Source organism: Myodes glareolus, chromosome 8 (assembly GCF_982192425.1).
Source record: "Myodes glareolus chromosome 8, mMyoGla1.1, whole genome shotgun sequence".
Classification (NCBI taxonomy): Eukaryota; Metazoa; Chordata; class Mammalia; order Rodentia; family Cricetidae; genus Myodes; species Myodes glareolus.
The window spans coordinates 15011789-15074288 of NC_142033.1; the positions used below are offsets into that span (position 1 = coordinate 15011789).

Below are 62500 nucleotides of genomic sequence, written 5' to 3' on the forward strand. Positions count from 1 at the left end.
GCAAGAGTAGCCACTGCTTTTTTGAGCCATCTCTCCAGGCCCCTCAATGTTGGTTTCAAATGAGAGTAATGAAAATTCCTGTTGATCATTAAATATTTTTCCTCTTATTTTAGATGTATTTATTTTATACATATGAACATTTTCCCTGCAGAAATGTATATGTACCATATTCATGCCTGGTACCCAAGGAGGTCAGAATAGAGCAGCAAATCCCTGGAACTGGAGTTACACGTGGTTGGGAGTCATCATGAAGTTGTTTGGAACTGAACCTCTCTCTCCTCTGCAAGAGTAGCAAGTGCTTTCAGCTGTGGAGGCATCTCTCCAGCCCCCATTTCCGAGATACTGACCGAGGAATTATTGGTACTTGACAGCTGATGAAGAGTCAGTTTTCTTTAAGGAGGTAGTGCCTTATGAAGTTCACCATGCTCCAGTGGAAGGCCACACATGCAAAAATATATAAACAGCATAAGCTGGACTTGGTGGAGGGAGAGAGAGAGAGGGAGAAGGAGGGAGAGGGGGAGAGAGGGACAGGGAACGGGAGGAACAGGGAGGGGGAGTGGGTCTGGGAGGGGCAAATATGATCAAAACACATTGTAGAAAAGTCTCAAAAAATTAATTAAAATATTGCTTTAATCTTACAATTGAAGAATTGGAAGAAACTTAGCCAACCACCTGTTCATCCCATAAATATTAACTGGGCTGGTCCCTACGCTGTGTATGCCTTCCCTGATCTCAGTACTGGGGGTACAGCAATAAACAAACCCCAGAGTCTCCATGAATCTTCCAATCTATTGCAGATCCACATGCAACAAATGACGGAGTTAGTGACTGTCCGTGAGGCTGGTGGAGGCCCCAGAGACACAAAAGAGGAAGAAAGTGCTGGGATGGGGATATGGAAGACCACAGAAGGCCATGGAAGACCACGGAGGGCATCTCGAATGGGCTGTCATTGAGCAGAGATTTGAAATCTGGAGAACAAGACTTACTGGCTTCCATGAGAGGAACTAGCATGTGCAAAACACGTATGATCAATGCCTGAAAGGCTTTGTCCATTTGGTCCACTGTAGCAAGTTACCTCCAACTCAGAGACTTACACACAACATTCGTGTCTCGCAGTTTGAGAGGAGAGCATCAAATCAATGCACCAGCAGACCTGGAGTCCAGGGAGGGCCCTCCTCTTGATTTATAGGCAGCTGTCTTCCTGTATTCTCACACTAAAGCGGGCAGGGGGCCTGAGAAGAGGACAAATGGCAAAGGGATATGGCCTGGCCCTGTCACCACTGAGAGTGTGCTCTGTGTTTACTTCTGTCTCTGTCCTTGTGCTCAAGCAACAACTTTGCCGTAAAACATGGAAGGAGGCCACGAAGCAAAATGTTTACATACTAGAAAACCTCTATGGCTGAACCCAGCTAAAGCTAAGCGGGGTCCGGGATGGTTACACAATGGCAAAGACGGAGGAGATGATTCCCATGGGAAATTCCCATCCCAGAAAATGCCCTGCCTAAGGCCCCAGAATCAACAATTGTCAGAACAGAATCACGGCATTTTTACATAATTCACCCAGAAAGCACCGGTTCTGAAGGTCACTAGCTGCGCAAGCCTCGTTTGCTGGGCACTGTTTCACTGGCTGTGAAAACACCTCTGACAGGCGTGGGTTACTGTTGTCTTGGTTGCTTTGCAGAAACCTGAAGGCCACTTTTCCTTAAACACAGACTCTCTGGTGAAGCCATGGGTACCTCATAGACAGCTGCAAAAGCTTGGTATTTCTGTCACCTTTGCTGTCTTAACCCTCGTCCCGTTTTCAAATATTTCTCAAGACTACTGCATAGGCCTATCTGTTGCTAGAGCTGATGTGTTTCCTCTACCAGATTCTGTGGGGAGCAGAGGAAGCCCTAAGCGAATGCAGTCTTTCCTGACTGAATGTGTACAGCTGACATGAGTACAGCCTTGTCAAGGACCCCAGTTCCTCAGAGCCTTCACTCCTGATCTGAATGCAAATGTTGATAGCACATATAGAAAAAAATCCACCATCACTTTCTTTCACCCCACGCCCTAGATTTACGACCCCAAGACTGCCCTCCTACAGAGATAACTCCTGTTTCCTTTTCCTGCTGCATGCAACAGCACTGCCTCCCTATTCAACTGAGCTGGGCTGCTGCAGCTTCTCCATCAGAGAGCGCAGTCCACACAATCCCAGTTCTCCCTCGTATCTGTATGTCTTGTCTTCCTCTTCCTTCCCGGCCCCAGACAGGTCAGCCCTGGAGCAGCGCTGGACGCCATGCCATCTTTGTGTCTCCGGGGAGCTGGAGCACCCACAGTTCCTCAGACTCATGACAAGGCCTGGGACAGTCATTAAAAATGATAATTCTCTAGGTTGCAGAGATCATTCAGTGGTTAAGAGCACTTGCTCCTCTTTTAGGAGCTTGGTGTTCAATTCCCAGCACCCACATGTTGGCTCAAAAGCATCTGAACTCTAGTCTAAGGGATCTGAAACTGTCTTCTGGCCTCCATGGGCACCAAGCAGGCACATAGTACACAGACCAACATGCAGACAAAACACCAATACACATAAACAAATATGTGCAGCTTCATTTCTGAGCTAAATCACCAGCCACCAGGCTGCAAACATCAAGGTTATAATACTTGCACATGAAAGGAAAAGTCCTTTGAAACTGTGCCCAGGAACAATGGAAAGTTACCAAATTTTAGCAGCACCCCCCACACACATACACCCAGAGTCAATGAAGCCCTCCCTCTGCCAAGCCAGCAGTCATTTTAATCAGTGTCCACTTCCTTCTGCTCAAGGGCTGTTGTCCCGCTATGGTACTGAGCCTTCCTGCCTCGTTCACACTGTATGGCTTGCTGTCATTGCTGCTTCCATACCATGCTGGGAGAGCCTGCTGTCCGACATCAACATGGAAGAGATGAGGGAGGACGCTTTCTCCTTAGAGCACTAACCGCTTCGTAAGAGCTCTTCATCTAATTATCCTCAGGACTGTGTCAAGATGGGATTACAGATTTGTATTGATTTGGACTCTAAAAGAGTGGCAGGTGTCCTTGGGTGAAGCTGGTCTGGGGAAAGGCTTGGGTTAAACAGAATAATAACACCATGATTCTTGGGTTTTTTTTGTTTGTTTGTTTGTTTGTTTGGTTGGTTGGTTGGTTTTTCCGAGACAGAGATTCTCTATGTAGCTTTGGAGCCTGTCCTGGAACTAGCTCTTGTAGACCAGGCTGGCCTTGAACTCAGATCCACCTACCTCTGCCTCCCCAGTGCTAGGATTAAAGGCATGTGCCACCACCACCCAGCTAACACTGTGATTCTTATGTTAGTGTCAGACTAGTTCCACCCCACAGCTACTACCCCTACACACACACCCCGTGGCTAGAATTAATAGCCACCTGGATTAAGTCCCAGCTTCCTTGACATTGGTGAACTTGCACAATCACCCTCTTAGGCTGTTTCTCACCTTTTCAGAGAGATGCTCTGAGGATTGAAGGAATTCATTTAAGAGAAGTGCTTGAACAGTACGGGCACAGGGTGGATGATCATGTGTTTCTGTGTTAACACTGCCGTTATTTCATTCATTCATCCGGCTAGCGAACTTGGGTTCGCTGATGCACATTGTGGGGCCGTAGAAACATCTCGGTAAGTGCCAGCCCTGAATTTAAAACTCTAGCTTAGGGGCATCCACAGAAGCTCTAACAGCGGTTGAATTCTAAATACATACTAGTTGGCACTCTTCACCCAAGCCACAGTGAATTAAATCAACCAAAAGACAAACAAACATGGTGGTGCACGTCTTTAGTCCCCGTATTCGGGAAACAAAAGCAGGCAGTTCTGAGTTCAAAGCCAGCCTGGTATACAGAGCAAGTTCCAGGACAGCAAGGGCTACAGAGAAACCTGGTCTTGAAAAAACAGCAACAAAACAAACCGATTTAACCTCCACCCCTGCTCTTTTGTCATTCTCTAAAACAATGTTTTCCAGGCATATTCCTCATGGAATTTTCTTCTCACTTTAGTACAATGTACCTGGCTTTTTCTTTTAGGCCACCTACTAGCTCTCTGTTCATGATACAGAGACTTATTTGTCTGGAATGCTTGGCCTAACTTAGGCACATTTCTTGCTAGCTCTTTTAACTTAAATTAACTTGTTTCTCTTTTATTTATGCTTTGCTTTGGGCTTTTTACCTTTTTTTACTTTCTTGCTGACTGGCTGGCTGTTTGTTGCCTGGCTTCTGACCCTGGGTGTCGCCCTTGTTCTCTCTTCTCTTGTTCTTCTCCCCAGCCTAGAGTTCTCCTCTTAATTTACTCTCTGCCTGCCAGCCTCGCCTAGCCTTTCTCCTGCCCAGCTATTGGTCATTCAGCTCTTTATTAGACCAATCAGGTGCTTTAGGCAGTCAAGGTGAAACAAATTCAACACATCTTTACATAATTAAACACACGTTTTTACATTGTTAAATAAATACAGCATAAACAAATACAACACACCTTTACACAGTTAAATATTCCACAGTATAAACAAATGTAACACACCTTTACACAGTTAAAGTAATATTCTCCAGCATAAACAAATATAACACAACTTTACAGTTAAAGTAATATTCTATAGTATAAACAAATGTAACACACCTTTCCACAGTTAAAGTAATATTCCACAGTATAAACAAATGTAACACACCTTTACACAGTTAAAGTAATATTCTCCAGCATAAACAAATATAACACGTCTTTGCCCAGTTAAAATAATATTCCACAACAGTAAAGTCTAAAGATAGATTAATCCTCATTTCTTTTTCTTCTTTTTTTGGGACGGGTAGTTCAAGACAGGGTTTCTCTGTGTAAAAGTCCTGGCTGTCCTGGAACTTGCTCTGTAGACCAGGTTGGCCTCGAACTCACAGACATTTGCCTGCTTCCTGAGTGCTGGAATTAAAGGAGGGTGCCACCACACCTGACTTCAATCTCATTTCTAAAAAGTTTTGTTTGTTTTAATTCTGTTTATGCATTTGTGTGTGACTAAGCGCACTGTTAGTGCGGGAGCCTGCTGCAGTCTCGTCTTTCTCTGGAGTCGGAGTTATAGACGGTTGAGAACCTTCTGACTACGAGCTGCAGACAGAACCTGGGTCCTCTGTAACAATAGTATCGGATTGTAGTTGCCGAGTCATCTCTCTAGCCCCGATCCTATTTCGCAATACAGGGTCTCAGGCATCCCAGCATTCCCTCAAATTCCACATGTAGTTGAGGATGACCACGGAGTCTCAACCCTCCTGTCTCCACTTCATAAATGTGCGGATTGCAGGCATGAGCCAACACACCCAGTTGGGGAACAAACCTACAATCTCTTATAAGAGAGGCCACCTGAGCCAGTTCTCAAGTCCCTGTTTAATTTCTGTTGTTTTCCTAGAGACAGGGTAAGCCTCAGCCCAGGTTTACCCCCAAACACTTAATTCTCCTGCCTCAGTCTCCTGAGGAATTACAGCTGTGTGCCGCCATACTTGGGTACGTTATTAATTCTTGTTCATTTATGCCATCCTAAAAATGCTGAGAAAGGTGGGAGGAATGGGAGGAGTGAAAAAGCATGATCAAATATATTGTATAAAAATTATTTTCAATGAAAAAGAATGTTGAGATAATGAAACCTGCTCTTGCATATGAAAGAAAAACTCACAGTTATTTTTGTTTGTTTATTTTTTGTTTTTATTGGTTTTTCGAGACAGGGTTTCTCTGTGGCTTTGGCGCCTGTCCTGGAACTAGCTCTTGTAGACCAGGCAGGCCTCGAACTCACAGAGATACGCCTGCCTCTGCCTCTCGAGTGCTGGGATTAAAGACGTGCGCCACCACAGCCCTGTCTCAACCTTCAGATTGTGTCAAAAATATTTGACATTAGTAGTAGCGACAGCCCACGATAAGGGCCAACAGCGTACAGATCCCAACAAAGCATTGCAAGCAAGGCGGTAAGTTTGAGCCTCTGCGGCTCCCGTAGCTCGGTACGGCTTGCCCGATGTCCCACGTGCTACTTCCGGTTACACTGAGACACACGCGTCTAAGCTGCCGCGGGGACTCGGCAGTGACTGACGGAGGTCTGCTATTTCCATCAGCTGCTCGCCTGGGATCCCGTCTGCAGCCACCATGTCGGGCAGGAACAACAACAAGCTGCCCAGCAACCTGCCGCAGTTACAGAACCTGATCAAGCGGGACCCGCCGGCCTACATCGAGGAGGTGGGACGGGGACCCGGCTCCCTGGAGTCCTCCGGAGGCTTCAGGGGCCCTCGGGAGGAGAGACGGCGTGGGGAGGGAACGTTCCTGAGGACTCGTTTCCCACCGCTTGCTAACCTGCCGCCCTGCGGGCCTCACAGCCACTGAAACGCTCTTTAAGACCTGTTGCCTCCGGCTTTATGCCGCCGCCCCGCCGAGGGCCGAAGTGGCTGCGCCCCAGACACTCTTCATTAGTCCCTGAGATTTGATGAGTCGTGTTTAATTTAAAGGTGCTGTCCACAGGCGGCCGTTCCCGAGTGCCCCAGGTTCTGCCAGGAAGAACAGAGAGTTCTCAGATGCCTGGGCCGCCATCAGAACTTAGAAGGTGCAGTTAAGCCAGGGTTGAAACTCGGGAGGGAGCCAGCTAGAGTTGAGAAGATGCTTTGGGAAAAGATGAGGTCGGAATTGACATTAGGCCCACGCTGTGAGGGACTTAGCACTTCAAGTGTGTGAACTGAGAAGAGACGAAATGAAAGGGGTAACTTTGTGCTGTTAACCTGGTAAATGCTTCAGACACGCATTTGTCTCGGAAGCATTAAACCCTCATCTCAGCCGGCTGCCATTAAGTTCCTTCGACACTATGCTTTTGTTTTTGAGTAGATAACTCAGCTCTTGTTTTGGTGGTTCTTCTCCAAATTTATGTATCTTTCCCTGTGAATATTAATGCGAATGTTTTTGCCAGTACAGAGTGCTGAACAACAAAGTGGTCACAGGCACGGCTTTCCAATGTCGCTGTCCCGTCCTTCACAGCAGAATGAATTACGAGCCCCTGCAGCTCTTTTTTCCTTATTAATTTTGTGAGTTAGCTTGCAGAGTAGTGGGTTTCATTTCAACACTTTTATACATATGTGCAGTGTTTTGTTCTTATGTGTCCCCCTCCTGTGCTTCCCTTCCCAATCTTCCCTGCCCCCTTCTTACTGATCCCCTTCCTCTCCCCAAACAACCCTTGCTATTGTATTGATGTCAGATATATCTCAGTTCCCTGCTCCCCTTTAGGATCTCTTCCTTCTGGGGAGTTGACTCAGTGGTCAAGAGCACTAATGCTTTTCCAGAGGACCCAGGTTTGATGCCCAGCATCTACATGATGACGCATAACCATCTTTAACTCGTTTCAGGGGATCCTACATCCTCTTCTGGCCTCTGGACACTAGGCACATGTGTAGACATACATACATGTAGGCAAACACTCAATACACATAAGAAAAGAATCTCTTCCCATATTCCCTTTTCTGATGTGTCACAAATGTAAATTTAAATCTAAATTCTGCTTATGAGAGAATTATGGGCAATCTCTGAGTCTGGCTTATTAACATAATGATTTCCTCCCAATGTCATGGTTTCATTGTTGCTCCTGAGTGGGGGAAAAAAAATGTGTGTGTACCAAATTTTCATTACACATTCTTCTGTTGGTGAGCACCTAGGATAGTTCTGTTTCTTGGCTGTAGTAGGTAGTGCTCCAGTAAACACGAATGTGCAAGTTTATCTGTGGTATTTGATCAGATTCCTTTTGTTATATACTCAGGAGTGCTATAGCTAGGCAATACGGAAGTTCAGTTTTTAGTTTTTTTCCTTAGTAGCTCTATTTCCATAAATTCTGTGTGTGTATCACAATATACATACATGCATGTATATCATAACATATAAATATATACATTTCTGTTTTCTCACGTCCTTCCAGCCTTTGTCCATCTTTTTCCCCTGCTGATAGCCATTCTGACTGAGATGAGATAGTGTCTCAGATGATTTTAATTAATTTGCATTCTCCTGATGGCTAAGGATGTTGCATGCTTTTTCAGATAGCGATTGGCCATTTGCATTTCTTTTGAGCTTTGTCCAGTTTGTTAGTCTGTTTGATTGGAAGATTTGTTTTGGAGTTTAATTTATACGATTCTTTATATATTCTACCCAGCAGTCTCATGACTTGTTTCTGCTGTCTTGTAGGTTTTCTTCACTGGGCTGGTTTTCCCCTTTGCTGTACAGAACTTTTTTTTAATTGCACACACGCCCATTGGTCAATCCTTTGAACTCTTTCTTGTGCTGCTGGAGTTCTTTCCGAAGGCGAATGAGACCACCTATCTCACAGCTGACCCAAAGCTCTGGTTCTGTGTTTGACCAGTTGTGTACCCAAAGAAGGTTAAGTAACAGCCTTTGTATTTTAATATTCAAGAAATGAATATCCATTCGTTTGAATATGTATGCAGATCCACACACATACACACTTTACAGTTTAGTATGGCAATATATTTCTAGACACGGAGGATATGGGGACAAGTAAGACCTGATTGAGCCTGGTCTTTTTGGACTTCCATTCTAAGGAGGACAGTACATGTGTAAAGTGAGGGCTGGAGAAGGTGACCCTGGGTGAGAGCGTTAGAAGAGAAGGCTGCTGACTCGTGAGTGGGGAAGCCTTTTCTACAATGGTGGTGTGAGCTCGGCGGGTCAAAGCATTCTAGACAGGAGTAGGACTGGCAAGCTGTTGTGGAAAGAAATGAAGCAGGAACGCCTGTTATCCCTTAAGTGTAGTGTGGGGATGCAGGCAAGCCCTTTAGATGGTGGTCAGCCGTTTAGATTTGACTTTTGGTGTTTCTGGCAGCCACTGAGGATTTAAATCAACTGGGTACCAAGTATGTATTGTTCTTAAAGTTTTTCTGACAAGAAGGGGAAATGGAGTGGAAGCCAGAGTGTGGAGTGAGATCCAAAGTTTCTCATTACATGGTGGAAGGAATGGCATTCCGTGAACTGCGGCTAGGGCAGAGGTTGAGACGAGATTCAGAACTAAGTGGGCCAGTCAAGGATAAGAAAAGGAATCCATTTGGAAGGAGAATAGCACTCTAGAACTAGCATTAAGGAACAAAGAGGACACATACTCAGCCATGGTGCAAGAAAATGTCGCAGTGCTGGATGAAGGAGCCATCTGTGGTCACTGAGAGAATCAGAATGACTGGGCTACTATTTCAAAGCCCTGGTTGCCCTGGCTTCACCCTCAGAGTTCTGGGATACTGGTGTGGAGGTTAGGATGACAGGGACAAGAGATAGTGTGGAGCTTTGGGCATTGTGATGACACATTTGCATGAAGGACAGAATGGGGTTGGTCCTCCTCATGCCAGGACAGACACTAGTAAGTGGGCCCTGGTTGGAGCATTGATTGGGTTAGGAACGTGAAGAGTTTGGGGGTCAGTGGTGGTATGGGGTCAGGTGAGAGGTCACAGCTGAAGCATGGTGTTGGCCTTTTAACTCTTAGACGCTGAGAAACCGCGGGGACTAGGAAAGACTGATGACTAAGAAGTGCTCTCGTAGCCGGGCAGTGTGCAGACGCCTTTAAACCCAGCATTTGGGGGCAGAAACAGACAGATCTCTGAGTTCAAGGACAGCCAGGGCTATACAACACAGTGGAACCTTGACTCAAAGAAAAAGTTCTCTCTCTCTCTCTCTCTCTCTCTCTCTCTCTCTCTCTGTGTGTGTGTGTGTGTGTGTGTGTGTGTGTGTGTGTGTATGTTGTGTTTGAATGTAATTGGCCCCCATAATCTCACAGGGAGTGGCACTATTCGGAGATGTGGCTTTGTTGGAATGGGTATGGCCTTGTTAGAGGAAGTGTGTCACTGTGGAGGTGGGCTTTGAGTTTTCCTGTGCTCAGGATACTTGCCAGTGTCTCTGTCAACTTCTTGTTGCCTGCAAGATGGAGGACTCCTAGCTCCTCCAGCAGCACTGCTGCCTGCATGGCACCAGGCTCCCTGCCATGGTGATAAAGTACCGATCCTCAGAAACTGTCGCCACCTAGTTAAATGTTTTCTTCGTAAGAGTTGCTGTGGTCATGGTGTCTCTTCACAGCAGCAGAAACCATAACTAAGACAGTGTGTGAATGCGTGTGTGACTGTGGGAAGCTGGGGTGTAGCTCAGCAGTGGAGCACTTCTCTCTAGCACACTCGAGGGCCCTCAGTTCCATCCCCGGCACCACAGAAGCAGCAGCGTATGTGGACGACAATAACCATAGGGCGTGGACCTAAGGCTTGACTCCAGTTCCAGTTCCAGCCATAAACTGGCTTGTTTGTTGGGTCAGACGAGACCATGCATATCATGAGCCTGGCACAAACCAAGTGCTTAGTAAATGGAAGCTGTAGCTTTATTCTTGTTCCTTCTGTCTTTTACCCTTGGGTTTGTTTCGGGGATGGGGTCGGGTGGGCAGGGGTTGGCATATGCACACATATGCACTCGTATGGAGGCCATAGGAGGATGTTGGGTGCCCTAGATTCTCATTCTGCCCAGTGTCATCCTTTCCCTGGTTCTGGAGCTAAGCTAGTATTCAGTACGCCCCAGAGATCCTGCTGTCTCCATCCCTCACACGGGTGTTTGCGTGGGTGCTGATGTCCGGATTCAGGTCCTCGGACTTGCGCAGCCAGCATTCCTGACTAGTGAGCCTTTTCTCCTGTCCTGTCTTTAATGACAGTGGTGATTCTTCTCCTCCTTCCTCTCCCCTTCTTTTCTAGTTTAAAAACTCTGTTGAGTTTTTAACACAGTTAAAACTCTCAGCTGCATGTACTATGTGCTCTCATCCCTGATACCCTTGGAGCTTTGAAGAGGGACTGGAATTGTGATGGTTGTGAACCATTGTGTAGGTGCCAGGCAGTGAACCAGGCTTTCTGCAAAACAAGTGCTCTTAACCACTGAGCTCTCTTACGCTCTGTCTTTGGTTCTTAGCATCTCTGTCTGGAACTCCAGCATGAAGCTTTAGTGGTATTTAAGAGGGTGGCTGACTAGAAGACTTCATGTCCCTCAGGTGTCCTCCACACTTAGTGGCCTGGCATCTTCCTGCTGATCCAAGTGCTTTTCATGCACGGCTCATGTAATGTCAATGGCAGAGCAAGGCCAGAACCTGAGTTCCTGGCTCCTGTTCACACGACACCGCCCAAACCTCTGTTCTGAGAACGGGGCCTCACGTGAGTCAAGTGGTGCTAAAGCTTTCTCAGAACTCCTTTGGAAAGATGCAGAGAGGGAAAAGGGAATGTTTTAAGAACTAGGGTGTGACTCAGTAGAGGGTTTGCCTGCCGTGCATGAACCTAGGTTTTCATCCCAGGACCACAAAGAAGGATGTTCTTATATACCTAGGTCTTTTTCTCTGTACCACAGGCAAAGGTGTGTAACATGAGGGCCGGCTTGTTGGGGTTTCCGTCTGCCCGGTACCCCAACAGCCGGCAAATCCCAAAGAGAAAATCACACACAGGACTCCATAACATTATAAACTGATTGGCCCATTAGGTCAGGCTACTTATTAGTTCTTATAACTTATCTTAACCCATTATTCTGATCTATGTTAGCCACATGGGCTCAGTACCTTTCTCAGTGTGACAGCTTACATGTTGCCTCTTCGGTGGTCTGCACAGGAGTGGCTGAGAGAGAGCTTCTGTGTCCCAGAAAACTCCCAGTCTCTTTGCTCCACCCCTACTTCCTGTCTGGCTTTCCCGCCTATACTGCCTGCCTGGCCAATCAGTGTTTTATTAAAATATGATTGACAGAATACAGACAATTCTCCCACACCATTTCCCTCTTTTTTTTTTTAAACAAAAGAAAATACCCATAGTCCATTTGTTGGGAATGTGGGCGTAGTATTTCAGGCTACTTCCTGCTGGTTGGGGGCGCTGATGATCTTATGGGGACCTAAAGAAAATTTAGAGTTATAATCAAGTCCTGACTGGAGTATCCTGTGAGACCTGATCATCTCAGGCAGCGCCTTGAATCCGTTCTGTATGTAGAACTCAGACATCTGGGCCATCTGTTCCTACCAGAGATTGCTCAGGTGGTCTCCCTTGGCCAAAGATGAATTTTCTTAACTCTGAATAAATCCAGAGGCTCTCATTTTCTGTGGAAACACAAGCAAAATCTCTTCTCCAAAGTAACAAACCTTTTGACTTCAGTTTTGAAGCCAAGGTATTTTCAAAATACCTATCTTGGGTTAGTTCAGCAGCATTTATAAACAAAAGTCTTTTAGCAGCTGTTGCTCCTTCCTCAGCATTCAAACAATTCAAAGAGAGCATAATAGCATACAGTATCAAGATTCTCTATGTATTTTCCATCTTTATGTGGCTTTACTTTAACCTCTATTTCTTTTATTTTTACTTTTAACTTTTGGCTTTTTGAGACAGGTTCTCTGTATATATCTTTGTCCTGGATTAACACTGTAGACCAGGCTGTCCTTGAACTCAGAGATCTCACTGTCTCAGCCTCCCCAGTGCTGGGAATAAAGGTGTATGCTACCACACCTTGAACTCACAGAGATCTGTCTCTACCTCCCAGGCATTGGGATTAAAGGTGTGTGCTACCACACCTTGAAGTCACAGAGGTCAATCTCTACCTCTGTCCCTTGAAGTCACAGAGGTCAATATGCCTCTGCCTCCCCGGCATTGGGATTAAAGGTGTGTACCACCACACCCAACTACTCTCTCTTTTTTTTTTTACATTAAGAACTTTAACTTTTAGCCTGCATATATTTGTAACACACTATAAACCATTTAGAGGTTTTGTTCGTCTTTGAATCTCTCTTTACTGTATATCTCTCCTTTTTTCTGACCACATGAGCCTAAAACCCGTGGCTTTGACGGCTGGATCTAGGCCATTTCTTAGCTTTCCAGACTCATGGCTGAGGTACCAGCCAGAGCTGTGTTCACTGCCACAACTCTATGGCGTTTCAAGGTCCTTGATAGCAAGCAAGCTGTAGTATTCTACTCACAGACCACACTCAAGTGCTTCAGGCTGCCTGCCTGAAAGAGTCAGAGTCTGCCTTGGCAGGACAGCCCAGAAAGCCAGCATTTTAAAACAGCACAGCTTTCTTCCTGCTACGGCTGAAAACCAAAAAGCATGTGTTCAGCCCTTCACCAACAGCGTTTAAGTGTTTTGTGGCAGGACCTCTCAATGAACTGCAGGGTTTTGCAGCTAAAGCTGAGTCAGGAAGCCTCTCTTAGATGAGAGCATTTGCTTGCTACTAGCAAGCAGAGCAGACCTGAGAAATTGTTGCTACCAACAAAACATGCTTTAGTCTATTCTTTCCCAAGCTTTCTCAAACTTTCGGTGGATTCAGTTATCCACGTTTGGGCGCCATCTGTAACATGAGGGCTGGCTTGTTGGGGTTTCCGTCTGCCCGGTACCCCAACAGCCGGCAAATCCCAAAGAGAAAATCACACACAGGACTCCATAACATTATAAACTGATTGGCCCATTAGGTCAGGCTACTTATTAGTTCTTATAACTTATCTTAACCCATTATTCTGATCTATGTTAGCCACATGGGCTCAGTACCTTTCTCAGTGTGACAGCTTACATGTTGCCTCTTCGGTGGTCTGCACAGGAGTGGCTGAGAGAGAGCTTCTGTGTCCCAGAAAACTCCCAGTCTCTTTGCTCCACCCTTACTTCCTGTCTGGCTTTCCCGCCTATACTGCCTGCCTGGCCAATCAGTGTTTTATTAAAATATGATTGACAGAATACAGACAATTCTCCCACACCAAAGGTGCATGTATAAAAGAGTGTGACAAACTCCGTTCTCTTTTCCCCTACAGTTCCTCCAGCAGTACAATCACTATAAATCCAATATGGAGATTTTCAAGTTACAGCCAAATAAACCCAGCAAAGAACTGGCGGAGCTGGTGATGTTTATGGCACAGGTAAGATGGTGATTTCTCAGTGAGACAAGACAGTGAGGTGCAGACTACCACCATCCCACCCCATCCCATCCATGTTTTCCAGCCTCTGTATGGAAACTTAAATTTTTATAAAGCCTTCCCTTTTGTAGCTCTTCTTTACTTCCTAAGATATTTTAGAGAATTTTGATGAATTTTTAACACAGAACCAAACAGAACAAAAATTGATCAAAAAAAAATTTTAAATTCGTCATACAGGCAGGTTCTCAGTGTGCCCCATGCATTTTACCGAAACTACTGGAACAATGAAAGTAGTAGAAAAATTAGCATCCAGGGAAAGCTGACGATTGAGAGTCGTCTGCCTCTGGACCAGCCCTCCTTGAGCATCTAAATGTGCAGCTGAAGTTAGGGAGAAAGGCCGCACTGAGAAGAGCCCTGCTTTCTTACAGATTGCCCACTGCTACCCGGAGCATCTCAGTAACTTCCCACAGGAGCTGAAGGAGCTGCTCTCTTACAACCACACCGTCTTGGACCCGGATCTCCGCATGGTAGGAGAGTTCACAGGTCCCGTGCATGCGATGATGGTGAAGTGAGACACCTACAGCTAACGTCTCTGTGGTGCCTGGGGAGAGCAGGTGGGACGTGCATGCTGCGTTTTCTCATTTGATTAACTTTACCCTCAGCTTAGTGTGTTTTCTTTTCCTCCCCTAGACATTTTGCAAAGCGTTGATCTTGCTGAGAAATAAAAATCTCATCAATCCATCGAGTTTGCTAGAGCTCTTCTTCGAGCTTCTGCGCTGCCACGACAAGCTCCTGCGGAAGGTAGGGGGCGGGCTCTTCCCTCCGTTCCTCTCTTCCTGGGCGGATATAGCCGAGTTCAGAGTCGCGGAATTATTGACTTTGTTTGATAGGGTGATAGATACAGCTGGTCCTTCAGTAGGAGCAAACATCATACATGAAGTTTAGTATTGATAGCCAGCACTTGCTGAATGCTGCTCTGGGCTAGTTGTTAATCTCAGAGGCTTCAAGTATATGCTTGAATACAAAAACCTGAGCTAGAGATCTTCATTGCTAATGATTCACAGACAGACAGAGAGACAGGTTGAAGCACAGCAAGTGACTTGTCTCAGGTCAAACAGCTTTCACGTGTGTGGAATGGCTGCTTAAAAGAAATCCCACACTAGCTGAGGATTGAGAAATAGATGGTTATTTATTTAGGGGTAAACTCACAAATCAGAATTCTCTGCTTGAACAGAGAACAGAGATCGAATCCAGCACTCTGAAAGAGCAGACAGGGAAGAAGGGGCAGACGCAGGCTCTGCATCTACATCTATAGTATAAGAGGCCACGCCCCAGTAGGTGGGTAACCACAAGCTGGAAGACTTCCTACAGCACATGTGCAGGGCTAGACCTTGAACCCAAGCAGTTTGGTACAAAAACCTAGTCTCTTCGTGACCTTGTGCTGGGCATGAGGGCACACACACTAGCTGGAACCACCAACCCACACAATAAAAACTTTTTGTTGCAATAGCATTTTTCTATGTGTAACATGAGGGCTGACTTGCTTGTTGGGGTTTCTGTCCCGCCCCGTACCCCACAACCGGCAACTCCCAAGGAAAATCACACACAGGACTCCATAAGGTTATAAACTGATTGGCCCATTAGGTCAGGCTACTTATTAGCTCTTATAACTTATGTTACCCCATTATCCTTATCTACGTTAGCACATGGCTCAGTACCTTTTCCAGCGGGGCAGCTTACATCTTTCCTCTCTGTGGATGGAGCTTCCTGCTTTCCAGAATACTCCCAGTCTCTTTGCTCCACCTCCACTTCCTGTCTGGCTTTCCTGCCTATACTGCCTGCCTGGCCAATCAGCATTTTATTAAAATATGATTGACAGAATACAGACAATTCTCCCACACCATTTCCCTCTTTTTTTTTAAACAAAGGAAAATACCCATAGTCCATTTGTTGGGAATGTGGGCGTAGTATTTCAGGCTACTTCCTGCTGGTTGGGGGCGCTGATGATCTTATGGGGACCTAAAGAAAACTTAGAGTTATAATCAAGTCCTGATTGGAGTATCCTGTGAGTCTTGATCATCTCAGGCAGCAGTCTTGAATCCGTTCTGGATGTAGAACTCTGTCATCTGGGCCATCTGTTCCTATTGGAGATTTCTCAGGTGGTCTTCCTTTTTCGAACCTGATTTTTCTTAACTCAGAATGAATCCACAGCCTCTCATTTTCTGTGGAAACAAAAGCAAAATCTCTTCTCCAAAGTAACATACCTTTTGACTTCAATTTTGAAGCCAAGGTATTTTCAAAATACCTATCTTGGATTAATTCAGCAGCATTTATAAACAAAAATCTTTTAGCAACTGTTGCTCCTTCCTCAGCAATCAAACAATTCAAAGAGAGCATAATAGCATACAGTATCAAGATTCTCTGTATATTTTCCATCTTTATTTTAACCTCTATTTCTTTTATTTTTACTTTTACTTTTTGAGACAGGTTCTCTGTATATCTTTGTCCTGGAATAACTCTGTAGACCAGGCTGTCCTTGAACTCACAGAGATCCACTTGTCTCTGCCTCCCAAGTGCTGGGATTAAAGGTGTGTGCTACAACACCTTGAACTCACAGAGATCTGTCTGTCTCTGCCTCCCAGGCATTGGGTTTAAAGGTGTGTACTACCACACCTTGAAATCACAGAGGTCAATCTACCTATTGCTCCCAGGCATTGGGATTAAAGGTGTGTATCCCACACCCTACTTCTCTCTTTCTTTTTTATTTTTAATGGCTTTAACCTTTAGCCTGCATATATTTTTAACATACTGTAAACCAGTTAGAGGTTTTCTTCCTCTTTGAATCTCTCTTTACTGTATATCTCTTTTTCTGACTACATAAGCCTTTAATTTACTAAGCAATATGGAGAGCCGTGGCTTTGATGGCTAGATCCAGCCCATTCCTTAGCTTTCCAGCCTCATGGCTGAGATACCAGCCAGAGCTTCAGTTCACTGCCACAACTCTATGGCGTTTCAAGGTCCTTGCTAGCAAGCAAGCTGTAGTATTCTGCTCACAGACCACACTCAGTCAGACTGCCTGCCTAAAAGAGTCAGAGTTTGCCCTGGCAGGACAGCCCAGAAAGCCAGCATTTTAAAACTGCGCAGCTTTTTTCCTGCTATGGCTGAAAACTGAAAAGCATGCATTCAGCTTTTCATCAGCACAGTTTAAGTGTTTCGTGGCAGGACCTCTTAAAAGAGCTGCAAGGTTTTGCAGCTAAAGTTGAGTCAGGAAGCCTCTCTTAGATGAGAGTGCTTGCTTGCCTCTAGCAAGCAGAGCAGACCCAAGAAATTGCTGCCATCAAGAAAGCATGCTTTATTCTTTCCCAAGCTTTCTCAGGCATTCTGTGGATGCAGTTATCCATGTGGGTGCCCTATGTAACACGAGGGGCCGGCTTGTTTGTTGGGGTTTCTGTCCCGACTGGTACCCCACAGCTGGCAACTCCCAAGGAAAATCACACACAGGACTCCATAAGGTTATAAACTGATTGGCCCATTAGGTTAGGCTACTTATTAGCTCTTATAACTTATGTTACCCCATTTCTCTGCCTGTATATTTACTTAAGATAAGAGCTGAAGGCTTATAAAACAAATTTCAGAAAGAAAAACTCGTTTATATTCATTAAGTTAATCTCTCACACCAAATATTAAGAGACTACTTCTATTTGATTTGATCATTTGTAGTCGTGGTCTCCATGGGACCATGTTTTGGGTAGTGGTGATGTTTATAGTCACAGAACTATTGTGCATTCAGTCAGATGCTTGCTCCTTTTAACAAAGAGTTAGAGATTAGAGAGATGGCTCAGTTTAGCACTTGCTCTTCCAGAGGATCCAAGTTCAGTTCCAGCACCCATGTCAGGCAGTGAGAACCATCAGTAACTTCAGCTTCAGGGATCTGACACTTCTGGCCTCCGTGGCTCCTGCACTCATGTGCACATACCCACATGCAGGCACACATAACTATATATAGTTAAACATAATAAAATGCATCTTTTTATATTCAGCTATAGTTATAGTTAATGCATTTTTAAAAAAAGATTCCTTTTTCTTTGTGTTGGTGTTTTGCCTACTTGTGAATCTGTACTACATACATTCATTGCCCACAGAGTCCAGAGAGGGTGTCAGGTCTGCTAGAACTGGAGTTACAGACAGTTGTGAGCCACCATGTGTGTTCTGGGAACTGAACTTGTGTTCTCTGCAAAAGCACCCAGTGGTCTTAAGCACTGAGCCATCTCTCTGACCTTCTTTGCTTTTTGTTTCTGGGTTTCTGGCAGTGTTGGAGATTAGTCCAGAGCCTTGCAGTTGCTAGAAATACTCTTTGACTAAGCTGCATCCCAGCCCTTGAGTTTTTCATAGGGGTCTCACTGTGTAGTCTGACCTGACCTTGACCTTGTTGTAATCCAGACTGCCTTGAACATTCTTCCTACCTCTGTCTCAAGAGTGGTACAGGATCACATAGTTTTGCCTGTTTCTGGTGTTTTATTTAAGTAGAGTCATACGTTATGTTTTTGTGGCTGTCTTGTACTCAGCATGTTGTTTCAAGATTGAGTTGTAGCGTAGTATGGTTGTGTCTTTTTCGTTACTAAATATTCCATTGCATGGCCCTGCCACATGTTTACCCATTCATCATCCAGTGGATGTTTGGGTTGCTTCTCCTTTTTGCCTGTTGTAAACAAAGGATTATGACTTTTTATAACGTGTAGGGGATGGGTTTTCTTTTCTCCAGGGTAGACTTGTTCATTTGGTAATTCCACTCATATCCCCTGGAGGGCAGCTTTATCTTTAACTGTTACTTGTTTGTTGCTTCTCTCTTTTTTTTTTAAATAATTTATGTAACTTTATGTTATGTGCATTGGTAAAAGGTGTCAGATCTCCAGGAACTGGAGTTACAGACAGTTATGAGCTGCCTTGCCATGTAGGTGCTGGGATTTGAACCCGGGTTCTCTGGAAGATCAGCCAGTGCTCTTAAGTGCTGAGCCATCTCTCTAGCCCGAATGTTTGCTTCTTTTGGCTCTCTTCTGTTATAGAATGAAATAGGAAAAGCAAATTGTCCTGTGCATTGGTGCGTTTCTCCAAGATCAGAAATGCTCATCTGTTTCATGTGTGTGCTTTGTCTCCTCAGACTCTGTACACACATATCGTGACCGACATCAAGAACATAAACGCCAAACACAAGAACAATAAAGTGAATGTGGTAAGTGCCCTTCCTTATTGTGCTCGAAGCTTTGTGCCATCTGTGCATTGAGTCCTCATCCTCCTTGTTCCCCAGGTGCTGCAGAATTTCATGTACACCATGTTGAGAGACAGCAATGCGACTGCAGCCAAGATGTCGCTGGATGTCATGATCGAGCTGTACAGAAGGAACATCTGGTAACACACTGGAGTTTTGTCATGAGAAACAGACACACATTTGTTGTCTTTTGTTTGTTTTGGAGACAGGATTTCTCTGTATAAACTCTGGCTTATAATGGACAATAAAACTTATTGTCTAGACCCAGGCTGACCTTGAACTCAGAGATCTGCTAGCCTCTGCCTCCCAAGTGCTGGGATTAAAGGCGTGCTCCACCGCCCAGCTATATTTTCATTTGTATAATTACAGAGCTCATAGATAAGTGTGGCTTTTTGTCTTTGTTTTAATCTTACACTTTTTAATATACTCTGTTGTACATTGAAGTTGACATAAAATACAGAGGCAATCTGATATGGTTGGTCCGTTTGTCAGCTTGTTATTTGGGAAGAGGAGCCTCAGTTAAGATGCCTCCGTCAGATGGTCTGTAGGTACTTTATGGTGCATCCTTAATTAGTGATGGGTGTGAGGGGGCACAGCCCATGGTGGGCAGGTGGTCCTGAGTTATTTAAGAAAGCAGGTTGAGTAATATGAGGAAGAAAGCTGATAAGCAGCCCTATTGCTGTCTTCCTCAATTGCTCCTTACGTTATACCTTGAGACAAGGTTTCTCATTGGAACCTAGTTGACTCAGTAGAGCTAGTTCAGCTAATCTGAGCGAGCCGGCTTGCTGTGGGGATCCCGTGTCTGCCGGCAGACAGGCCACCATGCCCCCCTGACAGGAGTCCTGGGATCAGAACTCCGGTGTTCATACTCGCACGAACACTCTCTCTACCAGCCATTCCTCCAGCTCTGGGTTTGCTGAATTGTTTTCTCCTTCTGAGTTGTTGGCATTTTTGTTTTTTCTTTTTTTAACACTTATCCTGTGGCACCAAATATTCTTCACATTGATGGCTTCAAGCTTTGTGTCCCAAGACTGAGTTGGAATTGTGATGAAGTCATTTAGGGGTTTGTCACTTTAAGTCCTAGAATTGACCATCCTAAGGTCAGAAGTACTCACTGTTTTGTGCCGTTTTCTCTCCCAGGAATGATGCTAAGACTGTCAATGTTATCACAACTGCCTGTTTCTCCAAGGTCACCAAGGTGAGCTGTAGGGCTGTCTGTTGCTGAGGGTGAAGTGGAGCTGGGTGTGTCAGGAGGAGGTGGCTGCCATTTACTCCATCACGCTTTACAAATCCGAAGTTGTGGTTGACTCCTCTAAAGCGTGAGCCGGGAAAGTGGCTGTAAACAGAACCACCACCCAACTGAAGTGCATTATGTCCCCTGTGATAGCGGCGTTTCTTCTGTGGGCTCTGGCCCAGTTGAGAGAAACTCAGACAGCATGTGACTTGTCAGAAGGCTCCTTTCTGGGGATGCGGAGATTCTCTGCAGTCTACCTGAAGGGTGACTGTGTAGAGCCTGGCAGTCACTTCTGTTTGTTGATTTAAGTCCGTGTTTGTCAATGGACACAAGTGTCTAAAGACGTGATTTGATGCTGCAGGCGCAGCGCCAGTGCCTTAGCTACGCGTGTGCTGGGAGGCCCGCAGCCCTTCCGTTTGTCCAGGAGAGAGCTGACCTCTCCTTTCATGTGATATGTGCCTGATAGTTCTTTATCTAATAAGTGATTGGTTTGGGGGGTCCTGGGGGTGGAACCCAGGGATTGGGCTCACTCTCAAGCATGTGCGCTGCCCTTGAGCTGCATCCCTCGCCTCATCCTAGTGAAGGATGTTATTGTGCATCTGTGAGACAAGCGGCCCTCCCTCCCACCGTTTGAGGCTTTTTCTTCAGACACAGCAGTCTACGCATGTGGGGTGGAAGTGTAGGCAGAAGTCTGTTTGTTCTTGGCTGGGTACATTGACTTGTTTCTTGTTGGTCTTTAGATATTAGTTGCTGCTTTGACGTTCTTCCTTGGGAAAGATGAGGAAGAGAAACAGGACAGTGACTCAGAATCCGAGGTGGGTTGAATGCAGGGCCTTAGAGGTGTCCAGTTCCCCGTGTGTTGCTCCGCTGAGTTCAGTCTGTCAGACCTTTAGGTGCTGACTTTGCAGGAAGTGTCACGTCTGTCCTTTCAGAGTTCTGCCGTGCTGAGGCTTCAGTTCAAAACATTTGCTCCTTGTTCTCTTATTAGCAAGACTGACTAAGATGTGCCTCGGGTTCACTCGCCCTGGTCTGTGCTCTGAGCTGTTTCTACCTGTTTACATACAACCTTAGAGGAAGAGAAGATGCTGGCAGTTTGGGGTGGTCCCAACATCACAAACGTAGGAAAGAGGAGCATAATATTACAGTGTCTTTAAAATTGAAGAAGTGAAAAGATCTATTCTAAAATCACATACATGCGGGACTAGAGCGGTGCCCCAGTGGTGACAGACACTTCCTGCTCCTGTAGAGGACCAGAGCTAGGTTCCCAGCACCCATGTTGGACACCTACAGCTGTGTGTAACTCCAGCTCCAAGGGACTGAACATCCTCTTCTGTTCTCTGTAGGGATCTGCAGGGACAGGTTTATGCACACACACACAAATACAAATAAATAATTTTAGCATTGTGGTAACTAGACCAGGATCTCCTGGTAACACCTTACTATATTTCATTGTAAAAACTTTGAGATAATGTAGACAAGTAAGGGGTTTCTTGACTTTGGGTTATTTCCGTCATATTTCCTTCCTTCCAGGTAACTATTTTGTTTCCAGTGCATTTACGTTTGTACAGAAAGTCCTGTGTAAGCATTTAGAAGCTATGTGTCTTATGTACACACTACAGTGTGCTTTGTTCGCGTCAGTGTGCAGATACATTTTGTTTAGATCTGTGAATATTCCAGAATATGAATGTTATCATTCTTTAAGCATTCTTCTATTGATGAATACATTTCCAGTTTCCTACAAATAAAAGCAACATTGTATCTGTATATCATACTAAAATTAAGGATGCAAAAAATCATTGCTGTAGGGAAAATGTGTGGTCTGTTTTTGCACATGTGTGCTGATTTCCTGATTTTAAAAGGTTGTATTCATTAGTGGGTTTGTGAAAAAAGTCTAAGAACCAAAATTAGGGGCCAGAGAGGTGGCTCAGCTGATGCAAGCCCTAGTGGAGCAATTCCTTCGACCTGAGCTGAGTCTTAGAAGCCATGTTAAACAACCAGACTCCTGTAACTCCAGCTCCTGGCTCCTCAAGGCCTCTAGTCTACGTGGACACCTACACTCTCACGCACATGCTCACATACAGACACACACACATACACATAAATAAAAATTAAATCTTTAGAACAAAACGGAATGTAGTTAGTACGCTGCTCATGTACAGATTTTCCCTGTTCCCAGTTTCCCAGTGTAGTTTATTCTTTAGGATGAAGGACCCACGGCAAGAGACCTGCTGGTGCAGTATGCCACGGGGAAGAAGGGCTCCAAAAACAAGAAGAAGTTGGAAAAGGCAATGAAAGTGCTGAAGGTGAGGTCCGTGCCTGGAAGCTGCAGTCAGAATCCTCAGAGTGTGGAGTGTGCATGGGGTTTGCCTGCTAAGGTTTTGAGAGAGAGAAAGAGCATTAAAAACAAACAAACCTTAGAAATGGATGGTGAGTTGTAAGCACTAACATTTTAGATAAATAGGTTATGTTCAGCTCTGACAAAACTGTGGTTTGAATAAGTTTGATTAAGTTTACTCTAACTAGACATGGGTTCTTAGAAAAAGTTTGGTATTTGGTGATGGTTATTCCAAATAATGTTAGTTTATTCCTCATGGAGTCTGTGCATGTATGTGAGGGTATTGCAGTTTATTTGTGTGGGGGTTAGTATGTATGTGTTTGTACATGCATTCACGTTTGTACAGGTGCATGTGAACACGGTGCAGGTTGCCAAAGATGATGTTGGGTGTCGGTCAATCACTTCTGCACCTTACTCTGAGAAAACATCCCTTCTGAAACCTGGCTAGCCTGGCCGGTCAGTGAGGTCCTGGAATCCACATTCCCCTGCTGGACACATAGCACATAGTCAGTCTAGGACTGGCTAATGGCTTCAGCACACAGCCCAAGGACTGGCTAATTCATAACCAAGGGGTTTTGAATGGGTTTCTGTTCTCTTTCAGAAACAAAAGAAGAAGAAGAAACCAGAAGTGTTTAACTTTTCAGCTATTCATTTGATTCATGATCCCCAAGGTACCATAGTTACTACTTCTGAGTTCCTTGTTGGCCTTATCACTTCCTGTTAACTTACTACTCTTTAGACCAGTTTTTTTTTTAATTGAGTCACCTAGGAAACTGGGTAAAGTACAGATTCTGGTTCATTAGGGCGTGGGTATGGCTTTGGAGTCTGCACTTCCAAGAAAGTCCTAGTAGATTGGTTGCTGGTGGCCTGCAGACCACACTCTCAGAAGCAAACTGTATCCACTATAGAGCAGTGCACAGCATCTCGGGAATCTGTGTTTGGGAATATGTGTATGTACACATACACAAATATGCACAAAACAACAATTAATGGAAAAAGGCCGGGAAAGGTATGTGGGAGGGAAGGGGGAAATGAGATGATTATAACCTCAAAAGATAAAAGAAATTATTTTACATATATATCTTAGGAATCCAGGGCTCTGAAGAGTTGCCCTAGTGACTAAGAACACTGGCTGCTCTTGCAGAGGACCCAAGTTTGCTTTCTGGCACCCACATCAGGTGGCACACAATGCCAGCCTGGCTTTAAGGGATCCAACACCTTTTTCTGGCCTCTGTGAATGTGTGCACACATGTGCATATACATGCATATACATAAATAAAAATAAGTAACTAGTCTGTAACAAGTGTTAAAAATCACCTTGAGTGTTGGCACAGCACTCAGGAGGCAAAGGAAGACAGATCCCTGAGTTCTGCGGGCCAGCCCGCTCTACACAGTGAGTTCCAGGGCAGCTAAGGGTATGTAGTGGGACCCTGTCTAAAAAAAAAAAAAAAAAAAAAAAAAAAAAAAACTTAGGGTTTTTTAAGATGAATTTGGGGTACCGTATTTGATCTTCTCACTGATGTAACTCCTCATGCCATGCCATTTCCCTGTGCCTGTTAAATGCTGTCTGCAGCCATGAACCCACAGTTCTGATTCTTTCCTTCCAGACTTTGCGGAAAAGCTTCTGAAGCAGCTAGAGAGCTGTAAGGAGAGGTTTGAAGTGAAGATGATGCTCATGAACCTCATCTCCAGATTGGTGGGAATTCACGAGGTGCGAACTGTGCTGCTTCTCTGGGGATGTTAGCTGAATGGGCTTAGTAAAGGAAAGCAGTTACGTAGAACGATGTTTCAGTTTTAATCAAGCCTTCTGCACAGTTAGATCGGCAGGGAATCCAGCCTTCCTGTCTAAAGCAGCTGCTCTTATTTAGCACTCTTTCCTCTCCAGCGTGTGTGGGTGCTAACCTATGCACATTCGGTTCACATGGAGCCATCACGTGCTCGCTCTTGTTACTTTCACGTGTGTGTTCCTGAGCCCGGATAAACTGCATATTTCTGTTGATTCTTGCTGCTTTTCAGTGTGCCTAACCCTTCCTGATATTAACTTCCAGGTGCTCTGGTAGGGGTTGTACAGTTGCAAAGCTGGGATCCCTGGGTATTTTTTGGTATTGAGTTAGTTTGCAAGAGCTCCTTGGTGATGTTTGTGTGGTGTGCGTGTGAATACTTCCAGAGTAGCTACCTTTAAAAAGGTTACCAAAATTTTAGATCACAAAGAAGTGACCCTTGAAATTGTTCTCTTAACTGCTTTTTTTTTTCTCTTATGTGTATGGGGGTTTCACCTGCATATATTTTTGTGTAATACATATGTTCAGTGCCCATGGAAACCAGAAGAGAGCATTGGATCCTCTGGGACGGGAGTTTCAGATGGTTGTGCGTCACCATGTGGGTGCTGGGAGCGTGTGCTCTTCCGGAAGAGCAACCAGTGCTCTTAACACTTGAGCCATCTCTCCAGCCCAGTTTTCTGACATGGATGTCATGGCTCGTTCTGTTCTGAGATTGTTCAGCATGTTGGTTTCCTTGATCACAGATACAGAGCTCAGAGTTCTTCCTCCAGTGTGGTTGGACGAGAGTAGAGTCGGACTGTCAGTTCGTGGCAGTGACAGCACTAGGGCCGCTCAGTTTTACCCTGCTGTCCCCAGGGACTTCAGGGCCTGTGCTGGTCCTGGTCTGGCTCCCCTTCTGTGAACACCAAGACAGAGCTTAGCAGCCAGGCCAGGGTCAAAACTAGAAGAGGGCTGGGTTTGTTAGCCTTTCCCCACTTTTTCTGCGCTTTCTCTCTCACGTGGTAAGATAGCAGGATAGTGCTGGGGAGAAAATTCTTTCCCTGGGTTACTGCAGCACATTGAATTCGCCTGTGGTAGGATTGCTTACTGAGGACTAAACTGAGTCAAAGTGATTCCCAGTGCATTTATCTTGGTGGTGAAATGTCATGCTTAAGTTTCATAGATATTAAAGCCAGTCCATTCTTCTCTCCACAGCTTTTCCTCTTCAACTTCTACCCTTTTGTGCAAAGATTTCTGCAGCCCCACCAGAGAGGTAACCTGTCTGTGTGTCTGATCCTCGGCTGTGACCTAAGAAGTGGCTAGTCTGTTCTAGCGTTGTTAAGGACAGTTAACGTTATGTGTTTTATATAGAGAAGGGAAAAATGGAAGGCTGAGGTCGAAAGATCAGGACTTCAGGTCATCCCTAACCACACACACATACACTCCTATTTTTAAAAAATGATAAAGATAAATTCTTGATTGCAAGTCTTTTTGTAATATAAATTCTGTCAAAAATTCTAGTTTGGGGGCTGGAGAGGCGACACCTAAGTTAGAGAAGTATACTACTCTTGCAGAGGACCTGTGTCTACTTCCCCACCCACATGGTGGCTCATAGCCATCCGTAACTACAGTGGGAGATCTTCTGCCCCCTCCACATGGTGGCTAACAACCGTCCTTAACTACAGTAGGAGATCTTCTGCCCCCTCCACATGGTGGCTCACAGCTGTCCGTAACTACAGTGGGAGATCTTCTGCCCCCTCCACAGGCACCACACATGCATGTGTAGACAAAGCATCCATACACATAAAAAATAAATTGTAAAAAAAAAAAAATGTACCTAGTTTTCCCCATTGACTGTAGTGTTGTGGTAACGGGCCTTTGTTTCTGGTCTCCATGGCCCTGTGTGCCTTCTCAGTTAGCAATGACACAGAAGCAGGGAAAGATGGTTGCTTGTTTTGCCCAAACAGGAAGAAAGTGGACATTTGAACATCTGACATTTGAACATCTGACTGTGTTAAGTGCTTTCTGTAATCACTCAATGAAATTGAGAAGTGGCCTCTTTAAAGTTCAGAAAGTGACCACGGTCATTCAAATGAGTGACAAGTCAGCTTTGCCTCTTTCCCAAAGGCCTCCTTTGGTTTTTGTTTTGTTTTGTTTTGTTTTGTTTTAAGCGGGGTCTCTAGCCCAGGCTGGAACATCAGAGGGCCTCTTGTAGGCTACACTTAGAGGCATGAGCCACGCGCCTGGTCCAAAGGCCTGTTCTTTCCATACACTGTGCAGCCTCTTGGAAGAGAGTGTGTTCACATATGTACGTTTGTGTCTGTCCAATGGATGTTTGGTGACTTATTTGGTTAGTTTACTGCCTGAGACCGGATTTGGTGACTAGCCCTGGCTGGCCCCAGTCGCAGGGTCCTGCTGTCTCTGCTGCCACTCCTAAGTGTTAGGACTGTAGGTGTGAGCTGCCACACACAGCCCGCACAGAGCCCAGGAGCAGTGCGTCTGTTAGACACTAAGGTCATGGTGACCGAAAGGCAGAGTCCTTGACAGCACGGTGTATAATATCCAGGTCAAGGGTTTGGAAGAGAAAAGTAGAGTAAGGGCAATGGTGGATATGGGGGCGGATGCTCTGTTAGCCTGTGCGACCACGGAGGGTGGAACAAAGGACCTGAAGGCTGAAAGGTGAGCCCAGCACATAGGTAGGGGTTGGTCTTCACGTGAAGTAAGTTAAGTGATGGCCATGTGATAACTGAGTTGGCTTGCCATGTTGCTGTAGTCCTTGGAGGCGGAAGATAATGTGTGTGCTTTCTTGTCTCTTGTGCTTTCAGAAGTCACGAAGATCCTTCTGTTTGCTGCACAAGCCTCTCATCACCTGGTGCCACCAGAGGTGAGAACTCGCCACAACCTCCAGAATGGAGCGCGCACACACACACACACACACACGGATCCAGTGTAGTGCTGCCACCCAGGTCCAAAGTGTGCAATGCTGCTGCTGGGCATATTAGGGTTTCTTCCCAGAGTTGCTGTCTCTCCTATCCCGTTTCCATGAACAGAGGAGACCTGACTCCTAAGGAGATGTAATAGAAGTTAGCTATACAGTTCATAGAAGGGGAACAAGCTGAGGATTCTGGCTTTAATAACCAAATTATATGTCTAGGAAGGTCCAAGAGTATTTATAACTTCATAGTGAGTATTGTTTAAGCTGATAATTCTTTGATCAACATTGAATTATCCTGTGTCAAAGCAAAGTTTTGTTTTGATATTGTCATTTTAAAAAACAATATAATGGAATATGTGCAGTAAGAAAGCAAAAGCTGGGCACCAGCACTCAGGAGGCAGAGGCAGGCGGATCCCTGAGTTGGAGGCCAGCCTGGTCTACAGAGCTAGTTCCAGGACAGCCAGGACTGTTGCATAGAGAAACCCTGTCTCTGGGAAACAAACAAAGCAGAAGCAGCGAGGGGAGATGGCTCAGTGGTGAGAGCACTCGCTGTCCTTCAGCGACCCAAGCCAGAGCTCACAGCCCGCCTGTCACGACCTCCAGCTGCTCTGGTGCCCCCTCCTGGCCTCCGCGGCCACCAGTACACATGGTGTACACATAACTAAAAACAGATTCTTTAAAAGGGAGGCAGAAGCCTGACTGTTTGGGAGAAGGGAAGAAGCAGAGGTGGGGACGCACTTCAGTGTGTAACAGTGCCCACGCCCGCAGTGAACATGTTACTTTGTGTGCCAACCTAAAACATGAATGTTTAAAATAAGGGGGGGGGACTATGTTATGAGCCAGTCATAAGGCTCAGTGGGTAAAAGTACTTACCACAAAACCATGACAACATGCGTTCAATGCCTGAGCTTACTTAAAACTAGATGGAGTTGTGGGCATCTGTATTCCTGTATTCCTGGCACTCCTGCCGAGGGCTGGCTGTAGAAGCAGGAGAATCTCTGCAAAGAGTAAAGGCCGGCTGGCCTGGAGTGTTGGGGTCGGTAGAGAGACCTGTTTCAGCGAGGGATAAGATGAGAATTGGCTCCTGCAAGTTCTCCTTTGACCTCCACACACATGCCCTGGTGTGTACACCCACACACTAAAGTATCAGAATTTTACAAAAGGAAACAAGGACATTGTGTCCAACGCTGGTAACTTCACCTGGCCTGAAGTATAACCCGGAGTACTGAGTCCCTCACTTGCCTGGGTTTGGTTCTCGGCTCCCATCCTGGAGCTGGAAGGCTGCTTTTGCACTGATGACTGCTTTGCTCCAGAAGCAAGGGCCTCTCACGTGACTCACCTCTTTTGTTTCCAACTCAGATCATTCAATCGCTGCTCATGACGGTGGCCAACAATTTTGTTACTGACAAGAACTCTGGGGAAGTCATGACTGTAGGGTACGTAGAGCATGCATGGGACTGTGGGTGTGTTTAATAGACCAACATGGGCAGTTAGAGCTGTAGCTTCGGCCTCTGGGAGAGCAGTCTTCTCAGGAGGCTTTGTGTTTTCATTTTATTGGTCAGAATTCTAAGGAGAGACTCAGATAAAAAATACTTGTCCTTGTGATCAGCATGTGATGGTTTTCAGGCTACTGTTGTGTCAAGGACTGTTTATGGACCTAATGCTCCTTTTTCTCCTCCCATGAAGTTCCCTTACACTGGGACAAGTGATTGTTAGTGAGTCACTCTGAAGAAAGGCTAGAGAAGTTCTGTAGCCCTCTGGGTGACTCAAAGGGCTATGTGTGACACACTAAGCAGTTACTTTGTATCTCCCTTGCAAACTGATGCTGGGATAGCAGCCCTAAAGACCTTTAACCCTTCCGAACTGACTTCCTGCCCTCTTTTTAGAGTGGGTGAGCAAACGCTGCCTTGTTGTTGTGCCCAACACTGGTCCTTGTTACACTGCAGAGCCAGTGTGACTGGGGAATATCAGCCTGGACGGCCGTTCACATTCTTTCTTGGCCACGCTATAGGTTTAGGGTCCCAAGCCTGCGAAGTCCAACCTGTGTTCCTTTTGGTTTTTGAACATAAAATTATTCTTTTATTTTAAATTTACTTTTCCTTTTCCAGAATCAATGCTATAAAGGAAATAACAGCTCGATGTCCTTTGGCCATGACTGAAGACCTCCTCCAGGACCTGGCTCAGTACAAGACTCACAAAGATAAGAGTGAGTTGCCTGTCGTTCTCTGTAGGCCAGCGGCACAGTCGTCTCGCCTTTACCTCTCAGTGGTCTTTGCTTCGACATTTCTAATCAAAGGTGGTGTTTTACAGACGTAATGATGTCTGCCAGAACTTTGATTCATCTCTTCCGGACACTGAACCCTCAGATGCTGCAGAAGAAGTTCCGGGTAGGTGAACCAAACTTTAGGGTGGTCTAAAGATTGTGGTCAGACATGAGGGCAGTGCCTGCTGGTCACATGATAGATGAGCGATGCTTCCATGGGGAGTGTGCGTGATGCGTGTGTTCTGTTCTTCAAGCTTAGGGTGCCATTGATTGAATTCCTTGGTCCTCAACCCTTGTGGCCAACACGCACTCTGTGATGAGGCTGGGTCTTAACGGCGTGCCGGCTTTTGTACTTGACAGTGTTGACGCTGTCGGCAGTGCCCGTCAGCAGCTGATGCACAGCCCAGCCAGGTACCGCCTCTTGGCAGAAAGGGAAGCTTTGGAACACGAAGAGGTGGCATTGCTGAAACTTAAAGCCAGAGCAGTTATTCTGTACAAAAGCCAAAGACAGTGAGAAGTGACCTGCGTTCTGCTGGGGTTTACGCTGTTGGCCTGACGTGTAAGCAGGTTCCTCTCACCCTAGAGGGCCTTTCATTATGAATGTTCCTTTGAATCTAAGCATCTTACTTTTAAATAATTTTCTCTTGTAGGGTAAACCTACTGAAGCCTCCATTGAAGCAAGAATACAAGAATATGGAGAGTTAGATGCTAAAGATTACATTCCCGGAGCAGAGGTTCTAGAGATTGAGAAAGAAGAGGATACAGAAAATGATGAAGGTTCATTTCCCTTGCCTTGCCTTGCCTTGCCTTTTGCTGGGAATTGAACCCAGGTTTTCACTTATGCCACAGAAGATCTGGTCCCCTGAAGCTACCTGGCAAGATCAGGGTGCTTATCAGTGGTTGTGTAAATGCCGGACCAAAGAGCTATGATACTCTTGTATCCTGGCAGCCTCTCTAATGAGGTGTCTTCAGGTTCTTTCATATCCGGAAGGCTTTTCTGTACTCCAAGTCACTGGAGTTGTTTCTCCTACGTCTTGAGTACATTGGGTGAGTTAGTCACATACATGCTTCAGGCTCCAGGTAAATGTCTAGGCACAGTTCTGAAGGACAGCAAGGGGTGCTGGCGGGCTCTCCATGAGTCAGTGCAGGCTGTGTTTTCTGGCACGTGACTTAACTGTGAGTCTGTCCCTCTGTCTGTTCCTCTTTGAGCTGTAAGAATTAGATAAGTCACTGTTAGGTTTTGGCTGTTAATAGATACTTGGTCAGTGCTGGGTCCCGACTCCTTAAATTAACTAAGTCGATGTGACAGTGATGTCTCCCAGTTGCTGGTCAGTGGAGTAGCTGAGGTTCATTTCCTTGCTTTTCAACGTTGCTAATTTAGCGCGCCTTGCTGTGACTGCTCGACCTGAAGAGGTAGCTGTGTCAATGAGTTCTCTTTCACACAGATGGATGGGAGAGCGCCAGCCTCAGCGGGGAGGAGGAGGATGGTGAGTGGGTTGACGTGCACCACTCTTCCGATGAAGAGCAGCAAGAAATTGTAAGTCCACGTGACCTCTCTAGGGTGTCACTCTGCCAAGATGCCGTGTTTGCTGAGCCATGTTAAAATTTAAATCTGAAGCTGGTAGCCATTTTTCCTTTTGGTTGTATGCTTTTCCAGGCCAAGAAGCTGGACAGCATGCCCATGGAGGAGCGGAAAGCCAAAGCTGCAGCCATCAGCACAAGTCGGGTTTTAACGCAGGATGACTTCCAGAAAATCCGCATGGCTCAGATGAAGAAAGAAATGGACGCTGCCCCCGGGAAAGCCCAGAAAAGGAAGTACATAGAGATTGACAGCGATGAGGAGTCCAGGTGAAAGTGGCCCACACCCAGACCTGCAGTGCCTGGCAGTGGAAGAAAGCGTCAGGGGGAGAGCTCACCATCATTTTGTGTGTGTGTGTTTTGTTTTTTTTTTTATCCTCACCACAGGGGTGAATTGCTGTCTCTTCGGGACATTGAACGCCTTCATAAAAAGCCCAAGTCTGACAAGGAGACAAGACTAGCAACTGCGATGGTGAGTGGGGGCGTATCTTCCCCACTGTAAACAGAAGGTGGATGCCCGCCCTCCCTCCCTCTCTCCCTCCCTCTCTCCCTCCCTTTAAAGGTATAATTAACACATAACAGTTGAATTAGGTGGTTTTTTGTTTTGTTTTAAGGCAGGCAGGATCTTACATAACCCACACCCCAGGCTGACCTTTGGATTTCTGACCCTCCCACCTCTACTCCCCAGGTGGTTTACAGGCCTGTGCCTTGCTTGGTTTATGCAGCTCTGGGGAAAGGACCTGAGCCTGTGCCTGCTAAGCAAGCATTCTGCCAACAGAGTCGCCCTAATTAGAGGAGAGCTTTTTTCGTTTTGTTTTTTGGTGTACTTTTTGTCGTTTTGAGACAGGGTCTCTCTATGTAGCTGTCCTGGAACTCTCCATATAGACCAGGCTGGTGTTGAACTCAGGTCAGCCCTCTTGTGCTGGGATTAAACATGTCCCCTCCACACCTGACTGTGAGATGAGTTTTGACAGCTATATTTAACCCTGTGACTACCACCCAAAACAAGATGTAGAGGACAGAAATTCAGTCTTGCATGCTCATGGATCAGAATGCTTAGCACATTTACTAAAGCAATAGAGAAATGTCACAGTCAGAGTCGGCCTGTGGCTCGTGCTGTTGGCTCATGTTGGTACAGTGACCACGTGTCTGCTGCTTTCTGTGCCTCGGCAGTAGCTCCTCCTCACTCTTGCATTCTGTGCATGGAGACCCACATGGGCAGTTAGAGCCATGTGCTTTCTCCCCACTTTTCCACACACCAACCTCTTCCCCTTTCCCACCTACCCACCCCAGCTCGGCCTCTGGGATTAGACGGAGTCAGGACGTTTCCTTTCACTGAGCTCAAGCCTTGTCTCTGGATCGTGTCCTAGGGAGCAAGAGCTGCTCTTTGTCTCTGTCTTGTCCTTGGCATCAAACAGAGGATTAGATAACGCCTGAAGTGTGTTGTTCTTGAAGAAATACTGAACACTAATCTCTTTGTACTAACAGGCAGGAAGGACAGATCGAAAGGAATTTGTGAGGAAAAAAACCAAAATAAATCCATTTTCCAGTTCCACAAATAAAGAGAAGAAAAAACAGAAGAACTTTATGATGATGCGATACAGCCAGAATGTCCGGTCAAAGACCAAGCGCTCCTTCCGGGAGAAGCAGGTGGGTTCCACGTGGGCCTGAGTCCAGCAACATAGACAGCTATGTTTTACAAGAGGGCTGCCTCTGAGGACCACATGCCAAGTGTGCTTGGGGAGGCTGGGAGCAGTCAGGGTGGGATTGATAGGGGTCGCCATGTGACCTGTGGGTGACCCTGGATCATCGTCTCTGAAGTGAAAGAATCAAGCTTGGTCCCCTCTGAGGTCCATTCCCATGCCCTGTAAAGCAGATTGATTGATCAGGAAGCACTGCTTGGGTGTGGACTAGCTCAGGAAGGCAGTGCTCAGCACACTCAGCACACAGTTGTGGTGAGTTATGATGTCTGTGTTCTGTCTCAGAGAGCATCGTGCTTATAGCCTCTGGGATTTCTGTCCACTGTAGCTTAGCTGGTTTGCTGCCCATTTTGTTTTAAGACAGGGTCTTACTGTGTGCTTTACAGTGCCTTGATCTCTGCCAGACTGGCTTTCCTCTGATATTCCCTCGCTCCAGCCATCTAAGTGCCGCTTCATGATTGCAGGCGTGTGCTACCGTGCACAGCCCAGCCATGCTGCCCGGGTGGCCTGCTTAGCTCAGTGATGCTCTGTAGGAACAGATTGACACGGTGTGTTTTCCTCTGAAGCGGCTGTAGAGGATCAGCACCAGGCTACACAGTGTTAGCCATCTTTCCTGGTAGCTAGCCACTGACAACCTGCCAAGGCCGGGGGTAGTGGCCAGCCCTCTAGACAGCTCCACTTAAACTCTACTTTTATTCTTTTACTTATAATCTGTACTTACCACGTGAAGGTAATAAAGCAATAACATTTCTAAATAAAGGCTCTAGATTTTGCCACAGGGTTGAATTGACTTAAGTTCTGTCTTGAGAGCCTTCCTAAACATGTAGGGTTGAGGAAATTAATTTTAATGGTATGCCTTGTTTTGCCTAAAACATCGAAGTAATTCTAACACCTAATCAATATAGAAGTTATTGAGATATTTTATATTTGTGTTAACTAATTAAAATCCAGGGTCCTGTTTGAACAAGGAACTTTGTTCTAATTGTTTCTATTGCCGCAGTTTGCCTGTGACTCATGTTAAATGCTCAGTAGCCTAAGTCCCTGAAGCTCTGGGGACCCAGCACCCTCTGAGAAAGAGCAGCTTGCTTCACCCTGTTGGCATTTCACTGTGCTGAACAGGACCTAGAAGACTTGCTGTTGAGCCAAGAGAAGGGACTGCAGACAGGCCCGGAATGTCTGCGGGGAAGGGGCTGAGCTGTGCAAATAGCTGTGCTGACCGAAATGGCCAGCATGTGCTGGGACAGTGCTTGGCCTGCAGCTTAGCCACTCAGGACCTCCGAGTGACATGTGAGCGGCTGCTGTGAGTGAAGTGCAAATCCAGCCAGCCAGACACTGGAGAGTGCCAGACACTCCCTCAGCCAGCCAGCTAACAACTCCACCTGCCTGCAGGGAGATGTCAAATCCAGAGCTGTAGAACGTGTAGCTGTAGAGCTGGGCAACTGCTAACCTAGAATGAGCTTAGTACTTTTGAGACAGGGTTTCAGATGAGTATGAGCCCAGACTGGCCTTAAATTTCATCTTTCTGACTCAGCCTGCCAGGTGCTAGAGGCGTGAGTCACGATGCCTGGCTTCCAAACACGTCTGCTAAACACAGCACAACAAGTTAACACACACCTTAGTGAAGTGTAAAGGCCGGGATTAGTGGTGGGAATTAATGGAGGTCTGTGCCTTGGCCTTGCTTGCCGTTACTACTTAAAACTTGGACTTGTTGTTAATAGCCGTTCGTATTCTGGTTATCTGGGGAGGGTTAAGAATCAAGAGGGGACATCTGTACCTCCAAGTGCCAAGCAGAACAGAGAAACGCCACATGCCATCCCTGAAGTCAGGTGATGCTGTTTCTGTAGGAAACGTAAGGTCCCTCCAGACGTTGGTTTTGGTCTTAAACTGGATCTTGATGATTGTCACAGGAGCCCCATTTCTGCGGCTAGAAGACAGTCACATGCGGCTAGAATGCACACATGGCTGCTTTCACTTCACCTGATATGTTTCTGACAGAAAGTGATTAAGGAAGTGAAAGACTGAGAGCCTGGGTTGTAAAATCTTTTAAAAGCTTGGATTAGCTAGGAAGAGTTTTGACCCTTGCTAATGTCTTCAAGTCTTTGCCATTGAAAATAAGGTACAGTGGTACTGATGGTAAGATTGTGTTTCTGGCTGGCAGTGATCACCTTTCTCCACGGAGCCATCTGGTGAAATACTTCACTCTGTGACATTTTTAGGATGGCTATTGACCTAGTGTCTGGTAACTATGACCTAGTTGGTGTAGCAAGTGTTACTGTTACGTTGTCTTCCTCTTCTCTTGCAGCTAGCACTACGAGATGCACTTTTGAAAAAGAGGAAAAGAATGAAGTAACATAGCAGCAAGTTACCGTTTCCTGCCAGCGCTAAGTGTGTATCGACATGCCGAAAATTAGTAAACATTTGCTTACATTAAAAGGTCAAGAGACACTATATTTTGGAAACCACAGTAGCATTTGTAGAAATTTGGTATTTTTAATTTGGAGGTGGGGCTGGTGGGACTGTGAATGTAAATAGTAGCGGTGTTAAGATCTCCTTTCTAACTCAGAGCAATAGCAAGTGCCTACTAATTGCTGCATGCACAGCTGAGTGAGCGGAGCCCCACTGAGGGCAGGTGTGTATGCCGTGTTTATAGTGAGCTTGTAAGTAGTTCCTTGTGGCTGTTGGTCCAGATTCCTGGAGTCGCTGGGCTCCTGGACTAACTGCAGGATGGGAGTCATACATGCTCTTCAAACAGGACAGTGTTACAAGAGTAAGAGGTTCTTACTTGTAAATAGGCTTGCCTGCTGAACAGGCTCCTGCTGTACAGACTGTGTTTTCTTCTCTCCTTTCAATGTTAAGAGTTGGCTAAGACCCCATTTTTAAAATTGCCTTAAGTTTAAATAGTGATTTTGAAATACCTAGCAGGGTACGGAGGCGCACACCCATAATCCCAACGTTCAGGAAGCTAAGGCAGGAGGCTCATGGGTTTAGAACCAGCTTGGAACATACTGAGTTAGTTCAAGGGCAGCCTGGGCTCATAGTGAAACCCCAGCCAAAAACACAGACCTTTGAGCTTTCCGTTTGTGCGGCCTCTCCTCTGCCTCTTCTCTGCCGTCGGTTGCTGGGTTTGGCTGTCTGTGCAGCCTGCTCTCTGCTCTCTGCTGTTGGTTGCTGCTGGGTTTGTTTTTGTTTTGCTCTACTGGGGATCAACCCCAGGTCCTGGTGTTTGCCACTAAGTGGATTCTCTGCCTCTGAGAATTCCAGCCCCAAGTGCCTGCTCTTCACTGGTTTGATCAGTTCCCTTCATTCTCAACTCAGCCCATTGTTTACCTTGTTCTCAACCAAAGCTACACGTTTTTAGTGTCAGATAGGTGTGTACAGTGGACAGTCACGCTTGAGTTCCGTGTGGGACAGAGTCTGCATGCAGGCTGCTGGATTTAGAAATAGTCTGGTGCCTTTTGCTTCAGCCATTTTAGGACATCCTCTAATGAAAAATGTCTATGCTTGGATTGGAGGAAGGGCAGTTCTCCGCCCCTCGGGATTGGCTTTCCCTTTTCCATTTCATTGTTCTGTTCAGTTGCTGAGCTTAACTTTGGTTTTATTTTCTGCTGTCACTTTTCCCCCATGGTAGCCTGGGTCCCTGGTAGGGGATTGCCCAGCCTCACCCCTGCACAGCTGCGGAGGAAGTGTCTGTCAGACCTGAAATCGGCTGCAAGAGTCCAGCTGCAGCTCTGCTCTGTGGCCTCTCAACTCCTCCTGCCCCACCTCCCAGCTACTCACTACCATGTCCACTTTCTGGGCTACTAGGGGTTATACTCAGGCCTTGGCATTTTAAATCCAGAACACCAGCTCATTACCTCCATGGCGTTAGCAGACGTCACTGGTAAAGACAGAGTCTCGGCTCTTCTGCTGCATCTCTGTGCTAGTTGGGTGTCTTCTGTAGTGTGGAGAAACAGGGACAGCGCATGCTCGAGCCTGATTAACCCTGCCTGCCAAGGCTCTCTGGAAATGTCACACTGCCTACCTCTCTTTTAGTAAATTGTGTTTTGGTGGTTCCCCCCCTTCCTTCTTTTTTCTTATAATAGTTAAGTTGCTGTGTTTATTTTAACCGTCATGTCCAGAGTCTAGGCAGCTAGTTTAAAATACATGTTGACTGTCCACTGTGTACAAAGCACTATTAGGTGGGTATGGCTGCACATACCGCATTTATGTCCATGAAGACAGAGCCGTGCTTCGTCAAAATCCAGTCACTTCGCAGTAGGCACACACTGAGCCTTTACACTGCACCATAATCCTTGTGCCCGATGCCCACGGTGGGCAGGACAGCACTGTAGAAAACTTGTTCTTGAGTTCTGTGCTTAAGTTGTAATGGTCTTGGTATGATTTTTAAAGGTTATAGTTAATACAAGTTTTGTTTTTATTTATATTCTAATTCATTGAAAATTTGTAATGTATATAGAGTATTACATTGAAATTCTATTTTAACTAAAACATTTGTTTTGAGTGTTCTGTCTGTTTAATCCATTTTAAGTAACATTTTTAAACTGTATATAGACAATGGTGCTCTCCCAAATAGCATCCTCTCATCAATCCCTTCCCTGGTTTTGGAGTGTGTTTTCTGAGATTTCAGGAAGTTTAACCAGACATGGTGACATAACCTACAGTCCCAGTAGTTGGGAGAATGATGAAGGGTAGGGAGTTGCTGTGAGTTTGAGCCCAGTCTGAACTACATAGCAAAATAACAAAACCCTGTCTCGGGGAAGGGGACACAAAACGGAGGAGAATAGAGAGATCTGGACTACAGGAAGGAAGTTGGCAGCCCCTGAAACGCTAGGTCGGGTCCCGGCTCTGAGGCCCCTTTCCTGGTGGTTTTCACCTCTGTTTAAAGGTGCAGAGGGAGCAGAGACCACCGCTGCTTCTGCTGCAGTTAAGTCGCGTGCACATAGAGCTCTGTGTGTTATTTTCTCTGTCAGATTCTGCTTGTTTGTTTTATTAGGTTAAGGTTAAAGTATGAAAAGTATTTGCTGTATAATCTGGTATACATGTGGGAGATTGTAAAAAAACGTGCAGAATATGTGCCAAATCTTTGGCGGGGGGGTTGGAATCATGTGTAAGATGTGTTTTTTACTTTCTGAGTCTTGCACGGTGTATGTTTTTACTTATGTCATTGTGTAAGAAACAAAGAGAGACATGGGGAATAAAGGTACATGGAGAATCATTCTTGTGAAATTTCTCTGTAATTAGAAGGAGGCTGCCCCCTCCAGGGGGGTGCTGGGATCAAACGAAGAACCTCATGCGTGTGGAACAAGTGATCTCCCCCTGAGCTACACTTCAGGCCTGGATGTGCACCTTAAAATCCAAGGACAGTGTGATTTAAAAGCGTCCAGAGGTGTTTGTCTCCCCTTCCTCATTCTCACCCTGGCTTCCTGGGGTCTAGAAACATCCTCTAGGATCATCACCATCTCAGTTCTGCCAGCAATACACAGTGTTGTCAAAGGTGCCATTTGCTAGGGCTGGAGATGTGGCTCAGTGGTTTACCATTAGCAGGGACTGGAGGGGTGGATCAGTGGTTTACCATTAGCAGGGACTGGAGGGGTGGCTCAGTGGTTTACCATTAGCAGGGACTGGAGGGGTGGCTCAGTGGTTTACCATTAGCAGAGACTGGAGACGTGGCTCAGTGGTTTACCATTAGCAGGGACTGGAGGGGTGGCTCAGTGGTTTACCATTAGCAGGGACTGGAGACGTGGCTCAATGGTTTACCATTATTAGCATGGGCTGCAGACGTGGCTCGGTGGTTTAGAGCACTGGCTGTTTTTGCAGATAACCTGTGTTTGACTCCCAGCACCCACATGGTGGCTTATGATTGTCTGTAACTCCAGGGGATCCAATGCCCTACAGAAGGGCACCAGGCACGTGCGTGGTATGCACACATACATACAGACAAAACATCCATACATGGAAGAAAAAAAATAGTGTTTTTTAAAGTACCATTAACATGGTTCTTATGGGGAAAAATGACTTACAGTTTGCACAGGTCTAAAACATCATAGGTTTTAGCTCAAACCCACTTTGAGATTTCTTTCTTTCTTTTCTTTTTTCTGAGACAGGGTTTCTCTGTAGCTTTGGAGCCTATCCTAGAACTAGCTCTTGTATCCCAGGCTGGTATCAAACTCACAGAGATCCACCTGCCTCTGCCTCCCAAGTGCTGCGATTAAAGGTGTGCACCACTACCCCCCAGCTGAGATTTTCGTCCAAGAAAATGATCAGAATATGGCAAGAGCCACAGATTTTTTCTTTGAACTCTTATGAAAACATGCACTGTGGTCATTTCGCTGAAGGCAATGTAACATTAAATGGCAAGAATAATACAGCATCTCTAGAATGCAGGCAATATGCAGTATAGTTAGGAGGAATAGTGATTACTTCCTCCTTGCTCTTATCAAACATCCAGCCAGAGGTGACTTGGGAAGGATTTATTTAGATTCCCAGTTTGAAGGACAACTTTGAGAAGGGAGATGAGAGGGGAGAGGCGTGGCAGTAGGCGGCTCCCTGGTGCTAGTGTGTGGCCCAGACGTCTCATTCCAGAAGGCAGCAGACAAACAAGACTGAAGCCTCCATGCATATCAGCTCTCGTCCTCCGGACGCCCCTTGGCCCCTAAAGGTTCTCAGCTCCACAACCGCCGCTGCAGGCTGGTGAGTCTGTGAAGAGCATTTCACGCCCACGCCGTTGCAGTTAGACCATAAAGCAACAGTTGCTCCTGGACCTTATTTGAAGCTAAGGTACAAGCTGGATGTGTACCCAGCTGTCATCCTAGTAGTCATGAATTTAAAGGCTAGCCTAAGCTACACAGACCTTTTCAGAAAACATACACAGGAGGTATACACAGTGGTAATGTGAAAAAAAGTTAAGCTGGCTTTTTTTGTTGTTGGTTTTGTTTTTTTTGGGTTTGTTTTTTTTTTAAGTATTTAGTTTTTCAAGACAGGGTTTCTTGGTGTAGCCTTGCCTGCCCTGGAACTTACTTTGTAGATCAGGCTAAACTCATGAGCCTCCTGCCTGGGCTTCCCAAATGTTAGGCCACCACTTGCCTGAGGTTAAGCTGTTTTTAAAGCAGCATATGAGATATCTAAAGTGATATTAAGGCTTTTTTATATTAACATCTGAAATTGGAATGTGTTTAAGTTCTTGCATCCTTGTGACAGTCTTAGCATATTGTCCTTGTTTGTACATCCAGACTTGGTCTCGGATCTCCAGCTATCGCCTTTAAGACCACACAGGCACCAGCATCCAGCCTTGGGGAATGGGGCTTAGTAGCTAGTCAGAAAATACAGAAAAAAATAATAAAAGGTAAGTTATATTAAGCTTTTGTCATGACAGAGGAAAGCCCAGGTGCCAGGGGGCGGGTGTGTGGTGTGTAGCATATACAGACCTCTGCTTTCAATTCCCATACTACATACGGCCAGGCATGACTGTGCACGCTGTAATCCCAGCACCTCACAGCAACCCTGGGAGTTGCCCAGGACACACAAGACCCAACCTCAAAGTGCTACAGTACTAAGGACACTTAAGCTTGGTGTTCCGAACCGCATCTCAGTGTTCTCCTCGGCGGGAAACATACAACAGCTTAAAGCCTGCATCTTAGTGAATGAACTCTTAGGTGCTGTAGGTTGCAGGACACAGGGGTCCACGCTCGGCCACTTGCAGTCCCAGTGATGGAAGACGGGGGCTCTGGGCATACTGCTGCAAATCCAAAGCCTGCTTGGTCTGCGGAGCAAGTTCCAGATAGCACAGCTCTGTCCCCAAAGCAGAATCACCAGGGTTCTGTGTAAGTGTACACTAATGCACACCCACAGTCGTTGAGAAGGCCTCTCACTGGAGCTGGAGCTCACAGGCTGGCTAGGCTGACCGTCTGTCCCTCACCTGCCACTGCAGCTCCGGGAGTACAGGAGTACAGGCATGAGCCGCCATGTGTGGGGGAGGGGGACTGCTGGAGATTTAAACTCAGTTTCTCATCCTTAAACAGCACACACTTTACCTGCTGAGCCAGCCTATCCCCAGGGCTCTTAATGGCATGGGGCAGTGTGGAGGGGAGAACACTGGCATCTGCATCAAGTCATGGCAGTTTGAAAACATTAACCCCAAGTGCAAAGAAGCCTTAGTAATATCTTAATTTCAGGTTTTGTTTTTTTTGTTTGTTTGTTTGTTTGTTTAACATACAAGAGTAGAGACACTTTTTTTCCCTTAATGGTACAAAGACTTAAGAGAGTTCTTTGAATGCAAACAGAGTCCTCATTAAAAAAAAAAAAAAAAAAAGGATGTCACACTTTAAATGACAGTTCTCCCTTGAGGCACATACAGTAATGGTATTTAAAATAAAATAACCACATGAAAATGGCTGCTGACCATGAGTGAGAAGAATATGTCTGACGGCTTCTCTGTCTTGAGCATCCTGATGATTTATATGTCAAGCATTTATCCAAAGCATCCTTGGCGAAACCAGGAACACCTCTAGTTTCATCTCAGCAAGAGGCTGCTGGGGCGGACTTTCTGTTCCTAAGTCAGCATCAGACGGGGCCTTAAAAGGAAATTGGGCCAAGGAGTAAAGCCATAGTGTGAAAAGGGAACCCACTGCCCTTCTGGGAAAGGTTGCAAAAGCCGGAGGTAAAGGAATCGCCTGGGAAGTAGGTTAGGAGAGGGTACTCCTCACAACTTCCTATGTCAAGGCCTCATAAACCTTTCTCTTTTTAAAAGATAGAAACATTCTATAACTGTGACTTTAAATGTAGAGCATGATGAAACATTTACCAACTCAGTATATTGTTTTAAAGAATGAAAGCGTGGGAGACTGGCGTGGTACACATCTGTAATCCCAGCACACAGGGGACTCAGGCGGGAGGAGCAGCCTGGGGCTAGCCTGGGCTATGGACTACGTACTGAGTGTGTGTCTTAAAGGGAAGAAATTAACTATAAGGAAAAGAGCATTAGAGTGAAATGAAGTTCTCACCATGACTCCTCCCTTAAGAGAGCTGCTAATCTCGGGGCTGATGCCTGCCATTCCTGTAGCGTGTGTCCAGAGGCCAACATCCAGTGTCTTCCTCTTCCCGCATCTTCTGAGATGGAGCTGCTCTCTCTGAATGTGAAGTTCACAAATTTGGATGAACTGGAAGTGTGGTTCAGTTTAGTTCCCTCTCAGCAAGAAGTAATTGGGGCAGACAGGCCTGGGACCCTTTGGTCTCTGCCTCCCCGGCACCGGGATCACAGGCCTGACTTTTTACACAGACACCAGGATCCAAGCCCTGGTCGTCATGCTTGGATACCAAGTGTTTTTCCAACTGGATCATCTTCCCCGGACCCAGCATTAGAGTCTTCGTAAACACATCTTTCATTTTGTTAAATGTTGCATTCTTTATTCAACTGTTCACAATTCATTATTTTCCTGCCAAAAAGCGGTTAGATATTTCTGTTTAGAGCCTTTTGGGCATCCCTGTAAGCACTACAGCCATCAGAGAAACAACCATAGAAAAGCGGTCTGTGTGAGGCAAGAAGAGTCCGGCTCAGCAGCCGGTACCTGCTTTGAGCTTCTGGAGTCTGGCACGGGGCAGCTTTTCCTTTAGGCATTCAAGTGCAGTACAGTTTGGGGGAAGAGTTTGCTGGTGGCAGTTATCTCAGCCCCGTGTGCGCAGTGAAGCTTCAGGCACCTTGAGGGCCTAGGGAAGGGGCAGGTGTCGTCTTGGTCATACTGATCTTGTAGAGGTCACCAAGCTACAAAGCGCATGTGACATCTCCCTTAAGCATGGGTTCTGTTGACTGAAAAACAAAGCTAAAAATAAAGGCCTAGGGAGGGAGAGTCTGGAGTAAACATAGTACTTTAGGGATTCAGATGTGGCACTACAAATAGCAAAGGTCACCACCAGGCTATTAACTGCATACACTTCCAGACTTCTGGGTGAACATGGTATACATCCCTTCTGTTGAGGACAAGCTTGTATGCTTCACATCCCTGGTTTCCCTGGGGTTCATCTGTGAGCGAAAAGACCTCATGGCCTCTGCAGAACCATGAGTAATAATTTTTGAATGTTTGAATGTTCTTAGAACTTTTTTTTTAAAAAAAAAGATTTATTTATTAATTATGTATACAGCATCTGCCTGCATGTATCCCTGCAGACATCGTTGTGGGTCCCTGAGCCTGGCAGCTTCCCTCCAGAAACTAGATTCCAGATGCTTGTCAGATCTGAGTTGGGCTTTATCTAACACAGAAAAACCATGACTTCTGTGTGACGCTGAGGAATGACTTCTGATGCTTGCTGTTATGCTATACGTGGGGCATTTGCTTCGGAACAATGAAACAGGACCTAGAGAGACCAAAGGACTTCAGCTTAGTGGCATACAGGCCGTAAACGTAGACAAATAGAGGTAGTGATGGATCCTCCTGGAGGACAGGGTAAGAAAGGATGGCAGTGGTGGCCGAGAAATGGCTTAGAAGTTACTGGGTTTAATTCCCAGTACCCACATGACAGCTCACAACTCTCTACAACTTCAGTTCCAAGGGAACCCTAACCCTAACCCTAACCCTTCTGGCCTTCTTAGACACTAGGCACATGTGAGGTGCACAGAAATACATGCAAGTAAAACACACATGTACATAAAATAATAAAAATAAAGACCATATTTTTTAATGATAAAGGGATGGGAACACCTGAACAAAATAAACTAAGTTTCTCGTGCACGTTTGACTATTTGATTATAGGCAACTCTGCTATATAATAAGAATGTTCTGGTCTTACCAAGATGACTTTACAAATTCAGTCTCCCGGATATTGGGAACACATTATAGGAGTTGAGAGAGCTTCAGGTTGGAGGCTTGCTAAGGTAGGCAGGCTTTGGCTTCAAACACCCTGACAGAGCAAAGCAGAGGCTCCTCAAACTGTGGCCCCGGGCAGGTGACTTCCCTCCAGGCTCCACCATTAGTAAAATGCGAGTTAATAGTTGTCATTTGACTTGTGTTGATAAATGGGAGTCAGCAAAAATAATAACACACAAATGGTTAAATTTGTAGCTTTTTGAGAGTTTTGCATAGACGGTCAGCCCTTCAGAATTTTAAAATGAGCAACTGTAGAGTAAGGAGATAGCGACGCCTTTTTAGCACAGTAGGGTTGTAACTCCCGGGACCAGCACAGCTCACACTCTTGGCCCACAGAAGTGGGCTGCGCCCTCAAGCTGTGAGTGAGATGCAGGTTTGATCCCACTGGGGCAGGAGGCCGGTGTCACTGCTTGGGTTCCTGGCGGCGGGTGGAGCGACCTAGGGCAGGCCCCGCCTTCAGTGCTAGCACCGCCCCGATGCCTCCCACTTCACTTCCCGGACCGAGTAAAGACTCCCTGGTGGGGTGCTGGCCTCAGGAGCCCGAGTCATGGGGACCCGAGCCACCGGGGCTGCAGTCTATGGGGCACACCTGGCGCTGGCTCTGCTATTGCTGCCGGGGCCCTGGCTGTCGGCTGGCGTCCCCGGAGCTCCGCCACTCTTCAACGTCAGTCTGGACGCGGCGCCAGAGCGGCGCTGGCTGCCGATGCTGCAGCACTACGACCCGGACTTCGTGCGCGCCGCGGTGGCGGAGGTCATCGGGTGAGCGCCACCTTTCAGCCGGACTCTGTTCCTCCTTCCCCTCGGTGCTACATCGCCGTCCTCCCTCCGTTGCACCGTGCAGCGCCCAGAGGGTGGCTGACACTGCGAGGCCGGTTAGGCTGTCAAGTTCGGTGTCCCCAGTGGCGCGCCCGCCTTCCAGACGTTTTCCGGGTTAGGGCGACGCACAAGGTATCAGTCACCCAGCCGGCTAAGCTGCGGAGTACGGCATGCAGCCCACGAGCCTCTCCATCCCTGATTAGCCTGTCCACCCTTCCTCTCCGTAGTGCCTGGCCCAGGAGATGGAAGCGAACTCTCTACCATTGGGTGTTTTCTCAGCCCTTATAATTTTCATTTTGGAAGTCTTGCTGGGAGTTTGGTCTATGGACAACACAAATTGGACTTGGTGGGTTTTTTTTTGGGGGGGGGGCGTAAGGGCTTGGTGGTTTTTTTTTGGGGGGGGGGCTTAAGGGCAGGAGAATGAACCCGGGAGGAGTGGGAAGCAGGTGTGATCGGGATGCGTTGTATGAAATTCCCAAATAATTATTAAAAATATTATGTTGAGAGAACAAAATTAAACCTTGCAGTAGCATAAACTGGCGTTACTTGTAATCCCTCTGCTTCTGCCTCCTGAGTAGCTGGGATTTTGGCCCTGCGCTCACGCTCATGTTTGTTCCCTCTGGTTCGGACTCTGGTTTGGAGCAGCAGCAGCAGCCGCAGCGCGCAGTGTTTCAGTTCTGGGAAAATCTGGACTCTAGCATTCCTGTCTCCTAGTCCACGCGCACTTGCACCCTCTGTGCTTTGACCAGAAGAAACGAGCTTCGTGCTTTGTCGTTTCTAGCGACAGGGTTCCCCAGTGGGTACTCGAGATGATTGGAGAAGTGGTGTCGAAGGTGGAGAGCTTCCTGCCCCAGCCCTTCACTGACGAGATCCGCGGCATGTGCAACTTCCTCAACCTCAGCCTGGCCGAGGGCATCTTGGTCAACCTGGCCTATGAGGCCTCCGCGTAAGTGCCCCCATGCTAGGGTGGATTAAAGTCAATCAATTGTCACCGGTCGGGGACGGTCACCCACGATGAGTGGGAGGAGGTGTGTTTGCTGTGAGGTGAAACAAGACAGTCCCTGCAGTTTGGAAACCACCTTAGGTCTCAGAGTCCCTGGGGAAATCTGAGCAGCACGCTCCTGGAAGATGGACTTCCCAGAGGAAGCAGCTGCTCTACCCAAAACTTATTTTTATCTTGTCATCAGTCTAGGGGGCACCCCGCTGCCCAAACTGCTCAAGGGCTGGGGCTGTGACTGTGGATAGGAGTGCCAGCAGCGGCTGGAGTAGACCTGAATTCAGACCCCTGGCAGGGTGTGTCCGTCTATGCCTGAAACCCAGTCTTCCGGGTGGGGAAAAAGGGGAGGATCATGGGAACTTGCTGCTTCAAGTTCAATGGGAGAACCTGTCTGAAAAGTAAAGTAGAGGATTCGGTGTGAGCACCTGAGTGCGATCCCTGAGACGTGGTAGAAGGAGAGAACTGGCCCCTGTCCCCTGGCGACAGAAGCACACCGTGGTGCCTGTACTCTCCCTGCTCCTACACAGATAAAAATAAGATGAAATCAGTAGAGGAAGACCCCTGGTATGCCGCACTTATATTTCCCACCCTGCGTGGACATCCTGTTAGGTGCTTATAGCTTGGGGCTGCCTTAAGATGAAGGAGGCGCAGCCAGGCACTCGGGAGACAGAGGCAGGAAGATGTCTGAGTTCATGAACGGTCTGGTTTACAGAGCTAGTTTGAGGACAGCCAGGGACACACAGAAAAAAACCCGTTTCTCTAAAAAATAAATAAGTAAAATAAGATTTAAAAAAAATAAGATGAGGGGCTGGAGAGATGGCTCAGTGGTTAAGAGTACTGACTGCTCTTCCAGAGGACCCGGGTTCAGTTCCCAGCACCCACATGGCAGCTCACAACTGTCTGAAGATCAAGTTGCAGGGGGTCTGACACCTTCACACCAATGCACATAAAATCAAGTTAAATAAACCATAAAAAATATTTTAAAAAAATAAGATGAGTGAAGGGAAGTTCGTGGAGTAACTATTCTACAGCAATTTTCCAACCTCAGAAGAGCAGGGTCCCTCAGCGTTCTATCTGCCTGCCTTTCCAGGAGACTTCTGTGGACTCCAGCCTGCTAAACTCAAGTGCCTTTCAAAGCAAACTAAGTTAATATTGCCCTGTATCTCAAATTAAGACGTTTATTAAATTGCCTAACTTTCTTTGTAAGTCCCCCTCTGGTTGAGATAGGAAGTGTGCTGCTGTGCCTTCTGAAGGCTGGCTATGTGAGAACAGTAGCTATGCTAAGTATAGCTACTGAATCTTCATGGCCTCAGGCTGCCCTAGGAGCACAGCCCTGGGGGGGCGGTGGCATTTTCTGGTTTGTGATGTGGAAACCAAGCCTCAGAGGGACCACTTGCCGGCTCTCTGGTGGCTGGTGAGTCCCAAGGCAACCCAGAATACCTCTCCTGAAGCAGAGGTGTGTCCTTGTCCCCTGTGCTTCTTCAGAAGGGGTCACATTGGAAAGACTTGCACACCAGGAATGGTGGTGTGTACACCTTTAATCCTGGCATTTGGAATGCAGGGGCAGGAGGATCTCTGTGAATTTGAGGCCAGTCTGGTCTAGACTGCTGAGTTCCAGGACATACCCAAAAAAGATTTGGCAGTCACCTTGCCGCCATTTAGAAAACACCAATTTTGAGAACACCTCTGCAACTTTAAGCACTCACCATGTTACCTGGGTACTCGACTTTCTGTGGCCCTTTGGGCTCAAGATCAGAGACCTTAGGGGTCAAAACTTCACTAATCTTTTTTCTTTAAATAAACCAAGCAGTGAGATAACACTTGTTTTCTCCTAATTATAAAAGTGACATTGAACCATTACAAAAAGTAAGTAGTGCCAAAAAGTTTATTTAAAAGATTTTTTTAAACCCACTCATCTATTTGTTTGTTTGTTTTGTGACAGGGTTGCCCTGTCTCACCTGGGACTGCCTATGTACAACAGGCTGGCCTCAAACTCACAGAGACTTACCTACTTCAACTTCCCAAGTTTCAGGGTTAAAGACTTCTGTCACTATGCCCTCCCTGGAGTTCCTGTAATTTAGTTAGTGTGTGTGTGTGTGTGTGTGTGTGTGTGTGTGTGTGTGTGTGTGTGTGTGTTTGCTCTGACAATGCATAGTATGAAGAAGGCAGCTTGGGCTAGCTTTGAATACCTTGTTAATAGGTAACGTACCAACAAGCGGAACTCAGAGGCTTAGCTGTTCCTTGCATACACACAGGACGTAGGGGAACATGAAACTCAGACCTGGTACATCTGTAGCAGCATCTTGTGGGCCCACAGCAGGGTCTAGATGCGTTGTGTCCAGTTGTATTTTCCAGCTGGAATTGTATTCCATATTCTTGCACAAGAACATATTATAGCGTTTGTATCAACAGTAAGGAAGAAAACCTGATGCTTTGGGGGATTCGTTTTAAAAACAGAACTCTCGTTTCCTGTTCCTGTTGCCTTCATTCGTGTTGGAATTTTCTCTTTGCTCAGATTCTGCACCAGTATTGTGGCCCAAGACTCCCAAGGCCACATTTATCATGGCCGAAATCTGGACTACACTTTTGGAAATGCCTTGAGAAAGTTGACGGCGGATGTGCAGTTCCTAAAGAACGGGCAGGTACAGCCATGCACACAGCATGCAGAGATCAGGGGCAGGTATAACCATGCACATAAGATGCAGAGATGGAGACAGGTACAGCCATGCACACAACATGCAGAGATCAGGAGTAGATACAACCATGAACACAAGATGCAGAGATCCGGGGCGGGTACAGTCACGCGCACAAGATGCAGAGATCCGGGGCGGGTACAGTCATGCTCACAAGATGCAGAGATCCAGGGCGGGTACAGTCATGCGCACAAGATGCAGAGGACAGCAGAGTTTCTGATCCAGGATAGGAGCCATTTGCAGGGCCCTTCTCCCTGTAAGAGCCAGACACCAGGATGGGGGCGTTGGCTCAGTGGATCACGAGGAGCAGGGTCTGGATCCTCAAGGCCATGCAAAGCTGAGCTCAGTAGCAGGAGTCTGTTATTCCCAGTGCTCAGCTGGCCTGGCATAGGCTGTGGTGAGCAAGAGACTTTCCTTCAGGGAAGGTGGAAGGCAAGGATTGACACCCAAAATTGAAGTTCTCTTCTGACCTCCATACATGGACCATGGCACATGCAAACCCCCCACCCCATTAAAAATAATCCCAAACCATCAACTTCCTGGGAAAAACAAAACCAGGAGAGATTTATAACCATTGTGGCCAATGAAGAAGGGTCAGTTGTTGGGGGTGGTAGGAATGGGCTTAAAGAGGTCGATTTTCTTTAGGCACATTTTTAGGGGGTACCATAGATATGGCTGCAATGAAATACATGACCAAAAAGAAAGTTGGGGAGGAAAGAGTTTATTTAGCTCACACTTCTACATTGCTGTTCATCACCCCAAAAGAGGTCAATGTTTTAGTAGTTGTCTGACTCCTGCAGATTGACGCCATGGTGGGGCTGTAAGTCCTCTGCCACCAGTCACTCTGTCCAAGTATCAGCAAGGTCCTTGGACAGAACCACAGGCACCACCTTTACCAAGCATTCTCTAAAATGCAATTTGGAGAGCAGGGTGTGGTGGTGCACGCCTTTAATTCCAGCACTTGGGAGGCAGAGGCAATGGATCTCTGAGTTCAAGGCCAGTCTGATCTTCAGAGCAAGTTCCAGGATAGCCAGGGCTGCACAGAGAAACCCTGTCTCTAAAAACAAAACAAAACAAAAAAGCAGTGTGGACGCTGGAGAGATGGCTCAGCAGTTAACAGCACTGGCTGCTCTTCCAAAGGTCCTGAGTTCAATTCCCAACAACCACATGGTGGCTCACAACCATCTGTAATGAGATCTGGTGCCCTCTTCTGGCCTGCAGGTGTACATGCAAGGTGTGGTTCTAGTTAGAAGCTAGGGAAAGGAAGGTCGCATCCCACCCCCATCCATTTCACTAGCTGTCCATGGACCCCTCTCCCAACAAGGTAAAGAGCACCTGTTCCAGAATGCTGTTTCAGAGTTTCATTCTGTTACATTGAAATCTCTAAGGTAAAAAAAACTAGGAAGCTGGGTATGGTGGCATACACTTTTAATCCCAGAACTCAGGAGGCAGAGGCAAGTAGATCTCTGTGAGTCTGAGGCCAGCCTGGTCTACACAGCAAGTTCCAGGCCAGCCAGGACTACACAGTGAGACACTCTCTCAACAAACACAGACAAAAGTGCAGGAAAGTGTAGGGGAATTAAGTGATTTCGGCTTGCTTTCTGCTGGGCGGTAAACGATGCTCTGTTTTCTTGATTTCAGGTCGTGTTCACGGGGACTACTTTTGTTGGCTATGTAGGATTGTGGACAGGCCAACGTCCACACAAGTTTACAGTGTCTGGTGATGAGCGAGGTGATTAAAACAAACTCAGGAGCATTTTAAAGCAAACCCTTGTTGAGGCCTTCTATCTGCTTCCTTCACTCTCAACCGACAGAATATGTGGAGGGAGACTTCCAGAACCAAGGACTTCTTCCTGTGAGATGCCCAGGTGACCTCAGGCGATGCTGGGACTACAGGAAGGTGCAGAGCAGTGGGGGCGTAGGTTGTTCCTAGGGTCGCGGGCCAGGGAAGGCCTGACCCATGTGATCCCAGTCTGGGTCTGCAGAGGCAAGGGGAAGACCATTTCTGTGGTCTGACGGCAACAGCAAAGATGGTGGGTATCGCAGAAATGAACAGTTGGGGTAGATACGGTAATAGGTGCCGCTATTGGTGTAGTCCAGAAATGGCATAGAGCCTGTGTAGTCACAGCAGTGGGTAAGGACATTGGAGATGCAGAAGAAACTGTGGCCATGTGCAGGGCCATGAGGAGGGGCTAGGTTTGAAGTAGAATAAATGTCATAGGAGAGTTTCAGACCAAAGAGCGAACAGGCTCTCTCTCTCTCTCTCTCTCTTTCTCTCTCTCTCTCTCTCTTTCATGCACATTTGAAACAGTAGGATCTTTTGTGTAAGTCTCCTGAAGGCTGGGCCTGCAGAAGCACCACAATCCTAGCTGTGATTTATGCTTTGACCTTTTTTGGCTGCTCAGTAGAGATTGAACCGTGTTGGGTTAAGATAGAGTCAGAGGAACACTAAGGGGCTATTGAATTCATCCATGACCCTGTCCACAGGCAACCTCTGGGCTCTTGGATTTAACATGCATGCGCTCAAACATTTTCTCAGCAACACAGGCAGGGCTGACCCTCCGTGAGGCAGGGCTGGAAACTGAGGAAATGAAATGGTAGTTAGGGGGAGGAAGAGGCGCTTCTCAGACTGATCTCCTGGGACCCGTTTGCTGACAGCTCCATTTCATTGCCCAAACCTCATGGGGACATTGTTTGGTTCCATAATATGTGGGAAACCCAGGGAGAGGCGACCTCTTGCCTCTGTCCCCCAGGGGCTCGAAGCTAAGGAAGAAGAGAGAATTCACATGACATTCCTCATCTGATGGAACCTGAATGGCATCATGCTGTTACTGCTTCGTTTGGATTGGTTTATTCATGTGTGTGTGGGGGGGTTGTTTTTTGTTTTGTTCTTCTTTTTTATTGATATTTATTGAGCTCTATATTTTTCTTTGCTCCTCTCCCTGCCCCTCTTCTCCCCACTTCAACCTTCCCCAAGGTCCTCATGCTCCCAATTTACTCAGGAGATCTTCTCTTTTTCTACTTTCTACTTCCCATGTAGATGAGATCTATGTAAGTCTCTCCTAGTGTTGTTTTGTTTTTCAAGACAGGGTTATCCTGTTAAGGTCAGGCTTCATGTGAAGTTCTGGAACTCACTCTGTAGACCAGGCTGGCCTCGAACTCAGAGATCTACCTGCCTTTGCCTCCCGAGTGCTGGGATTAAAGGCGTGCCCTGCCACCACCTGGCATGACAGTGTTAACTGGTTTTGTGTGTGTGTATGATGTCTACAAATGTCTACAATGTATATATTTATTTAACAGGCTTTGATTCCATCTTATGAATTAAGAGATTTGTTAAACTGATTATTGGAATGTCAGCAATTTAAAATAACCGAGTTGGTCTGTAACATACAAAACTTGATGAAATGCTGTCATATTTAAACTTATTAAAGATACTTCAGAAAGACAAAGTTTGCCACATCCTTCCTAAAATTTGTTGAGCAGATTCCCTTGAAAGGAACAGAATTTAATTTTGCCTGAGATAATTATTGGTAGAATGAGTTTATCTAACATAATCACTACTGAATCCGGTACAAAAGATTCTGTTTTCAAAACCTGAGGGAAGCTGGGCATGGTGGCACACACCTGTATCCCAACGCTCTGGAGGCTGAGGCAGAGGAGTAGCACATTGGAAGTCTGCCTTGGGCTGCATAGAAAGCTCCTCCCTCAAAATGTAAAAAAATAAATAAATAAAAGAGGAAAAAGGAAAAAGAGAGATCAGTGAAGATCTGCATGTTTTTGTTAATTACTGCATGTGTATGCACACGCACTTGGTATAGATGTTCTGTGACTGGCTGACTCTCAGGCTCAGGGCCAGTGAGATGACTCAGCAGGGAAGGGCACCTGCTGTCAAGGCCTAGGATCTGAGTTTGATTCCCCAGGGCCCACATAGTGGAAGGAAAGAACTGGCTCCTGCAGCTGCCCTGTGACTCTCATACGTGCTGCGGCGCACACACCTAAAGACACCATCAGAATAAAAATGGAAATAAACATAATAAAGAACTTTTTAAATTAAAAGGCTTTTTTTGTTGTTGTTGTTTAATGTGAATGGTGTTCGGACCCTGTGCTGATTGACGCTTCTCTACACCTGCAGATAAAGGCTGGTGGTGGGAGAATGTGATCGCCGCCATTTCTCTGGGACACTCTCCGATCAGCTGGCTCATCCGCAAAGTGAGTACTGATGTTGTATCCACCCCTCCTCCCCCAGGCTCGTCTAAGCAGAGGAACCATGTTGCAGGGCTCTGTGTCCTTTAACAAGATGGATGTTCTTCCCCAAGAAGAACAAGCTATGTAGACATTAACAATAAGGCTGGGTACTGACTAACGGTGACATGGGCAGATCTTAATCAGTAATGTGCTATTGTAATAGAGACAAGAACAGGGGTGAACTGAGCTCAGCTCTGGTTTGTATGGGGTCCTGGATGCTTTAAAGGAAGAATAGGAGGATAAGGAATGGGGTGAATGGGGACTTAGAAGGGTCAGAGAGGACACACATGAAATAAATGTAAAAAAAAAAACTATAAAAATATCTCACTTTTCCAACAATACAAACAAGACCTTGTCGGGGCCTTAAGGCTAATGTGCAATGCGATAGAACCTTTGGGGACACCAACTTTTGAATTGTCCTTTCAATGGCCCCTTTCCTATCCCTATACTTCTATGTGCCGTAGTGGGTTGGTAGCTGTGAAATGTCTTTCTCTCAGAAAGGGACAAGAGCGATTGTGAGGGTGGCGGGGATGGGGAGATCCCTAGGGCAGGGTGTTCTCGGCAGCTGAGCTTAGCAAAGCAGCACAGATGGAAGCAGGGAGCCGGACAGTGATCTCTTCGCTGTGCGTGCCTCAGACCTCAGCCTACTCCACAGACTTGGGCTGGCTCCTCGTCCTGATGCCGCACGCCTTCTCTCTAAACCAAGCCTTTGACCTGAAACTCAGCCCCACACCCACTCCACACCCTGTAGCCACCCTCACAGTGTGAGTCCTGTTCATCCCTTGGTACCTGACTCTTGTGCCCTAAAAGAGGATGGGTTCCTTGTTGCAGCTTCCGTCATTATTACCATGTTACCCGTGCCTGGTCATGTCTTTGTGTTCTTAGAGAATTTGTTGAGAGCAAGTATGAGGCCCCACCCCCCACACCCCCAACATGTCGTCTAGTGCAGAGCGGTGACCAAGAAGTGACTCTGGGAAGAACAAAGGAATGGGGAGACATGGCCAAAATCACGCCCCCTAAGTCTGAGGGAGCCAACTCTAGAACTAGATGACAGCTCTGTCCTGCTGGGGGCTCTCTGCTGAAGCTGAGGGGTTTGTCGGTGCTGTTTGTTTGCCTCCCAGGATCAGGAGTTACAGGTTACAGCTATGGCTTAGCACAGGAGGCTGTACTTTGGAACGTGTGCCCTGCCGTGTGGGCCTCTCCTTTGGTTGCCATAGCCAATACTGGTTTGTCCTTCTGTTCAGACCCTGAGTGACTCAGAAAACTTCGAAGCAGCTGTTTTGACTCTGGCTAAGACGCCCCTCATTGCTGACGTGTACTACATTGTTGGGGGTACCTCACCCCGGGAGGGGGTAGTCATCACCCGGAACAGAGGTGGCCCAGCGGACATTTGGCCTCTTGACCCTTTGAGTGGAGCGTGAGTAGAATTACAGTCTCATCATCAAATCTCATTTGCTGGAGTGGGAGTTATTTTTTTCTTTGAAAAATTCCTCTAAATGCCCCTGGATAACGTGAACCGACACATTCTATTGCAGGTGGTTCCGAGTTGAGACAAATTATGATCATTGGAAGCCTGTACCCAAGAGGGATGACCGAAGGTAGACTTTTTTTGGTCTTGTCATTGAGACAGAGTCTCACTCTGCAGCCCAGCTAGCATGGAGCTCCCTTTAAAGCCTGGACTAGCCTCAAATTCAAAGTAATCCTCTTGCCTCAGCCTCCCTGGTACTGCGATGAGAGCCTTGAGCCTCCATACCCAGCCCTGAAGATAGACTTCCAATATTCTCTCATGGTTAGGGAACTGTCCCCTTCCTACAAGAGGGACCTGCCTACAGGTTCCATCTCCTTCCAGAAAATATGTCTGACCCCTCACTAGGACCTGGACAAGTAGAGTGTGTGGAAGAACCTCTTGGTAGCTGGTGGGGGCTGGAAGGGTGGGGTTGGCCCTGGTTTCGGGGTCAAGGAGCCCTGGACTCCATCATGAACCCTACCAATGACTCTATGAGGCCAGAGAAGTGACCAGGAAAGGCTGGATAACGGCCACTACTAAAAGACTTTCTTTGGAAGGAAGTCATTTTCCATAAGCCAATCAGTCATTGCCCTGCTGACACAAGGCTGCATTGCTCTTTCTAATGTGGAAGCACTGTGAGCCACTGGGTTACAGGAAGTAGTACATCCCACTAATCACTATTGCTCCTCGTGCTTGGTGATACTGATTGCAGCAGCAATTGGTCCAGTTTCCTTGAGCACATGGGACGAGTGGGGTCTAGCTGACCGAATCAGATGAAGTGGGAAAGAAGGTTGGGAGCCAGAATCTGTTTGAAGGAGACTGGGCCTTACTCTGTGCCTCTCTAAATGGCATTTGATGAGGGTCAGGGTTTCCCCGAGGCACCTGGTGACCTGTGACCCATTGTCCTTATAGAACACCAGCTATCAAAGCCCTAAATGCCACAGGGCAAGCACACATCAACCTGGAGACCCTTTTCCAGGTAAGTCTGTCTCCGTGCTTACCTTCTCTAGGGTGTTGCTGTCCTAAGAGTGTAAAAAAGTCCCTGAATTCAAGAAAAATGTTGCAGTAAAAGTTGAAGACATTTTAAAAACCACTTAATATTTTCTGAGTTTGCGTCTGTATAGGTTAGAGTATCTGTCTTCATCTAAGCTTCTCGTCATATTAAAAGAATGAACATAGTTATATATTTGCTGTTTAAAATAGAAAGAACAGGAGCCAGAGAGATGGCTCAGTGGCTAAGAGCACTGACTGCTCTTCCAGAGGACCCAGTTTCAAGTCCCAGCACCCCCATGGCAGCTCACAGCTGCCTGGAACTCCAGCTCCATGGAATCCAAGGAATCTAACGTTCTCACACAGGCATGCATGCAGGCAAAACACCAAAACACATGAGATAAAAATTAAAAAATTGAAAAAGAGAGAGAGAACGAGCAAGAATTTAAAAATCTGCAACAATCATCCTGAGATACACTGAAATGTTAAGTGATTATATTCTTTTTTAATAAACATTTATTTAGTGTGTATATGTGTATGAGTGTGTGTGTGTGTATGAGTGTATGTGTGTGTGTGTGTGTGTATGAGTGTGTGTGCTCAGAGGACAACTTATAGGAGTTGATTTTCTCCTACTACGTGGGTTCCAGGGATTGGACTCAGGTCCTCAGACTTGGCAGGCAGCTCCTTTACCTGCTGAGCCCTCTCGCAGGGCAAGTGGTTATAGTCTCCTTGTATGTACTCTACACGAGTTTCTTCTACCTTTCAGTGTTTTCCTAATATGATGTTTTTCCTGTGCAGGTTTTATCTGTGTTTCCTGTTTATAACAAGTAAGTTGCATGTTCAGCATATCTCATTGTCCCCCAGGAAAAATGTTCCTGTGACCAGGTGTTTCAGAGCAAAAGCTCCGGCACCAGCTGCCTCTAAAAGCGAGCTCAGTTGCCTGTCCTAATATGCCAGTTAGAGAGAGTAGAGAGAGGCGGACTGGAAGAAAACAAAGAAAGGCATGCTGGGAGGCACAACAAGTAAAGGGGTCAGTGAATCTGAACTCATCTTGAGGGGGGATGGCAGGTGCTTAGGTTTTAAACAGAAGAATTGGGGAGCCAGGTGGTGGTGGTGCACGCTTTTAATCCCAGCACTCGGGAGGCAGAAGGAGGCGGATCTCTGTGAACTTGAGGCCCGCCTGGTATACAGAGCAAGTTCCAGTACAGGCTTCAAAGCTTCACAAAGAAACCCTGTCTCGAAAAAAACAAAATGAAGGAAAAAGAGGAGGAGGAGGAAGAAAGAAGAAGAAGAAGAGGAAGGAGAGGAAGAAAAGAAGAAGGAGGAGGAGGAGGAAGAAGAAGAAGAAGAAGGAGAGGAAGAAAAGAAGAAGGAGGAGGAGGAGGAAGAAGAAGAAGAAGGAGAGGAAGAAAAGAAGAAGGAGAAGGAGAAGAATTGGGGGAGGGGTCAAGAGTAGCTCCTCCTGGTGAGGCCGTGGTCTGGCTGATCCCTGTTCCATTCTGGTTTTGCAGGGGACTCTGAAGAAGTCCCCACCTCTTAAGGGGATGGGCTGGTTCTCAGAAGATGATCCCCCCCCTCCAAGTGCAGCTGGCTAACTTAGATAATTGCCCTGCCTTGGGAGTGGGGGGGAGGGGGTCCTGTAAGGCTGTGCTGTTCCTGGAACCCAAGTTGAGGCGAGTTTAGGATAATGACTGGGGGCATTTAAGTGCATTGTGGGGGAACTGGAACAGGGCAGTGTAAAAACAGACGGTAAAATGCGTCCACGTTTCTTAAGCCTGGAATCGGGCTGATGTAGTTACACAGCGCTAGTTTTTAGATAGGCACCCCCCCACTAACATTCTGTGTTCAGAGTGACACACTCACATGCCCGTGTGCAGAGGGGAGCAGTGATCCAACGAGACGGATATGAAATGAAGGCGGAGTGCCAGGCTTTAGCCCTCTCTTAGTTACCGTGTGCACCCAGCGAGGAATCAGCTCTCATCTAAGAGCTTGTTAACTCCTCACGCACACCCTGTTTCCCAGGGATCCTTGCTCCCGGCAGAGGTGAGCCAAGCCAAGTCTCAAGGGCTACGTACTCTAGTTGAGGGGGAGGGGTGGGTACACGTTACAACCAGGTGAGAAATTGAAGAAAACCAAAGCCAGCAGGATGGGGTGACCTGGGTGAGGACGCCTCTCAGTCTGCAGGGGGGACAGTCTTCATGAGCTCTCCGATAGAACCGGCTTTTGCCAGATTCCAGTTTCTGCTACACACTCACGCTCTTCCTTCTGCTGAACACTCACTGTCCATGCTTCATCTTTATTTTTTTTTCCCCTAGACAGCATTTCTCTGTGTAGCTCTGGCTCTCCTGGAACTCGCTCTGCAGACCAGGCTGGCCTCAAACTCAGAGGTCTACCTGCCTCTGTCTGCCTCCCAAGTGCTGGGATTAAAGGTGTGCGCCACCACCGCCCAGCGATTGTGTTTCTTTCTTTATGTATTTATTCTTTTGATTTTTAAAAATAACGTTTTACGTTATGATTGCTGACTTGATTATTACCCCTCCCCTTTTAACCTGTGCTCTTGACAACCACAGCCTGAGCTAGGGTTTCTCTGGCCTGTAGCTTCTGATTGTACCCACACGTTTTCCTAAGGGATGCCCCTAGTGTGCTCTGAGGGATAGCTATACAGAAGTTGGGGGATCCCTTTCACCGTGACAGCAAAGAACAGAGGTAGCCGCCCAAGTCACTGCCACAGCCTGAAGCTCTGAGGAATCAGAATTTGAAAGTCCATCTCGGCTTTCGTGGGTGTTTCAATATAGGCAGAACACTTAGACCTCTCTACTTACATTTTAAACATTCTGCCTCTTTGCATTCTTATCCCGCATCCCAAGAGACCAAGAGACAGGGCGGGGAATCATATGGGGAAGGTGATGCACGTGTAAGAATGGGTCCTGTTATTTCAGCTTCACAATCTACACCACGGTGATGAGTGCTGCCCAGCCTGACAAGTACACGACTAGGATCCGGAACCCAAGCTGAAGGTGAACAGAGGAGCGAGTGTGCCGTGCTAGGCCGGGAAGGATTTGATGATCCGTTAGATCTGTTACTGCTTTGGGGGGATGGGGGTGGCAGGTGGAGTGCTTCTCTCACAGACAATGCTGACCTCCCTAAGACTTAAAAGTACATAATACTTTCGGATAAGTATTTAGCATATGATGGTCAATCACTAGTTATTTTTATTTATTTATATTTTACGTTATGAGTGCTCTGCGTGCCAGAAGAGGGTATCGTGTTCTATTACAGACGGTTGTGAGCCATCGTGTGGGTGCTGGGAATTGAACTCAGGACCTTTGGAAGAGCATCTAGGGCTCTTAATGGCTGGAGCTATTGCTCCAACCCCTAGATATTTTTTAAAAAGAGTTTATATGACACTGAAATTTCTCAGTGTCTCTGCCCATTGCTGCCTAAAAACCCTGCTCTCAAGACCCAGTGTCAGCCCCTCATGTCTCGAGGGGCAGATATTTAGGAAGACTCTTGCGTCCCCAGAGCAATAGTGAGGCCCAGGGTCTTTGAGTAGCAGAAGGCAGATCCTGAAGGCAATAGACCCTTCCAGAATTTACTTGAAGGTACCAATGAGCCCAAGGGACATAAGAGGACATAAAGGGACAGGAGTTCCCTCATGCTATCCCTGAACTCGATCTTCTGAACAGCGCCTGCCGTCGGGACCCTGGGCTACTACTGCTCAGGTCCCTGGATTATCAAACCTGGCCTGATAGTTTGGTCAGTCTTTTATCATGGGAATGCAAATCTTAAAAATTACATTTTTAAAAAATTTTTGTTTGAATTAAATGTATGTAATTTTTCTTCTTGCCAGGTGATTGTTGTCGAAAGGCCGCGTCCCAGAGTAGGACAGAGTGAAACGGTGAACTCTTTCATAGTCAGCATGGCCTCCTCCCTCCTTCAGCTTTTCTGCCTTGCTGATGTGAGGGCATCTCTGGGCACGTGTCTGGAGACGTGGACAGCAGCCCATTGTCTTGCATCCTCCCCACGTCCTGGTCCCCTTACTATTCCCTTAACAGCCCACCCTGGCTGCGGCAACTCATATAACGGGGTCAGAGGTCAGAGTGTGTCTGGCTGGAACAACTCAGATACCTGGTGTTGGGGTCAGAGTGTATCTGACTGGCTTCGGTTTCCCATGATTCTGTGTTCCGACGTCTGCCTTTCTGCTGAAGGCATTACAGGGCATGACAACTGTCATGGCAGGGCTGGTGGACAAGCCCGGGGAAAAGTTTCTCCTGAGGCTGGGTGCAGCTCACGACAGAGTTTGCCTAACAAGTGCAAAGCCCTGGGTTCCACCCATAGTGCCATAGAATAAAGGAACAAATAAGTCTCTCTGGAAAGTGGAGACCTGTAGTTTGAGTGGAGTCTGTTTAAAGGTGTGTCCGTTTGATTTCATATTTCCAAATAGCATCCCACACACACACTTCTTATATGGTCTAATGTATTTTTTAATGTGGACTTTATTTTTTAAAAAAAACCTACTTTCTTACTACTTTTGAAAATTATATAAAACCAAATGATTTCCTGTCATTGTTTGTTGTTTATTAATAAAATGTCAAAAGATGTCAGGGAAAATTAAAGCTTGTGGACATCAAGTGTTGTGTTCTACCTGCTTTCTCTGAAAACCTCACGCTTCCGTTTTTAAATATAATTTATTATTTTGTATTTCCTAGTGGGTGTAGGAAAGGGAACTAAGTATAGATTTCTTTGTAAATAGTCATAGGAGACTTAATACTTATTTAATATACTCAGGCATCTTAGATTTGCTGAAGAATGATCTGGGAATGTAGATTAATGATCATCTCACCTCAGCCTCATCTTGAGGGGATTGGTCCCTGGGAAAGGCAGGAACAACACACACAGGCCCACGTGCACGCATGTGTGCACACATACACACACACGGCTCTTGTGGAGCAGCTGGCATGATGCAGTCACATGGCCTCTGTGGGGGGTCACCATTCTATTTCTGGGTTAAGGAGCTCAGGCATGCAGGGCTGACTTGGGGAATGTACCTCCTAATCCACAAGAGTAAGAGGATCTAGGACTGGGGGGTGTGTTTGCGTGTCCCGCCCAGAGTGACACGTCACACCCTGCAGACTTGCCTCCTGTCCCCAGGTTGCTGGCCCAGAGCTTAAAGGTGGATACTGCGAACGTCACTCAGCGCCTGAAATGCACTGCCAGGCTTGTGCGTGTCATCCTGCCCTCCGAGAAGACAACACCAGACAAAGGTGCTGTCCTTTCTGTTAAATCTACAGCCAGTTCCATCCACCAGCCCTGGAGATAAGATGATGGCCAGACGTACAGGTTAGGTGCCTGCCTCCTCGGGCCTCGCAGCTAAGCACCAAGAAGGTAAGGGGGAGCTTCCTGGCCTGTAGGAGAGAAATGGATAAGACATGAGCCCGACAAATGAAGGTAGCGTGGGAAGAAAAGGGTTTCGTCGTGGACAATATAGGAACAGGAGCACCGCTCGTACCCACCTCCCCCAGCAGCCTCAAGAGTTCCCTGTCCCCTCCAGCCTCCATCCAGGCAAAACCAGGACGTGTGGCTTCCATGAAGGAACGTTCAGGGAGCCAGTATGAAGCAGGGCTGGAGATTAAGTAAAGACATTTCTGACAGATAGTAAGCACAGAGGTTCATGGAGAGAGGCACTCAGGGAAGCAGTGAGACACCCAACGATGCCTGTGGCCTTCTGGGTGAGTCAGCTTAGGGCCCTTGACAATGGGTTTCCATAGGAGCTTAGTGGTTTTCAAGTTTCTTCTCTAAGGCTTGCTAAGAATACCGCTCCCCCACACACACACATACACACACATGCACACCACTTATTTTTAAAAAATACTTTAGATTTATTTTGTATGTATAATAGTTTTGCCTACATGTATGTATGTGCAACATGTGCATGCCTAGTGCCCACGAATGTCAGAAAAGTGTGTTGGGTTTCCTGAAACCGGAGTTATGGATGGTTATGAGCTGCCATGTGGGTGCTGGGAATTGAAAGAGTCACAAGGGCTCTAAACCACTGAGATGTCTCTCCAACCCCCAACACACACACACACACACACACACTGCCCAGAGTGTCACGTGTTTTCCTTAGTGAACAGGCTGTAAGGTGGGTCTGTAAAAGGCACCGTTCAGGGTTAGGAAAGAGCAGTGTGTGTTCAGTCTTCAATGTCCCTTGATTCTTTTTTTTTTTTTAAATATTTCTTATGGTTTATTTAACTTTATTTTATGTGTATTGGTGTGAAGGTGTCAGATCTCCTGGAACTGGATCTTCAGACAGTTGTGAGCTGCCATGTGGGTGCTGGGAATTGAACCCAGGTCCTCTGGAAGGGCAGTCAAGTGCTCTTAACCGCTGAGCCATCTCTCCAGCCCCTGTCCCTTGATTCTTACATAAGCAGTTCACTTACCTTTGGCCTGGGTAGGAATTCATGCATCATTCCAGCCCTAAGTAAGCATACCTTGTTTGCTGCCTCCAACACCTCTGTGATATGTCTGTGGAAAGCAGACTGCGTCACTAAGCAACCGCGACTTCACCAAAGATGCTTGAAGTTTCCCGTGTGCGTGCATGTGTGTGTGCCTGGGTGTGTAGTGCGTGCATGCCTGAGTATGCCTGGGCATGTGTGTGCATGTGTGTGTGTGTGCCTGGGTGTGTGTATGCACGTGTGTGTGCGCCTGGGGCTGTGCACGCTTGCGTATGAATTCTAATCCCAAACCTCTCCTCTTCTACTCTGTGCTTTAATCATTGGGAAATACTTTGATCAATGAGGATAAAAATGGGAGTGTGAAGAGCATCTAAGAGGTCAGGCACGGGTGGTCCAGACCTGTAATCTCAGCTCTTCGGGAGACTGAAACAAGAGGGGCACAAGTTTGAGTCCAGCCTGGAATATTTAATATCTCAAAACAAATGTTAAAAGGGGAGTTAGGATGTAGCTCAGTTGGTAGAGAGCCGGACCAGCATGCATGAGACCCGATATCACATAAACAGGCATCGTTGGCACATGCCCGTTACCCAGCTCTCAGACAGCAAAGACCACACAGACAGAAGTTCAAGGTTATCCTCAATTACACAGTGAGTTTGAGGTTAGCCTGGAATACATGAGATCCTGTCTTAAAACAAAACAAACAAGACAAGAAAAAAGGGGCTGTGACCCAAAGCTACAGAGAAACCCTGTCTTGAAAGAACAAAATGGGGAGGCTGTGGATATAGTTCAGAGGTAGAGCATGTGTCTAGCATATTCCAGGCCCCACAGAACAATAGTATCGTCAGGCAGTGGTGTCACACACCCTTAATCCCAGCACTCAGGAGGTAGAAGCAGGGGAATCTCTATGAGTTTGAGGCCAGCCTGGTCTACATAGTGAGTTCCAGGGCTACACAGCGCAAACCTGTCTCAAA

The 62500-nt window shown here is 46.6% G+C and overlaps 3 protein-coding genes across 4 annotated transcripts in view; all 3 read left to right on the forward strand.

Annotated features, from left to right (window-relative positions):
• The first annotated feature begins 6011 nt into the window (after positions 1-6011).
• Positions 6012-38185, forward strand: Sdad1 (SDA1 domain containing 1). Its single transcript, XM_048425624.3, has 22 exons — positions 6012-6217; positions 13798-13902; positions 14328-14426; positions 14590-14700; positions 19058-19129; positions 19205-19305; positions 20306-20363; positions 21140-21214; positions 22601-22702; positions 23336-23405; positions 24342-24445; positions 25710-25767; positions 27320-27378; positions 28789-28865; positions 29538-29635; positions 29740-29816; positions 30343-30469; positions 31138-31229; positions 31350-31540; positions 31658-31742; positions 32759-32920; positions 35273-38185. Exons 1-22 carry the CDS (start codon positions 6128-6130, stop codon positions 35318-35320), a joined length of 2061 nt encoding a protein of 686 aa, XP_048281581.1. The 5' UTR covers positions 6012-6127; the 3' UTR covers positions 35321-38185.
• A 6126-nt stretch (positions 38186-44311) lies between these two features.
• Positions 44312-59705, forward strand: Naaa (N-acylethanolamine acid amidase). 2 transcript variants are annotated; one of them, XM_048425603.3, is made up of 11 exons: positions 44312-44585; positions 45424-45588; positions 48155-48281; positions 49974-50064; positions 52465-52541; positions 53822-53994; positions 54113-54175; positions 54997-55063; positions 55873-55901; positions 58014-58091; positions 58925-59705. In XM_048425603.3, the coding sequence occupies exons 1-10, from the start codon at positions 44374-44376 to the stop codon at positions 58087-58089; spliced, it is 1080 nt and encodes a 359-aa protein (XP_048281560.1). In that variant the 5' UTR covers positions 44312-44373; the 3' UTR covers positions 58090-58091; positions 58925-59705. The 2 variants fall into 2 exon arrangements, with proteins under 2 accessions (XP_048281560.1, XP_087764991.1); XM_087908865.1 differs by lacking the exon at positions 44312-44585 and adding an exon at positions 44830-44988.
• A 1080-nt stretch (positions 59706-60785) lies between these two features.
• Positions 60786-62500, forward strand: part of Ppef2 (protein phosphatase with EF-hand domain 2) — a 31459-nt gene continuing 29744 nt past the window's right edge. The window contains 1 exon segment of the mRNA XM_087909477.1: positions 60786-60803. Within this exon segment, the coding sequence (XP_087765603.1) occupies positions 60786-60803 (18 nt within the window).

What these genes read in the sequence shown, in the direction of transcription:
- Naaa (XM_048425603.3), top strand. Translation starts at nt 44,374, where the DNA reads ATGGGGACCCGAGCCACCGGGGCTGCAGTCTATGGGGCACACCTGGCG. An exon ending in CTGGCCTATGAGGCCTCCGC is followed by an intron (nt 45,589 to 48,154) that starts GTAAGTGCCCCC and finishes CTCTTTGCTCAG; the next exon opens with ATTCTGCACCAGTATTGTGG. An exon ending in GTGTTTCCTGTTTATAACAA is followed by an intron (nt 55,902 to 58,013) that starts GTAAGTTGCATG and finishes CTGTTATTTCAG; the next exon opens with CTTCACAATCTACACCACGG.
- Sdad1 (XM_048425624.3), top strand. Translation starts at nt 6,128, where the DNA reads ATGTCGGGCAGGAACAACAACAAGCTGCCCAGCAACCTGCCGCAGTTA. An exon ending in TGCTGCAGAAGAAGTTCCGG is followed by an intron (nt 29,817 to 30,342) that starts GTAGGTGAACCA and finishes TTTCTCTTGTAG; the next exon opens with GGTAAACCTACTGAAGCCTC. An exon ending in CAAGACTAGCAACTGCGATG is followed by an intron (nt 31,743 to 32,758) that starts GTGAGTGGGGGC and finishes TTGTACTAACAG; the next exon opens with GCAGGAAGGACAGATCGAAA.